The following is a 72089-nucleotide window of genomic DNA, read 5'->3' as shown; positions in this document are numbered from 1 at the left end:
TGTTTGCGCCATGCTCTACCAACTGAGCCGGCACAGGCCCACCAACAGACCAACAGACCAGCTGAGTCACACGGGACTACAACAGACACCCCCCAGAAGCCCCCCCCCCCCCCCTCCATACCTTCAGAATGGTTGGGCAGGCAAACTGCTTAATTTCAAACAGCGCTCTATACTGGAGACCGTTGGTACAACGGTAACTGTTGGTTACTGACCTCATCTGAAACTACCTGGGCCAGCAGCCATACCCTGCCTCCCAGCTTGTCAGACTTTCCTGTGCCTGTTTGTCTGCATCATCACCACCAATCTGCACTTCACCAATATGATTTTCCAAAATGGGGGTAGGGTAGGGTAGGATATAAAATGTACTATTTGGTCTACCAGCCCAAGGTGTCTGGTGGGTGAGAAAATTCACCAGCCACTCACATTTTTGATAAATAAATAAAATAGCAGATTGGGTTTCTCTGTGTGTGTCTACAGATGACAGGCCTACTTGTAGGCTATTTTCTTTTGTTATAATGAAAGACACTGAAAACCACACGTCATTGACTTAAATCACATGAAGAGTTGTGGCAGTCAATGGCAGATTTCTGTTTCTTGTGAGTTATATAGGCCTAAGTTCATTAATGAGTGTGTTATCGGATGTAAATCCACTTCACTTACTATAGCTCAACAACCATAACAGATCTTTTTCAAACTCAAGGTATCATATAATAGACAAGACCCCAGTCTTTCTACAGACACATTTGAATCTTAATTTGGAGCAAATATTTAACCATTTTGGGGGAAATGTGGTTAAATCAAAAACCCAGGGAGATTTTAGGGACATTCTGCTACTGAATCTAGAGATTTCTTTCTTAAAGTAAATAAGTGTTTTTAATTTCAGTTGGAATCGTTAGAAGTAGTCCTCGTGCATAGGGTTGTATAGTTTGTTAAACTTTGCCATCGAGGGTTTTCGTTATGCATACGTCTCCAGGTGAAACATGTAGTCTCTGGGTCATTCGGTTACCGTGGAATTGCCCACCTGTAATATGTACCCAGCTTTCTCCACGTACGTTCCCTACAACTGAGGCAAGGATAGCCCACCACAGCAAACACAAGTGTGTTTACCCTGCAGTCCATCCCTCTGTGTCCCTACAGTGATCTCTCCTTACCATTGTAACTCATTAAGCACATGTTCCCATTCACCTCTTTTCTGTCTTGCCTTCCTTCCTTCCCTCCCCCCCCTTCTCACTGGTCCCATTATAACTCCCTTGTCAGCTGTACCCTGAGGATGAGGGGTAATCTAAGATGTCATTATGACCTCTATTGTGTCCCCACACAGTAGGGCAGCCCATATGGGCTCTTGTAGGGGTTTAACTTTGATTAAGCCATGGTATAGGCTGTGGCATCAGGGGGATTTTCTGGTCCACTACCTTGTAGAGATCGTGCTGCCTCCCAAAATTAGGTCTTAACGCCAGAAATCAGACCAGTGGTGTTTTAGGCCCAGACAAAGATTAGGCCTAGATTAAAAAATCAGACCAATGATTAATTATTATTAATTGTAGTTGACCATATATTCAATATATATTAAAACTGAGAACGATGCTTAAGTGTCATTAGTTTATTTTTCGTCACCAAGGCCCATGTCAGAATGAGTCTCATAAAAAGAAAAATAATAGTTGAGTATCCATTATCCAACCAAAATGTGGCATATCCTCATCTATAAATCAACCATGTTTTGAGTCCTTCCACTTGGCGAGATGGTCTTCCTCTGTGGTGCCAAGGGAAGCACCTGCACAGCAACATTCTCGTCTTCTTTTGGATTTTTTTCACACTAGCAGGAAACTGCAACTGGAAGATTAACACTAGCTGTCTAAACAGGGGTGTAGACTCTCTATAGGCACTGTAGTGTACATAAATCCAATTCTATTACTATCTAGCAACAAGTGCGGGATGGTTTGATAAATGTATCAAATGAAGTTAAAGTCTTCGGAGAGATTGAAAGTGTCCTGTAATCTGAGTCAGTGAGACCGAGCCACTGGATCACGATTGACTTCCTCGTGGTTTCGGGAAGGAGAAACAAGGAAAACAGCCACGGGTACAAACTGATGAAACGATTAAAGTTGGTTTCAACTCACCACCAGCATTGACGTAACGTTAGCTTCTTTGTAAAGTATTCCTAATATACTAATCTAAAACATGTACATGAGTCGACACGCTTCTTTCTTGCCCGCTGGATGTCAGTTATTGCTCCGTTATTGCTCACTTTTTCCGAACTTGTTCTCCCAAGCCTCCGTTGACTCCGGCGCTGTGAACGTGTTTCATTTGAGGGCTGCGCTGTTCGAAACAACCAACCAGCAGATCGCCAGGGGGGTATTCCATCAACGTTACTAAATGAAAATCTAGGCTTATTTAGATACATCTCGCGAGACTTGTAAAAAAAAATCCGGTCTTGTTTTGATCAATCTCGCGAGACTTGTGAAAAATAAGCCAGGATCTTCCTTTAGTGACTTTAATGGAATACCTTCCTGCATCTCGCTGTGGGACGAGGCGTGTTCAGGCTCCCGCGGGAAGGGCAGGTGAGCCGATACGAAAGACACCTGCACGGTGTGCAATGAATCACCTGGCATCATGTTCCAAAGTTCAATAGCAGTTAACCTTCTGATTGCAAGCTGGCTGCCTGTGCCAAACAGACCGCACTGCTATTTCAGATGCAAGCTGATACACATAGACCTACCTATCTTTTTAAAAATGTTTATCTATCTATCTATCTATGTATCTAGCACACTATCAAACTATCTATCAAAATATCAAATTATCTATCTACAATGTCTCGTAAAAGATGGGAACTAATATTTCCAAAAAGACACTTGACGGGAACTGTCGTTCAGGATTTAGGCCTAGTTTCCACCTGTGAGACATTTTTTACACACTTCTTACTTAAACCAGACCGTATTTAAAAAATGCTTCGAAATCCCACTGCCAGTTTTTCCCAAGTATTCAATTTAACTATAACAAAATCAATAAAAAAGAGATTTCCCAGCATTCACTTGACTTTGTTTATCATCATATGTTGTGTATTTTCTTCCACCACCACTCAGAGAAATGCACATACAGTATTGTAGTGAAAAACACAACAATTCTACAGCAGTCTCTATACAATTAGGCTACTTTCCAAGTTGTTCATGTTCTACAATTTCTGGGTGTGGGGGAGAGGCAGGTGTTCTCCAGTTTCAGCCCCACCCTACCCATTGTGGTGCACAGGTGTTACATGGTACATTTGATTGTTCAACATTTTGTCAGCAGGGCTCCTCTGAAAAAGAGACCTCGGTCTTTAGGACTCCTTACCTGAAAAAATTATATACAGGGTTCCCACGGGTCCTTGAAATCCTTGAAAGTTTGCGAATTTGAGGGAAAATAGACATGGGTCATTGAAAGTGCTTGAATTCCCTGATACACCTGGATGACAATGGATGGGAAATATAGTGTTGGCAACACTTAGTGGTGCACTATTAATAATGCATTACATGAGACTTTTTATCTGAATGTTTCAGATAATACCTTGTAGAATCAGCTTGTCGGTAAAACGATGGAATGGATCAATCTATTGAGGATTGTGATCTTAAATGCGCTGTGTCATCTCAGGATAGATTAGGTGCGCAGCATACACAATTTGACAAGGAAATAAAATATTCAACACGGGTCGGAATCTCTGTACTTGATTTATTAAGACAGTCAGCGAATGGTCCATCAGCACAGTATCTCAGCATCGGCATTCAATGACCATTCCACGACATTCAACGACATCATTATGACATACAGACAGGCTTAAATACTCTCTCGACCACCCTCTATCTGTGCCCTGGCGCCTAACCCCCAAGGTCTTTAAGATAACAACCTCTCGAGTCTGCATATTGTGGCGTTATTGCTACCCCTGAAGAGCAGGCTGACCTGGAAGAAACAGAATGTGTGTGTCTAAGTGTGTGGGTATGTGTTATGTGTGTGTCTGAGTGACATGAGAATAGTGTGTGTGTGTGTGTGTGTGTGTGTGTGTGTGTGTGTGTGTGTGTGTGTGTGTGTGTGTGTCTGAGTGACATAAGCCTATATGTTTCTAGAAAACCCCATAAGATCTAACAACCTGAATGATTTCGGATGGTTTCAGATAATATCTGAATCATTTCTGAATTACTCCTTTATCTGAATATGTGGTTCATACTGAGAATTATGTCATTGTATAACTTGTGTCATGAATTGCCCATGTCAGTACAAATAGTGAATAATCATAATGTTTCATGTCGATTAAAGAATGACAACTGGGATCTTACACCTGTCATTGTTTGGATGTTATACATGGATCCCATTTCATCCTAGTTGTCTTCTTCTCTGGGTCACCAACCCGGCTCAAATGGAGTGACAAGAAGGGAGACAAGTCAGGGGTACAGAAATAATCAATATTTTATTACTAACTTAAGTCTAAAGTAAACAGAATAGAAATGGGATGTGATAGTCAATATAATCAATGGTGTAGGGTGTAGGTGAGTGATCAATAGGCATGTGGAATGTTGTAATGTGTAAACACAAGAAAAAAGGTCTGCCACAAACCATAGAGTCAAAAAGTATGCTCCTGTATGGAGAGAGAGAGAGAGAGAGAGAGAGAGAGAGAGAGAGAGAGAGAGAGACTGAGTGTCACCAGCACAGCCTAAATAGGCATAGGCATTTACCAATCAGGCCTCCTCTCCCCACTGCCATCCTGCAAGACAACAAACAGAACAGTACAGCGGAGAGGGAGGAGGCCGTAACTAGTGATGGGGGAAACGAAGCTTTCCGACGCATTGACAGAATTGTGTCTGAAAAAGTGTCATCAATCTATCGATGCATTCGATACAGCAGCTCCATAGTGACATCTGCTGGTCAGGTCATGTTTTGGCGGCTGTATCGACTGATTGACATGTCAGGAATTTGGGGCAAAATACAATAAGCCATGCCTGGAAAATCAATAACTGCAATGTATGCAGTGACAAAGCAGATACCCTTGATAGCTCCATCTCTAGGTTTACAGTACATCATTAGTGAGATTTCCCCAGGAGACCAACGATCCGAGTTATGAGGACTGACTGATAGAGGGAGCTGCCCATCTGGGAAAAAGCTACTCCTCACATTAAGTAAAAGACTAACGAGCTGCAAGGCATTTGTAGAGTGGACAACCTATCCAGACAGATTCAAAACTGCTTCTCTTATCCTTGAAAAGAATTTGCGGTGTGGGTAACTTGGGAACTAGTGACAATTGCACTTGGAAAAGACACTGCAAATAAAGCTTGACTGACAGTTAAGGCAATGTATTTAGAAGTGTGCCCCACCTTGAAGGAAGTCAGAGAGCAAGATCAACGTAACCTGAATGGGCTGAGCCAGGTCTCCACTCCCTTCCTGTTAGGGGGAAAGGTATCAATAAATGGACTAAAATGGACTGCACTTATATATCGCCTTTATCCAAAGCGCTTTACAACGGCCTCTCATTCACCCATTGACACACACATTAACACACCAATGGCGGCAAGCTACCATGCAAGGCACCGGCCCCGCTCACTGGGAGCAATTTGGGGTTCAATGTCTTGCCCAAGGACACTTCGACATGTGGCCAGCCGGGGCTTGTTCAAGCCAATTGTTCAAGCCAATTGCAATGTGGCCAGATTTCGCCAATCTGCCAACCTTGCGATGGACGGTGGCTCTACCTCCTGCGCCACAGCCGCCTCGCCAATAAAGACAAGCAGAACACACCAGATCATCTGCACAAAAACCCAGATGCATGGCTAGACAGACAGAGAGAGGAGGGAGTAAGCAAGCCCACAAAAGTTAACTTAAGCCTGCTACACCAGGTTACCTGTGCTATTGAGATACTCTCTATTATAGTACAGAGTACAATCAAACCACAACATTCGGAACACTTTTCACTGACAATAAATTACAGTGGAAACAAATGCTGCGTCACATTTCTCCACCCTTTTCTTCAACAAGTACGTAATGATGTAAGAGCCCATGCTTGGTCAAATAAAGGATACGTTTAATCCAATCCTGTGCTGTTAAATCCACGTCGGGGGGGGGGGGGGGGGGGAGTGTACAAGGTGGAGAAATGGGACTCGGCACAAACCTCTGCCTAGCTCCACATCGTCGTTTGGGGGTTCAACAGACTGAGCCGTATACGGAACAGCCAGGGAGGCATGTGTCTGGTTCTGCTGCCCTCCTGTTCACTGGGCCCTCCAGCTCTGTAAGGAGAGAGTCTTCAACTCAACTGGTTCATGTGGGATGTACTGTATGTACTGTGGTGGAATTTTAATACACATCACTGTTTTGTCTGTACTTATAATTATCCTGTGTCCCTGGGATGTTTTGTTGTTGCACGGGCATTTACAGAATGTAGACGGTTTATCACTGTTTTGTTCTGTGTTTTATCCTCCTTAAATTCCTGGAGTTCCTGGCACCTGGTTTTTGTATAAAAGAGCTGTACTGTACAACTGTGTGTTGCATTGCGATTCCATCTCTGAGATTGGAAAAGCCCAGCTCCGGAGTTGCAGACCATGTGTACTTCAATAAAATACCAATACTTAGATTTAAAGTTACTATTTTGAGTCTTATTATATCCACTACAGTACACATACATTTGCTCTCTTACTTGCATCACTCAGGGCTGTCGCAGTTCAGATAAGCAGAAAAATGGTCAACATTGCCATGGTGATGGGTTTCTAATTAGAGGATAATAATGCAAAAAAAACAATCTGACTTCAATGAGAGGCAGAGATCAAAACAGCAGGAGTAAATACAGTAGTAGCAATAACAAATGTTCCAGTAGCCCAGAGAGAGAGAGTGTGTAGAAGAGGACTTAAGTGTTAAAAGAGCGAATCTCAGGTAGGTTCTTCAGCTTCTGATCATCCAGAGAAATGATCATCCACGCTGTTTCAGCAGCATAATTCAATAGCTGACTGAAGACAAGAATCAGTCTAATGGTAAATGATAAATGGACTGACTTATATAGCGCCTTATTCCAAAGCGCTTTACAACGGCCTCTCATTCACCCATTCACACAGACATTCACACACCGATGGCGGCAAGCTACCATGCAAGGCGCCAGCCCGCTCATTGGGAGCAATTTGGGGTTCAGTGTATTGCCCAAGGACACTTCGACATGTGGCTAGTCGGGGCTCGAACCAACCTTGCGATCATTAGACGGCAGCTCTACCTCCTGCGCCACAGCCGCCCCCCCAGTCTGCTACAGTCAGAGCTAAGGAACCCAAGCGCAGGACAAAGACATTTAAATCAGTGGTTCTCAACCCTCTCCTCTGGGACCCCCAGCCGCTCCACATATTTGATCTGTTCCACCACCAGCTCACCTGATTCAACTAATCAAGTACAAAGCCATTATGATTTGTGTTTATGAACGTGTGTTGATTTCAGAGGTCGTAGCTTTGAGATAAAAAGATAAACTAACACAGCACTGTGCCTCCTGAGACACTTGCTTCCCCCTATACTGTGTCTCCTAAGAGTTCTACTTCACTCCCTTCTACTGTTTCTCCTGTGTCAATTTTATATATATATATATATTTCTTTCTTCTTCTATCACGACGACTGCCAATGGCCCCTGGCCTGAGCTAGATTACTCTTCCTGCTACGACTGGTGAATTGATGATTCACTTGCTTAGTCAAATGTATCGATTGTAAGTCGCTTTGGAATAAGACCTGTGCTAAATGCCAAAAATGTAAATGTACTCCCCAAGCTCGCCAAATGCACAATTGCACTGTGGCAACATTAGAAACCAGTCTGGAGATATGCACGCATTTGGTGTGAAGAATAGATTTCTGCGCATAAGGTAGTGTGCAAGGAAATGAGAATAGTCCCCTTGATTCAGATTCAGATTCAGACAACTTTATTGAGGGGGTCATTCATTTGTAGCTTACTCCTCATTCAGACACAAACAACATACAACAGTACAATGTCATGTCAAGCACAGTTCAGTAAACAGACAACAAGGTCAAAAAAATTATTTTTAAAATCTGAAAAATAAATAAAAAACTATTCGACTAAGAACAGTGCATGGTAAGTCTACTTGAGAATAGTCCCCTGCACTGCCAGTCATTACACACATAGTCTCTCCCCTAGAGTTATGAGCTCTTTAGACTGGGTCAGATTGCCACAAGGGGGCGTCATTTTCCACGTTTTGGGTCAGCCGTTTGGATCCAGAATACCTCCAGTCACTGTCGATCCAAAAGGACGTTACAAGCAATTAGCACCCTGCTGAGATCTTTTGTCTTAGTGGCGTGGGCCATTGGCCCAATTCATGCCATATGTTGTAAAAGGACTGTCAGACTTAATAAAGATCAACATGTTACATATGACCACGCTATTTACCACTGGACAGATTGGTTGACTTCATGCCCCATAAATCACTAATGCATGATCAGTCACGCCAATTAACTAATTATCAGAATACAAAACTGATGAGTGGTGTCAATATATTATATTATCAACTCAGCAAAACTGAACAAAGTAAAAGTACTTCAGGATTACTTCAAAAGTACTATTTCAGGAATGTGAGAATCTTTACAAAATATTAAAATGATGCTAACTGCAAACAAGGTAAATGGACTGGTAAATAGACTGAGAGCATAGCATTTGTTGTGGGCTGTGTGGAAAAAACAAGAAAGCCTACAACAAAAAAAACCAAGGCAGTCGTCAATTAAAAAGCTTTTATTGGAATTGGCTTACCACCAATGTGTTTTGACATAGTCTTCATCAGAATTATTGAAACATTCATTAAAAACAACTTCTTACACACATAATCCTTACAAGGTGCAATGTGGGATAAGCATGTCAAATGTTGGACTTTAAAAGTAACGATAGACAAGAGGAAAATAGAGCAGACTATCCATTTGCCTTCAGGGGGAAATCATTCAGGCTACATGTGTCTAGCCTTATAACCTTATTTTTATGCTATTGTACTTCATAAACTATAATGACTTGCTTTCTTCCCAAACGTTTGTGTGCTACCAGCTCTTTACACATGCATGTTAGTCACACCAATCTAACATTAAAGAATGCCAAAACGCTCTGTAACAGGTGAGGGTTATGATAGATTTCAAGGGCCCCCTTCAGTGATGATACATTTTAGTCTAGGATTAGGCTTAATTGTTTCCAGCCCTTATTGTGCAAATTTGAAAACAAATTACATTTGCTTCATTGTTTCCAGACTAGGTAGCCAACGGAATGTTATTATTGCTGTTTTGGATGGTGTCTATGCTGCTACTGTTACATGCTTGTAGCATTAATGCTGCTAAATGAATTGTATAGGCCTAGATAGCCTTTAGCCACTACGGCCCTAGACTTTAGAACAGCTCCGGAGGACTTGAGGGTGGCAGAGAGTGTGGATATTTTTTTAAAGCAAGCTTAAAACACACCTTTTTAGCCTGGGTTCTATCTAGTGTTTATCTCAACGTACACTATTTTTTTCTTATCTCCTATTTCTCGTTTTATTAATTGAATCTATGTCTTATCTCCTACCTCTTGTTTTATTGTATCGTATTTTATTTACTATTGTTTTTATGTTCAGCACTGGGGAGTTGCATTCAAATCATGACTTATAGTTTGATATAAGTATCAATATATAGATATAGTTTGATTGATTGCTAGATTCATTAATTTAATAATTGGCTTGTGGGGGCTGTTGTCTACAATGACAATGGTTACTAACTACATACATATAATAATATAATATAGTGTGTGTGTGTGTGTGTGTGTGTGTGTGTGTGTGTGTGTGTGTGTGCGCGCGCGCGCGTGTGTGTATTGAGGCCTGTCAACACGGAAGCGTCACTACAAAGCTAATCCCTCGCGCCTCTCATTGTTAGCATTAGTGGCTAGAAGAGCTAAGCACTAGCATCTCTACGGTGTAAGTAACTAACCTAGAGGTAACGGAAGAAAGAAGCTCGTTTAATTTCACATTTGTCCGTAATTAATATACGGATACTGGCTAATAATCCAAGCTATCTAGCGCTGGTGATGAATTCACATGATCAGCGATGATTAACAATATACCTAGAAGTAGTGACACAGACATGCTACGCTAGCTAGCATATCCACCCGCGTCGGGAGAACCGTCAGTCCCGGTTTATCTAGTCGCTAGACTAACGTCTCTCGTTTCTCGTCACAGAAAATGTTTATTTCGCTTCATTGACATCCGGTCTTGTGAATGTGAACATGGCCATAGCCTCCTCTCTCTCTCTCTCTCCATCACAAGCCTTAACTAGCGTCAACTCCACAAAATGGGGTCTGCTATCGTTTGTCTCCGCCATTTTGTGACAGGCTTCTCGCCGAGCGAAGGGGGGTACGTGTAATGGTTGAACGTAGTAGTAACCCCATCAAGTAGACATCCGTTTGGCAGTTACACAGAAGGGATCAGGAGCAATTTCCATTCACCTCCAGAGACTCAAAGACAGTCACCATTATTTGGGCTCGGTGGCAGTACAGCATTGATGGTTACTAGCCAGCTCCCCGTCTCAGCTTGCGCGCATTGCGCTGTACTTCAGCAATTCGTGAGCTTAGAATGATAAGGTTCTAAACTGCCGTTTAGGGTAATTCAGAGATATTGAGCGTCAACGTTTTTACATTCCATTATGTTCTGTGAGATGGAACCTTTGTATTTTTATTAATTACTAACTCAAAAATGTCAACATTTAAAAAAATAACACCACACAGGCATTAATAAACACCTAATGGATCAGATTATGTAAAAAAAAACAAAAAAACAATATTGACAAACATGGAGATAGAACCTTATCATTCTAACGTCACGAATTGTGCAATAAGCTACTCTGCCTTTGAGCGACGGTTGTCTTGACACACTTCATAGTACATATGAGGTAATTGCTGCGCTGAATTGGAAAGTTGTCCAGTCTCGTCCTGCAGGTGGACGGAGCCTGGGATGCGGTGTCCGCACGCAAAAAAAGAGCTCGTTGTAAAAAAATATATAATACATGATACGAGTGTATACGGCTACCCATTGACCTGGTCAATCAATACATGTGGGAAATATCGAACTTGTTTTCACGTTCAGGTGATGAATGTAACCAGAGAAAAGCAAAGTCACACAACCTAGCCCCATAACAGTTGATTAACTAATGTCCCCATGAATCCACAGCATCTGTTGAATGCCTAACATGTTATTATTATTATTATTATTATTATTATTATTTTAAATAGAGTAGGCTTATTTTGTAAGTACAACACGGGGATGTGTTTAGTGTGGCACTAGAACCCCTGACATGGAAAGCAATGTAATATCAAAACCGTTTGACTTATCTTAAGAGCTACCCTCCCCCCACGACCAGTGATCATTTTTGTTCACTTTTAAACAGGACTCGTAAGTTTCAGATGAGCCCTAAAAAAGAAAACACTGTCTATTGTTCCACTAAAGCGCTTTGGACCGTGCAGTACCGTTGTTTGTGGTAGAGGGCGCTGCTCGGCGCTACGAGCTCGCCGCGGCCTGACATCTTTTTGTCTGAGAACTGGATCCCGCTGCCGCTCTACAGTGTGTGCGATTGCCTGGAGCCGCGTCCGTAACACACTGTCAAACCACTCCAAACGAACCCAATCGCTACCAAAAAAACTATTCATTTAACATCTATTACAACGGCACTTTTAGTTCGCCGTTAAAAAATCGCTCGTTCTTCTTACTGTTTGTTTGAACTAACGGCTTGTTTGAATCGGCTTGGTTTGTGTGTGTGTGCATCAGTCTTTATTAGCGAGCCTGGCGCTCTTCTGGCTATCAGCTCATTTCTTTAACTTTTTTTAAACACCTCAGCTTCGCGAATGACTGAGCGCAGGCGGAGTATGGGATCCTTGGTGTCTTAGGAAGCGAGTGAGTGGGGTTTTAACCGTTTTTACATGCGAAAACAATGGCCAATTCGACGGGGAAAAATGTACCAGATCAGCGAAGGAAAGGACTGGCTTTCCTGGACGAGCTGCGGCAATTTCACCAAAGCAGAGGGTGAGAACGGGGCGGCTTTTAGCCGTTAAAATACGACTTTAAACCTGCCTTATCTACGACTTAGAACCACGTAAGGATGTTGTTGACACATTTAGGTGTGTATTTCACGTTTCTTTCCCTCAGGTCGCCGTTCAAGAAGATCCCTATCGTGGGTGGGAAAGAGCTGGATCTGAACGCTCTCTATATCCGAGTCGTCTCGTTAGGTGGATTCGCTAAGGTGAGTTGTGGGGACTGTGAAAGTACAAAAATCTCTTGTTTCCTGTCAGAAGTCTTCAGTGGACTGCCCGGGAACTCTAATCCGGCATCCCCAGAGAAAGTATCTCATGCCCAAAAACACGGTTGTTTAGGAAAGGTAGGATCGGGGTTGGCCTTGTGCTAGTTGTGTGCCGTCTAATGCAATGTGGTGGCTTGGTGTTGTGTGTGTGTGTGGTTTGAATCGAGAGTCCCTCCGTACGTTAGTCTGAGCGCAGCCCGGAGGAGCCACGTTTAAACATCGATTATCGGCCCCGGAGCCGGCCAGGGATCGCATATTATCGTCTAGATTTAACGTGAATGTTTTTGGGGGGAAGCTAGTTTATTCGGCCATAGCCATTTTAGCTTCATGGTTGAATACAAAATGTAGGCCTCACACCAAGGGCCCATTGACTGAATACTGTTAAATGTCCAAAAATGACCCCAAAGACAAGTCGGGATCGTTCAGTCCCGTCGCGTTGTTGAAGCGGGACGTTAGTGGTGTCGAGCTGCGGTCCCACATCGGCTCGCCCGCTCCTGGGCACGCGAAAGAAGTCCTGTTAGCTTCGACTGCTAACACACAAGCCAATCCGGGGCGAAACTGGTGTAGCTAGCTGGACTGTTGTTGCTCGCTGTTATGGAAAACAATAGTACAGGTAGATTCGGTACAATTGTTCACCTAGTTTAATCAAGGTTGTGAATGTCAAATTATCAGAGGGTTTGTTGCCGTTTTCTAACGTCTTATTTTCCTTCCCCAACTTTTTTTGTTTCCCCTCTTTGATATGCCATAATTTCTAATTCGCCTATTGATTTGCATTGCAGGTTTCGGACAAGAATCAGTGGTCTGAACTTGGCGAAGATTTTAACTTTCCAAGAAGTTGTTCCAACGCTGCGTTTGTTTTAAAACAGTACTACCTTCGGTAAGTGGCATGGTCTCAGCAGGGCAGCATGCACAGGCACATCTTTACTAGTTGTAAAAACGCTCTTAAGCAGGATATGATATGACCCATTCAGCAGCTCAGCTTTGGGAACAGTTTTGAATTTTTTTTTTTTTGATTTACTCTTATGTCAATCACAGAAGACACCCACATTATTCTGGACAGGCAAGGCAATGTGTTTCACTTGTAACAAAAGCATATTGTATTGACTAAAGATTTGTAAGATAACATTTGGTAAAAGACCTGGGATGGAATAGATCACATTATGTTTCAATGGATTGTGTTACCATGGGTTATTCTGTCATTTAAAAGGCTTTTAAAAAAATGTATTATTATAAATTATGATTTAGAATAGAGTAGGCCACACTAAGAATGGGAAATACTAAAGAAATGCTTTGAAATGAAAGGTTTTTTTGGCTTGTGATCGCATGGTGATTATTGAATGCTACTTGACCTAGTCTACCTAAACAATGTTGACATATTGTAAATCAAGCTTCACTAGCAGTGAGTTCTTGTACACTGTCAGTGTGGATATCTGCTGGAGTACTTTCCCTCCGAAACGCCTCCACCGTTGCCACCTGTTTTCTAAGGGATGGATTACTGCTCGCTAACCAGGGACTGCCTGTAGAGTTGTCTCTGTGGTGCTCCCCTGCTTGGTGGCTGCAGTGGCACATTTTGGCGGTCCTGTTGCATGAATCAGGCCTATCTGTATCTGTTAATCTCTGGAATGGTTCGTAATGAAGCAAGAGGTCAACTTGAGTGTGTGTAGGCTGCAGCAGTCTGTCCTAACCAGTCAGGTGTACACAAATAATGTTCTATATGTCTTTGGGTGTAGCGGATGACAAAACACAGGCACTGAAATTGTGTTTTTGTTTCCAGAACTATGTCGTTCATGCATCCCCTTCTCTAACCGGACCTGAATAATTTCTTACAGCTTCATTGGTTGTGTTGTATTGTGGAAGCGAGTATATTTACTGTCTCTTTAACCAATCGAAATTGTTCAGTGTAAAAGTACAACATGTCAAATAAAAAAATCCCCGACCGTTTACTGTAGTGCCTAGACAGCTCTGTGGCAGGCAACGAGGGGACAACTTTGACTGGTATATTAAGAGTGGAATTGCATTTACTTTTTCCATGTGCTCAAAGTGCTGTTCAGTGTAAAAGAGTGGAACTTATATCATCCTTGATAGCATCCTCGATGGCACACACCTGTGTGGGTAGAGTCTTTGTCGCTGCAGAATGGTCAACAGACTCGCAGTCAGGCAGCTCTTGTATCTCAGTACCAGAGTGGCAGCTGTTTCTATGGCAGGAAGAAGGTTGCTTTATTGTACATTTTGGAGGGAAACAGAAATTGGTCTTCGCATACTATCCACCTGCCTCGGCCAAGGAACCTGTCGAAGAAAATGGTACTACAGTCATAGAGCTTTGAGTTGCATTTCATGTACGAAAGGCGCTATATAAATAAAGCTTTACTTACTTACTTACTTACTATAGACTATAGTAGCCCAGACAAATCCATCCAGTGCTTGATGCTCCATTTGAAGGTATGATAACAGCAGTTTTTCTAGTGAAACCATGACGCCTCAACACCATTTGTTGTGTTGTGTCTCTGGACCCGCTGGTCTCCTCTTTATCTGAATTGGGGGACGTGGTATTGTGGGTGCCTATGTAGGGCCTATGTACTATGCACCTGTCTAGTTGATGCCAGTTCGGGTGAAGGAGACTGGAGATAATACGGAACCCTCTTAAAACTATTTAGATGCAAACCATTATAGGCTGTGATGATGTATGTAACTTTGCCAGAATAAGAGGCGACGCTGCCTTTACTGTAAGATTGTTGATAAGATTAGCCATTTTCTTCCAAGTGCAGTCATTAACCTATATGGAAGACGCAGCGGTTGTTTCCTCATTCACACCTCCTGGAAGTGAGATCAGCTTTGGTACCTAAGAGAATGAAAGAGTGTCTGTCCTATGTTCCTGTCCTACCCCTATGTCTCTGTCCTATATCTCTGTCCTATCCCTATGTCCCTGTCCTACCCCATTATCCCTGTCCTGTCTCTGTCCTACCCCTATGTCTCTGTCCTACCCCATTATCCCTGTCCTGTCTCTGTCCTACCCCTATGTCTCTGTCCTACCCCTATGTCTCTGTCCTACCCCTATGTCTCTGTCCTACCCCTATATGTCTGTCCTACCCCTATGTCCCTCTCCTGTAGTACCCCTGTCCAACCCCTATGTCCCTGTCCTATGTGTCAGTCCTACCCCCATGTGTCTGTCCTATGTGTCTGCCCTACCCCTATGTGTCTGTCCTACCCCTATGTGTCTGTCTTACCCCTATGTGTCTGTCCTATGTCCCTGTCCTACCCCTATGTCTCTGTCCTACCCCTATGTCCCTGTCCTACCCCTATCTCCCTGTCCTACCCCTATGTCTCTGATGCCAAATGAAGGGGGAAATGATGTCGGCCTACAACACTGATATCAGTTAGCCAATGAGATTAAAGTCTGTGATTGAGATTAAGTGTTCTCCTGTGTAAGCCATGTGACGGAAGTTATTTGGATGAGAAACGATTCTACTCTCTAACGTTGCGGCTCGTACTGGTAAAACGTCTTAAGACTCGACTTCCTCATCCTCTGTTGTGTTCAGGAGTTATCTGCTTTTATGAATGGAAAGTTCCCCTGTTGCCGACAGCGATGGGATGAGCTGTAGAGAGGATGCTGCGTATTATAGACACTAAAAGTCACATAGTATTTGCACTGGAGAAGGCTTTGTTTTCCTAATAACGATTAATGGGGTTGTGTTTCTAGTTGCCTTTCTCTTGTCGTTCCGCCTACGATTATTTCCTGACATGGCTAGACCTGACAGGTGGAGTACAGTAGAGATCTGATCTGTGTAGGCCTTTTATTGTCAGTGGTAATGAAGGAAAGGAGACATGGAAAAGGTGGTTGTTGAACTTAAGCCACATGCCCGGCGCTGATGCATAGTTAGTATTTATGGTTCAGGTCAAGGCTGACTGGAATGTAGAAATCATTAAATAATAATAATAATTTAAAAAACGGTATACAGTTGCTCAACAAATGTTTTTCCCTGATATTGTTCACCAGGCAGTTTAAGGTTGCACTACTGTTCTCTGTTCAAGACCAGGATTTTTATTTTTTATGAATAGCTCTCTTTACTCCAAATCCTAATACAACTAGGATTTATCACCTAGGCATGTATGTTTTACCATTGTCAGTAGGGATGCACTGAAGTTTCGGCCACCGAATGTATTCGGACGAATAATAATAATAAAAAAAAAAAAAGTATTCCGCCGAATGTGTGAAAAGACCGAATGTTTACCGCCGAATAGTAGCAGGGTTTTTCCTGCATAGAGAATTATGAGGACGTAAAGACAAAACAGAGAACCAGCCGACAACCGCAACATGTTGCACCCGTCGCTTTGTCAACTGTCAATAGTCTTTTAGGTCGAAACGTTATTTCATATAAAATATCCTGGAAGTCAAATTAGTTGGCTTGCTGTTCCATTATCCAGAATGACAAGTTGAGCCTATACTAGCGTTAGTCAGTGCTACTTTTAATGTATTATTTGCTAAATGATCAGTTTTGAAGTCTATCAGGGTTTTCAATCACTGAAAAGTTCTATTGATCAGACAGTCAACAATAGGTTTTGAACTGACATGGTACTACTGTCATTTACAAGGCCTAACAAACTTTCTCTGTCATAACACCTAATTTTGTGCAGGAAGAACCCTGAGTAGACGTTTTTTGATGACGCGATCAAACGGTGCAATGCTGTTCTTATTCATTTATTTTCCGTTATTGTGCTTTGTTGGTATAGCCTAATGTCTGCTGGAATGAATGTTCAATAAAAGTGATCAATAAAAGTTTCAAAAAAAAAAATCTTTGAAAAGCATGAATAAAAAGGAAAATGTTTTTAATTTATGCAATGGTACAAAAATAAATGAAAAACTGCCGGTACGTATTCGGTATTCGGCCAAATGTTTCCTTAAATTCGGCTTCGGCCAAACATCTTTTATTCGGTGCATCCCTAATTGTCAGGGATGTGATTCCTTCCACACATTTTAGACACGGCCCACTTTGGCTGTTGGGGATCCTTCAGAGCAGTGGTCTCAGCAGCTATCAGACTTTCCTCTATAAAGTAACAAGTGCTTTTTAATACACTGTCAAAGTCTACTTTTTTGTAAAAAGGTATTCCCTATTTTGACACTCATTTTGCTTACTCTAAAAAGCAATTTTTTGTTATTTTAGAATGTCCCAAGTTACTAGCATAGCGACTGTCTTCTGAGGCCCTGCATAGACAAATTACCATATCATTGTTTTGAAGTAATGTTTTTCTATTTTCATTTGAAGATAAAAGATTGTTGGGAATGGCGTTTTGACTGTTCATGTACTTGCATGATTCTTTTTCAAGTACTCGTCAATACTAGTAAATAAAGGAAAACGAAAAGATAAACTGCATCTTCAACACTTGAGCTTAGCGGGAAACACGGTGCGTCGAGCCGACAGACAAAGTGGAGATGAGGAAAAAAATCATTTGGTTCCAGCAATTAGCCAAACCATCAGCCAAATGAGTATCTATCGAACATGTATACAGATAACTAATTTGCTTTATCTGTAGTAGGGATGGACGGTTTCCAATTATTGAAACCGAAAAACCGTCAGAGAGTAAAACCGCGGTTTTCCGGTTAACCGAAAAATACAGTAAAAAAAAAAAAAAAAAAAAAAAGGTAAAAAAAAAAAAAGGAGCGCCAATTTCAAATAATTGAGCCCTACTGCTACAATACACTCATGTCGAACACCATTAAAACACCGTAAGCACAGTCACAACACATTTAGGCTACTTAGTTTCACAAATATAAGTGGAAAGGCAGACTTTTGTAAGCTACACCATACATGAAAACACATGAACACTTAACACACCAGCTCCGCTGATCCAGGGTGCACGCCTGCACGGAAGATCATCTCTTGGAACAGCGTCTTCATTGAATGAACTGCTTTCTCAATATCTTGGTTCTTAGACAAAGTTTCAGCTGCTGCTCAATGTATTTAAATATTTGAATACTGCTCAATAATCACTGAAATATTAGACTTAGAATTATGCAGTGAACATACTTAAAGCTTTTCATAAAAACCACATGCCGCGAGACTGACTCGTCCTGAACTGTCGTAAGTCAATCAACAAAGAATGCCCCATCAAAATAAAAGTGCCCATGGTAGAGCTGTCAAAATAGAGCTTTCAAAATAAATGTACTAATACAGATAGAGATAAATACAGAACTACCTTTGCGTCACTAAGTGACCGCGTATCTTCTGAGACATGCGTTCTGTCATCACTTTCAGTAGCGCCTTCACACACAGTGGCGCTGTGCACAAACACTCTTGATCCGTATAGCTCTTGTTTTATTATATTGTGGTTTAGTAAATACTGCACTTGGAGTTACATTCAATGCATGATTTGTGCTATAGAACATAAATATAGTTTGATTGATTGATTGATATCAAATCAAATCACATTTTATTTCTATAGCGCATTTCTCACAAAAGTGACCCAATGCGCTTTACAGAGAGCAGCGAAAATGATCTTATTAAATGTAAGCGAGTAATTGTAAAAAACCTTTCCTATCTACCAATAACTGAAGGCAACTATCTTTCCCATAGAGTGATTCGTTACCCTTAAATATAATCCCAATTAGATATTAATCCTCAGTTATTCTTCACAACTGACCAAACCTCTCACTCATTGCGCGGCAGATTCAGACTGTATCATTGTTATTTTCACACACGACAAACATGTGACATGTTCCAGTTTTATTCTTATTCTATTTTATTCTTCTAAAAAAAAAAAAAAAAAAAACGGTTTCAGACGGTTTTGATAAAAAACCGTTTCTATTTTTATAAACCCCGGTTTTCGGTTTAACCGAAAAACCGTCCATCCCTAATCTGTAGCCTAATAGAAGCTACTAACGCTGCTAAACCAAATAAGAACAGGCACTGGTTATTAGTGAGTGAGAAACACAGCCAACTTTAGAGTAGCAGCTGACTCTGTGGGGAGGCAGGAGCAGCGCAGACGTGTGATGTGTGTGTGTGTGTGTGTGTGTGTGTGTCTGCCTGACAGCAGACTGGGAGGAGAAGCTATAGGCCTGTTCAATACAGCGCTCTCTAAAACCCCTTTCACACATACGAGCCTTTGTGGTATATTCCATGGAATTTACCTGGTATGGTGTATGTGTGAACGCGACTGACCAGGGGAAATTCATCAGGCATTTTCCCTGGTCAGGACCTTGTATAATTCCATGGAATTTACAGGGAATCCTTAGGTGTGAACAGAAGCCTGAAATTCCCTGTCATGTATGAACGGCGAGAATTGCTGGTGGACCCGGGTTTGGATTCCGTATAATTTACAGGGTACTATGTGTGAAAGGGGCTTAAGAATTGGAAAGAGGGAACATGTCGTCTTTTATCTCTATTCTATATAGAAATCAAACAATTACCGGTACATTGAGGTTAAAGTAGAGATTTTTAGCTTTAATTCAGTGCCTTCTTTTTTCAGTTTGGTTTCAACATTTAAAAACCCATTTTGTACATAGCCCCCTATTTCAGGGCACCAAAAGTATTGGAAAATTGTGTCTGGTTAGTGTTCCGTCACATAATTTGTGCTATCGGTGGCTGAAAAATCAATCAGAAACCAAAATAAGAAATTTGTAACATCATTAAAAAACTCGTACAGTGGATGACTGAATAATGCTCACCCTCATTAAGAAAAAATATAAATGGCTCTAGGCCATAACAAAAAGGAAGACACACGCCATATAAACAATATATAATTAAGAATTTAATAAAGATAACTTGGGCCAAACAATACAATAATCCGATGAGGTATGGTAATCAGTATGTCAGTAGTGTAAGTGAGTGAATGCAGTGGAAAGTGTGGTGTGGAGGGTGTTGTATGGCGGAAAATAGTAGAACAAATGAATAAATGGTGCTGGTGGAGAGAGAGAGAGACTGGAGGACTGGAGCGCCTTTTAAATTCCATCAGTAGACCCAGACAGCTGTGCTGGATCCTCCTGATTGGGCTCCAGTCCTGCCCACCAAGTAGCCTACCTGAAGAGACGAGGGTTAACAGGCAAGGCCAGAGGGCCGTCACAGGCTCACAGATCAGGAACACTCTCCAGGAGGTACTGTATGTATGCGTGAATGTGTCAGAAAATACCATCCGCAGAATACGTCACCAGCCAAACTACCAGAGGCTACACTTCAAGGTGCAAACCACTAATTATTATAAAAAGGATGATGAGGTTACAGTTTACTGAAAAATTAAGCCTCTAAAAAGCCTGCATAGGTCTCGGAAATGGTCTTGTGGGCAGATCAGACTAATAGTATCATGTACCAGAGTGATTGTACGTTTGAAGAAAAATAGGATCTGATTTACAACGTTTACCACCTTGTGTGAAACATGATGGAGGCAGTGTTGTGGTTTGGGCCATGTTATATAGCTTGAATCATTTTAATAGATGCATGCATTTAACATGCATTTAATTTCCTGGTTATACGATTTTAGGCGAAATACCTCAAAACAAACAACTGAAGATGGTTGCAGTACAGGCCTGGCAGAGCATCACCAGAGAAGATACCAGCTTCAGGCAGTTATTGCATGCAAAAGGATGGTTGAGCAAATGCTAAACATGAATACTAATATGTCTTTCCAATACTGGAGTCCTGAAATAGGGGAATATGTTTTAAAAAAAACTGTACTTTCTAAATGGTGAAACCAATCTGAAAATCCAAACAGTTGGAATATGGAGCTAAAAGAAGACATAATCTTACTACTGATTATCTTGCACTGTATGGTCAGCAAGTTATACTAGGATGCGATAAATAAAAAATAAAAAAAGCGATCTCTGATCCACTCTTAACGTCCGTTCGAGTACTCATGCCATCCCTGAAACCCACTCACAAGTTTAGGCTTCGTGCGTGACTTCTGTCAACATCAAACTACTTTGGAAGATCTTGAGACTGTAGCTGATGAATGTGAGAGTCTCTGGGCGTCCTGAGGAGTCCTGTGAGAATGGTGGTGATGCTCAGAATGGTAAACGTTGCTATAGTTGCTTAGTCTATCGAGTATCGTACAATCTCTGGGATAAAGCACCTATTTCCTCAGAATACTTTTTTTCCCCATTGAGACAGAGGTCTCTCTAGTGGGTGTGCCAAAAACATGATTACAAAACACAACAAAATACACACAATGAATCAAAACAAGAGCATGTCTCTGTAAGCTGGTCCCTCACCAAGGAGTTAAAATAGTGTAAGGATCAAGTCTTTAACCATGACAAAACATATTCCTATACATAACTTGTATTTATTTTGATCAAAAACTAGTTTACTATTGTAACCTGAAATCAAATTGTAATGGATGTTTTGGTGCACCTAAACTTAAACCTGTTTTAAATAAGAGAGTCTGACGGTGTGAACCCTGGTGCCAGTGGGGCTGGCAGACATTCATCCATCTGGTGAATTCTACAAGCACCAAGGTTTCCCTGAATGGATTTGTGGCGCTGCAATGGAGGCAGGGGATTTGAACCATAATTTTCTTTCACACAGGGAATTAAATGCACACTGCACACCTGCAAAATGATGGCATCGGAAACATAATTTGAAGCCGTGCGTCCCAAGTCAGTTGTAAACAGATAAACAGAGGGCAGAGCAGAACGGAGGGACGTCACCAACGGCTCAGCCAAAACCTTTCCTCCCCAGTGTTTTACTTCCACATTTACATTTTTGGCATTTAGCAGACGCCTTATTCCAAACCGACTTACAATCGATACATTTGACTAAGCAAGTGAATCATCAATTCACCAGTTCTAGCAGAAAGAGTAATCTAGCTCAGGCCAGGGGCCATTGGCAGTAGTTGTGATAAAAGAAAGAAACAAAGATTTTATTTTAATTTTTATGAATAGACACTGGTACAAGGGAGGGCAGTTGAAGTCTTAGGAGGCACAGTATAAGGGAAAAGCAGGTGTCTTAGGAGACACAGTGCTGGGGATAGTAATGTCTCAGGAGGAGCAGTTAAGGTGTAGCCTGAAGAGATGGGTCTTCAGTCTCCGACTGAAGATGGGTAGTGACTCCACCAGAGTTTCCAGTAACGCCAGTAAACCCAGTTAGGGTTCACCACCAGCCTTCGGGTCCTTGAATGCACTCGTACTCCTCCACCTCCCCGAACATTGGGGGTGAGATGGGCCGGTAGTGCACCTATTATTTGGATGATGGATTTCAAAGATTATTTTTGGTTTGATTTTACTCCCAAATTCTTGCTTAAAAAAAAACGGTAATGGTTCTCCCATGGTGAGAGGCCATGTGCCACACTGAGCACACCTACCAGTAGCTGTCCACCTCCTACCTACCAGTAGCTGTCCACCTCCTACCTACCAGTAGCTGTCCACCTCCCTCCTACCAGTAGCTGTCCACCTCCCTCCTACCAGTAGCTGTCCACCTCCCTCCTACCTACCAGTAGCTGTCCACCTCCCTCCTACCTACCAGTAGCTGTCCTTCCCTCCTACCTACCAGTAGCTGTCCTTCCCTCCTACCAGTAGCTGTCCTTCCCTCCTACCTACCAGTAGCTGTCCACCTCCCTCCTACCTACCAGTAGCTGTCCACCTCCTACCTACCAGTAGCTGTCCATCCCTCCTACCAGTAGCTGTCCACCTCCCTCCTACCTACCAGTAGCTGTCCACCTCCCTCCTACCTACCAGTAGCTGTCCACCTCCTACCTACCAGTAGCTGTCCACCTCCCTCCTACCAGTAGCTGTCCACCTCCCTCCTACCAGTAGCTGTCCACTTCCCGGTGCTGAAGCTTTGACTGACGTCAGACTAGGCCATCCATGGGCTTTCCTCTTCTAGGTGGTGCTGAAATTAGCACTTAGTGTTTAAATGGAGTAACTTTTCTTTAGGGAAGGGGGGGGGGGGGACATGGTGCTCTGACCTAGTGCTCCTCCAGCTACACTGAGTGCGTGTCCGTGCCGTGCGTCCTCACACTCGCGACCCTCTCTCCTTCTCTAGTTTGATCCCAGTAGAAACTTTAGGTTATCAGTTATGACATCATCGTTTTGCAGAGCTATCGCTACAACTACAATGTGTTTTTTTGTGTGTTTTTTTTACACCGATTGATGACATAAGAAAGGAGACGTCTCATGATGTCACCCTGATAAAAAAAGTATTATTATTTATTCTTTTTAAATGAATAAAAAAAACACGGTATGTCTTCTGTATCGTTTCTCTGTGACTAGTGGGGAGCTGAGCACACTAGATGGCAGGGGGAGTGATTAGCTGCAAAGGGAAGTGCAGACCTGAGCAGCTGCAGCCCCCCCCCCTCCTCCTCCCTCTGCTGGTGCCCAGACACTGTTTGACGGCAGGGAGGGTGTGTGTGTGAGCCAGGGCCTTTCCAAACAGAGGCCTGGTGTATTTATAGTGCAGTGTGTCATGCGGCCACGGACGGGGGATTACCTTGGCCTCGGTGAGCCAGCGGGCCCGCGTTCAGAAGGGGTTCTCTCTCTCTCTCTCTCTCTCTCTCTCTCTCTCTCTCTCTCTCTCTCTCTCTCTCTCTCTCTCTCTCTCTCTCTCTCTCTCTCTCTGTGTGACTCACGGCTCTGCTCAGCCTCCCGCACTTAGCCTGGCCGGTCCACGTTACGACTGATGAGGTATTTTCCTCCTCCTGCTCTTGGTGTCTGTGTGTGTAGCCTGGTTACGTGTGTTGCAGGGTGTACACTAGCTGTTTTGAACACGCGTTGGTCTGGTGATTCCGTCGTGTTGTAACGCTGTCCGTGTCAGTCTGCTATACGTTGTGCAAGTCTGTCTCGAGCTGTCCAGATTGAGTGTGTTGTTTGTGCACCACGGATTGAAAGTGAACTCTCAACCCGTATTGTTTTGAGTTTTCCCGCTACTTCAGTAGTAACTTCTTCTCGGGGGTTTCGCTATACTCGTACAAATGTTTCTTCACACAACTAAACCTCAAGTGAACAGCACGCATTCTAATCTTGTTAGTTGCTGCCTTCATTTAAGAAAAGGAGGTTTTAGGCTCAAAGTTAGTTAAAGCTCTCTTTAGATTCTCTCTCTTGATTCTTCCCCCGAATCATCTAGAATAGATCATACACAGATAGCCTCGCTGTGGTTTCTATGCATACAGACCAAGTCGTTATGTGGTTGTTTGATGTGTGTTAAAGTACAGCAGTGCTAGTAGTGGGGGGGGGGTAGGTGTTAGAGAGAGTGTGTGTGTGTGTGTGTGTGTGTGTGTGTGTGTGTGTGTGTGTGTTGCTCCTGTGTGTGAGGGTGTGTGTGAAGGACAGCCATGATCGCTGCTGACTCGATACATTATTTTGCTGTACATTTTTACTACACAACCAATCTCTTACTCTGTATGTCCTCCTGGGATAATCCTGCCAACCTTGATGTACTGCAAGTGCAATCCAGCCTCCAGCAACTGCTGTTGTAATACAACACATCAGCCCTATAGGCTAGGCTTAGAGCACGGATGCAACGGTGAACAGAAGAAGAGGTGGGCCGGCTGACTTTCTTTTCTCAGCTACCTCATGACTCTCCTACCGTCTGAGGCTTACTATCGTCTCTTGGGGTCTCCGTGAAATGTGGTGTTTACGAGGCGGCCTGCCTGCTGTCGGACCTGCAAACTACCACAGCTTTATTGTTCAGTGGGACACACAGGCTCATTAAACTAGCGCGGACGGCGGACGCAGTGTTACACGTGACAGTGTGGATGCAGCATAGTGGATGATGTGTATCTGCTGGGGTGTCTGATTCTGGTGGGGTACCTCTGTCATGTCACTCTGGTGCTTGACTGATGTCTGTACCTTAACTAGTGGTGTGTGTACCTTGAACTAGTGGTGTACCTTGAACTAGTAGTGTGTACCTGAACTAGTAGTGTGTACCTGAACTAGTAGTGTGTACCTGAACTAGTAGTGTGTACCTGAACTAGTAGTGTGTACCTGAACTAGTAGTGTGTACCTGAACTAGTAGTGTGTACCTGAACTAGTAGTGTGTACCTTGAACTAGTAGTGTGTACCTGAACTAGTAGTGTGTACCTTGAACTAGTAGTGTGTACCTGAACTAGTAGTGTGTACCTGAACTAGTAGTGTGTACCTTGAACTAGTAGTGTGTACCTGAACTAGTAGTGTGTACCTGAACTAGTAGTGTGTACCTGAACTAGTAGTGTGTACCTGAACTAGTAGTGTGTACCTTGAACTAGTAGTGTGTACCTGAACTAGTAGTGTGTACCTTGAACTAGTAGTGTGTACCACTACCTTGAACTAGTAGTGTGTACCTGAATTAGTAGTGTGTACCTGAACTAGTAGTGTGTACCTTGAACTAGTAGTGTGTACCTGAACTAGTAGTGTGTACCTGAACTAGTAGTGTGTACCTGAACTAGTAGTGTGTACCTGAACTAGTAGTGTGTACCTGAACTAGTAGTGTGTACCTTGAACTAGTAGTGTGTACCTGAACTAGTAGTGTGTACCTGAACTAGTAGTGTGTACCTGAACTAGTAGTGTGTACCTGAACTAGTAGTGTGTACTTGAACTAGTAGTGTGTACCTGAACTAGTAGTGTGTACCTGAACTAGTAGTGTGTACTTGAACTAATAGTGTGTACCTGAACTAGCAGTGTGTACCTGAACTAGTAGTGTGTACCTGAACTAGCAGTGTGTACCTGAACTAGTAGTGTGTACCTGAACTAGTAGTGTGTACCTGAACTAGTAGTGTGTACCTTGAATTAGTAGTGTGTACCTGAACTAGTAGTGTGTACCTGAACTAGTAGTGTGTACCTGAACTAGTAGTGTGTACCTGAACTAGCAGTGTGTACCTGAACTAGTAGTGTGTACCTGAACTAGCAGTGTGTACCTGAACTAGCAGTGTGTACCTTGAATTAGTAGTGTGTACCTGAACTAGTAGTGTGTACCTGAACTAGTAGTGTGTACCTGAACTAGTAGTGTGTACCTGAACTAGCAGTGTGTACCTGAACTAGTAGTGTGTACCTGAACTAGCAGTGTGTACCTGAACTAGTAGTGTGTACCTGAACTAGCAGTGTGTACCTGAACTAGTAGTGTGTACCTGAACTAGTAGTGTGTACCTGAACTAGCAGTGTGTACCTGAACTAGCAGTGTGTACCTTGAATTAGTAGTGTGTACCTTGAATTAGTAGTGTGTACCTGAACTAGTAGTGTGTACCTGAACTAGTAGTGTGTACCTGAACTAGTAGTGTGTACCTGAACTAGTAGTGTGTACCTGAACTAGTAGTGTGTACCTGAACTAGTAGTGTGTACCTGAACTAGTAGTGTGTACCTTGAATTAGTAGTGTGTACCTTGAATTAGTAGTGTGTACCTTGAATTAGTAGTGTGTACCTGAACTAGCAGTGTGTACCTTGAATTAGTAGTGTGTACCTTGAACTAGTAGTGTGTACCTGAATTAGTAGTGTGTACCTGAACTAGTAGTGTGTACCTGAACTAGTAGTGTGTACCTGAACTAGTAGTGTGTACCTGAACTAGTAGTGTGTACCTTGAATTAGTAGTGTGTACCTTGAATTAGTAGTGTGTACCTTGAATTAGTAGTGTGTACCTTGAACTAGTAGTGTGTACCTGAATTAGTAGTGTGTACCTGAACTAGTAGTGTGTACCTGAACTAGTAGTGTGTACCTGAACTAGTAGTGTGTACCTGAACTAGTAGTGTGTACCTGAACTAGTAGTGTGTACCTGAACTAGGGATGGACGGTTTTTCGGTTAAACCGAAAACCGGGGTTTATAAAAATAGAAACGGTTTTTTATCAAAACCGTCTGAAACCGTATTTTTTTTTTATTTTTTTTTTAAAGAATAAAATAGAATAAGAATAAAACTGGAACATGTCACATGTTTGTCGTGTGTGAAAATAACTGATACAGTCTGAATCTGCCGCGCAATGAGTGAGAGGTTTGGTCAGTTGTGAAGAATAACTGAGGATTAATATCTAATTGGGATTAGGGTTGGGTATCGTTTGGGTTTTATCCGGTACCGGTACCTAACCGATACTTTAAAAACGGTACCGGTACCGAAACGGTACTTAATTCGGTACTTTTGATTTTTTAAAATGACATAATATATATATATAATAATAACACGGTCCACAAAATTAAACAGCTTTTCACTTTTTTATTGCTGAGGCACAATATACGTATATTAGTTAAATATACACTCAAATTAAAATAAATGAAAATAAAACTCCTGCTGACTGAGGCACAATATACATATATATAATATTACAGTGAAATATACACTCAAATAAAAATAAATAAAAATAAAACTCCCACCTCAGCAATTCTTTTGCAAAAAGATCAGCATATTTGCCTTCTCTGGCAAAATACGACACCTCTCTTGACTTTTTTATTGTCATTTTGACTTTTGTTTTGTTTTGACATAATTGTCTAATGGCACAGATTTATAAACATAAAGTAAACAAATATTGTTTGCTCGTCATCTAGGCCTATAACTGATTATATATAATACCACTGGCTTGTTTCGATTATAGTTTAGTTCTGTTTGATATTTCCGTGGCTGTTATCATAGCACTTACAAGAAGATATACCGATGATTGTCCGCGGAGAGCTGCGTATGCAAGACAACACTGAGAGCGAATCGAGTAATAAATGATCATTAGGCCATTTGGCTTCATTCATTTCAAGGACTGTCACGTCCAAGAGAGAGGGATGATTCAGATAAACACAGGTGAATTGCGACGGTGGTCACAAACGCGATTGTGTGTGTGTGTTCACCTTTCCTGAATCCTGACTACTGTCTGAAGTGTTTGGGGGTGCGTTCGTAAATACGCTCAGGAAATCCGACCAGCACTCGTGGAACGCCTCTTGTCCAATCAAATTACTCGGTCGCTTTATGACGTTGAGCCCAGTGTGCGCTCCGGCGCTCTCGGAGCGAATTTACGAACGCAGCCCTCGCTGTGTTGCAGCTGGAGCCACAGAAATGGCGTCATCCCCTGCTTTATCTAGCGCAGTAGACAGCCTGTAGGAGACAATTTTGTTGGAGCTTTTGTTGTGAGGTCTTCTCGGTGACCTCGTAGCTAGGCTAGCTAGCGAAATTCGATAATATGATGATACACAACTGCTCAGCTCACTACCACGACACGCACTGAGTGGAAATTTAACAGGCGATGTCACGTCACGAGTCACCAGTTGACTGTTGCATGACACCGGACACCAGGGGGCGAGATAGAAAAGTACCGAAATGAGGCACCGAAATCTCCTTTGCAGTTCGGTTCGGTACTATACCGAATGTAAAGTAACCGGTACCTACCGGTACCGATTTTCGGTACCCAACCCTAATTGGGATTATATTTAAGGGTAACGAATCACTCTATGGGAAAGATAGTTGCCTTCAGTTATTGGTAGATAGGAACGTTTTTTTACAATTACTTGCTTACATTTAATAAGATCATTTTCGCTGCTCTCTGTAAAGCGCACCACACTTTTGTGAGAAATGCGCTATAGAAATAAAATGTGATTTGATTTGATATCAATCAATCAATCAAACTTTATTTATGTTCTATAGCACAAATCATGCATTGAATGTAGCTCCAAGTGCAGTATTTACTAAACCACAATATAATAAAACAAGAGCTATACGGATCAAGAGTGTTTGTGCACAGCGCCACTGTGTGTGAAGGCGCTACTGAAAGTGATGACAGAACGCATGTCTCAGAAGATACGCGGTCACTTAGTGACGCAAAGGTAGTTCTGTATTTATCTCTATCTGTATTAGTACATTTATTTTGAAAGCTCTATTTTGACAGCTCTACCATGGGCACTTTTATTTTGATGGGGCATTCTTTGTTGATTGACTTACGACAGTTCAGGACAAGTCAGTCTCGCGGCATGTGGTTTTTATGAAAAGCTTTAAGTATGTTCACTGCATAATTCTAAGTCTAATATTTCAGTGATTATTGAGCAGTATTCAAATATTTAAATACATTGAGCAGCAGCTGAAACTTTGTCTAAGAACCAAGATATTGAGAAAGCAGTTCATTCAATGAAGACGCTGTGTTGCGACTGTGCTTACGGTGTTTTAATGGTGTTCGACATGAGTGTATTGTAGCAGTAGGGCTCAATTATTTGAAATTGGCGCTCTTTTTTTTTTTTTTTTTTTTTTTACTTTAACTTTATTTTTATTTATTTATTTTTTTTCGGTTAACCGGAAAACCCCGGTTTTACTCTCTGACGGTTTTTCGGTTTCAATAATTGGAAACCGTCCATCCCTAACCTGAACTAGTAGTGTGTACCTGAACTAGTAGTGTGTACCTGAACTAGTAGTGTGTACCTGAACTAGTAGTGTGTACCTGAACTAGTAGTGTGTACCTGAACTAGTAGTGTGTACCTGAACTAGCAGTGTGTACCTGAATTAGTAGTGTGTACCTTGACAGATGTCTGCAGTTGAACTAGTAGTGTGTACCTTGAACTAGCAGTGTGTACCATGACAGATGTCTGCAGTTGAGTCTGTTTAAGCCAGTCCATCCACTGAGGTCACAGGCACTACTGCTGTTTACAAATAGATTCAGATTCTATTTAATTGTCATTGGCATAGTATAAGTACAGTGACAACGTAATGCATTTTTCCATCCAGCCAGATAGCATTAGTGCAAAGCCATAGGTATGTACAGATATATGTTCAGACAGGTATGGTATGTACAATAGGATGTGCAATAGTGCAAGCCATAGGTAGTACAGATGTATGTACAGTAAGATATACAGTAGATATGTACAATACAGTGGTTATCAATCATATGTACAGTATGTGTACTATGTGCAAAAACAGCAATGTTCATCCTGTTGGGGGTGAAGTCGGCTACCTTTGCACATACCATATCTTTGCACATGTGTGATCACCTCTCTTTGATGTAGCCTCTCTTTATACATCTGTATACACCATCCTGTACATAGCTACCATAACTGTACACAGCTTACTACCATCCTCTCCTGTACTCTAACTAGCGTACTTGCCATACTCTACCTTATCACTATCATGTTTTATATCACTATTTTGCACTTCTGGTTAGATGCCTAACTGCATCTCGTTGTCTGGTACTTGTACTCTGCAATGACAACAAAGATCTAAACATCTAAAATCGAGCTGCCCTAGTGACCCAACACGGGGAGGACACTCAACGCAATTCACAACTGCAGGAAGGCACTTTTAGGGTAGTAAAACAGTTGTTCATAATCGTTAGTTTACACTTCTGGTCTATTGAGTGTTAAAATGGTTATGACAGTTTGTTTTTCCGTCGTCTTATCGACAATCATGTGGGGACACTGCAACTGCATACAAGTCCACACATCCTCTCCTCTACTCTAACTAGCGTACTTGCCATACTGTGCCTATCACTTGTCACTATCATGTTTTATATCACTATTGGTGGTATTACTACACTTCTGGTTAGATGCCAAACTGCATTTCGTTGTCTGGTACTTGTACAATGACAAAGTTGAATCTAAAAATCTAAAAAAAGACAAGCATAGAAAGAGTTTCTATCCACAACCACGCTGCCCTAGTGACCCAACACACTCAACGCTCTCATACACAAAGTGGGCCAGCCAATTCACAACTGCAGGAAGGCACTTTCAGGGTAGTAAAACAGTTGTTCATAATCGTTAGTTTACACTTCTGGTCTGTTGAGTAAAGTACTTGAAAAATAAACGTGTTCAAATGGTTATGACAGTTAGTGTTTTTTCGTTGTCGTATCGACAATCATGTAGGGACACGGCAGCTCCTCACATTTTGCTAGAGACCAAAGTAATTCTTGGAAGCTTTAGCCATTTTGTAAAAGTCAACAATGACCAGTACAATTGTTGCGTTTCTTAGGTTTTGAATGACTACTATTGCACATGGATACCAAAAGTGTGCAAAACCTGTCCCTCAAAATGTATGAATTGTTTGTTACTCACTTCCAAAGTGCATACTGCCAGTTTACATTAGGGATGCAACCTCAGCAAATATGTTCAAGACTAACAACCCATCTTTTTAATATTGCCTTTAAATGACTAAATAATTCAATTATGATTATAAAATGATTGGAGCACTTTGAGCTGCAACGTTTGCAGGAAATGCGCTATACAAATATTATTATTATAAAGTTATTATTACTGTGTGTTAGGACTAGTTGTGTACAAGCTATGTCAGTAGTGCTGTGAGTTGTCCCTCCTGAGAGCTGATGGTGAGTTATGTTTCTGATCTTTCTTGGTCTGCAGATATTTAGAGAAGTATGAAAAAGTCCATCACTTTGGCGAGGATGACGAAGAGGTGCAGCCTGGGAATCCTAAACCATCTCTTCCAATCGGTGCAATCCCTTGCTCCTACAACTACCAGCAACACACTGTATCAGGTACGTCTATCCTTGCTCCTACAACTACCAGCAACACACTGTATCAGGTACATCTATCCTTGCTCCTACAACTACTGTACCAGCAACACACTGTATCAGGTACATCTATCCTTGCTCCTACAACTACCAGCAACACACTGTATCAGGTACATCTATCCTTGCTCCTACAACTACTGTACCAGCAACACACTGTATCAGGTACATCTATCCTTGCTCCTACAACTACCAGCAACACACTGTATCAGGTACATCTATCCCTCACCTCACTCAGGCAAATCTCACTGGGTTGCTGATTTGCTTGTTACCTTCCACAGGGCTCTCCTCAGTTTTCACATGGTGACTTCTACCACATAATGAATCAAATCACGCATTACAACTTGAAACTGCATTTTAGTCATAAGTAATAAGCACTTTTTTACGCAACCAAAACATTTGCGATGAATTTGAATAATCAGGTAACAGTTCTATTTGGTGGGGGGAGTCTTGTGTGGGATACACTCAGTCACCACCCTACTACATCAGCTGGGTTAGCTTGTTGCTAGCTATGCTATGTAGCTCCACACATGGGCCTTAAACTGTTGCTAGTGATTAGTTACACTTTAGTAGTTGGCCATTTGAGGAATGTGGCGTGATTACTGATAGATGTTTGAATTGGACACCAATAATACACTTTAGAGGATAAACTCTTGAGGGAAAGTCCTCTCAAATCTCATGGCTGCACTCGCACACTCTGGTTGCTACTAATCTAGTTGATCATACACACCTCTGCCTCTACAGGGGGTATGCTTTGGGTTTCTGAGCTGTAAACTAGCAACAATAAATAAAAACACACAGCAGACGTCAAACAAGCTTTCTGAAACCGGCGTTTTTGTAATGTAGGCCATCCGAAAATCTGCGTTTCACTACTTTAAACTGCGTTCGTCATCCTAATGAGTGGAATAGCGACGTCAAAACAATTCGTTCTACGTTTGTTTGAACTTCCCTTTCAACATTGGCGAGTTTCATCCAAACCTTCACGATGTTCAAATTGTAACTAAATGTAACGGTTTTGTGTTTGTGTGTTCCAGACTATCTCCGCCAAAGCTATGGACTCTCCATGGAGTTTGCTCCTCCGTGCGACTACAACAAGCTGGTGCTCTCCCTCCTGTCGGGCCTGCCCAACGAAGTGGACTTTGCTATCAACGTTTGCACTCTCCTCTCCAACGAGAGCAAGCACGCCATGCAGCTGGAGAAGGACCCCAAGCTCGTCACGTTGCTGCTGGCCCACGCGGGGGTCTTTGACGACTGTATGTCCCTCCACCACACTTTTATGATCACACTTCCTGTCCAGACCAGAATTACACACACACGTACTAAAGCTAAATCACCGTGACTGTAGTAGGTGTTTTTTTCGGTATTTGGCTGGTGCAGTTCATTAAAGTTTGGTGTTAAGTCTCTACAGCAGGAGAGGCTGGTGGAGGTTAGAAGGGGGGTGGGGGGGGTGGGGTGGGTGGGGGGGGGGTCATTATAATGCAAATTGACGTATGGTCTCAAACACCTGTTCTACAGTGTACCATTGGTGGAGAGAGGGAGCTAAGCCAACATTTTTTTTTACTGCTGTGCTAAAAAATCATGACGTACTCTAACAGTGTTCTATGTGACTTGGCAGCACTTGGCAGCTTCTCGGCTGTGTTCGGGTTGGATTGGAAGGAGAAGACCTCCCGGGACTTCATGAAGGTGAAGATGACTCATGTCCCTCCTGTGTGTGTAGGGGTGATGGCTCAGTCACCTGCCTTGATGGCTTTGTTGGGCTTGTGGTGCACAGACCCCCTGGGTTTAAACCTCTCATGTAGTTATATATGGCAGCTAGCTTTTTACACAGGGCCTTGGTTCTTTTTTTATTAGTTTGTCTATATAACTTTCGTCTCTCAAGGACAGCCAATGATATTAATCCATATGTGATGATATGTCCACAGTTCTGGAAGGATATGGTAGAGGACGTCGAAGTCAGGGACCTCATTTTGGACAGGAGCAGTCCAGCACATGGTAAGCAAAATCCTGAAGCTTGTATGTCTGTTTATCTATAGCTGAAACATTGTCGAAACCAGCAATGGGATCGATCGCAAATGCTTTTTGTGTCAGTGACGATGCTGTGAAGTACACCACAATTGTGATCTACGGTGTTTTAAACTTGTTTTAAAATGTTATATATTATTATATATGTATATTATTATATATTATATGCCCTTCCAAATCCTTCTGATTTGAAATATTGTGGTTGTGTTTTTTTTTTTTTTAAATGTAGTTTATTTGAGCTAAGAAGGTTCTCCAAAAATGGAATTGACCCAACCCTGTTGTTCTTTGTTGTCATGGTAACAGACGGTACGTTGAGTGACGAGCGTTTGCACGACCTCTTCCACCCGCCGCGCAACCTGGGCATCAGCGACATGGAGGGCCAGCGGGTCCTGCAGGTGGCGGTCATCCTGAGGAACCTGTCCTTCGAGGAGACCAACGTCAAGCTGCTGGCCTCCAACCGCACCTGCCTGAGGTTCCTGCTGCTCTGCGCCCACTGCAGCCTCATCTCCCTACGGCAGCTGGGCCTGGACACCCTGGGCAACGTGGCTGCGGAGGTGAGGAGGGAGGGAGGGAGGGAGGGATGGAGGGGTGCAGCTGGCCCTGGACACCCTGGGCAACGTGGCTGGGGAGGTGAGGAGGGAGGGAGGGGTGGAGGGGTGCAGCTGGGCCTGGACACCCTGGGCAACGTGGCCGTGGAGGGATGGAGACAGACAGACAGGCCTTACTGGTTTACAATATTGATGGAGGGATGGAGACAGACAGACAGGCCTTACTGGGTTACTTCAATTAAGCGTTATGGAACGAGAAGCCGTGGTATATCGTGGATATCGGCACAGTCAGCTAGCGGGGTGATTAGGCACGACGCGAAGCTTTTATACAACGGTTACCACATTTATCTATCAATATTTCACAAAAGAAAGACAAGACAAACTTTTAATTAATGTATTTTAATGGAACTATGTTTTATTGTAAGTGTATTCATCCGCTGAACAGTTGTTTATCGGTTGCTAAGCAACGGTAAGAATGTAACTTTGATAACGGTAATATATACAAACGCGGAGTAACATGAAAAGATGTGTCAACATTCCATTTAGCCGTGCGTATAGGAGGAACGGAGACAGACAGGCCATACTGGGTTACTTCAATGTACTTTGAAGTACAGGGTTTCCACGGGTCCTTGAAATCCTTGAATGTTTGTGAATTTGAGAAAAAGAAATCAAGGTCTTAAAAGTTTTTGAAAATAGACGTGGGTCATTTAAAGTGCTTGAATTCCCCTCTCTCTCTCTCTCTCTCTCTCTCTCTCTCTCTCTCTCTCTAAAAAAATATATAGATATATTCAAAAATGTTTTACTTAGCTCGCTCCTTAACTAGTTCTGTCTCAAACTATGATGTCTTGGGTTCTTTCAAATTCTGAATTTGATGTTTCAGAAGGTGTGGGAACCCTGTTTTAAGTAGCACCTTATTGAAGGCAGATGGGTATTCAGGGTTCGACATTAACGGTTGCCTGATTGCCCGGGGGAAAGAAAGAAATTCGCCGGGTTTGTTTCCGCGACAGCGACGATGCTGCTGGATCCTGGATCTGTGTATCGGTGTGCAGGAAGAACAACGGACGGCGCAGGCGTCAGACCAGACTAGATGATCGTGGAGTGAATGTATTATTAAAGCGTACACGCTGATCGACAGACAGGTGGACAGGCGCAGACGCTTTAATAATATCTTCACTCCGCAAACAAACCCGGCAAATGTTTTACTTGCCTCGGGCAATCGGGCAACCGTTAATGTCAAACCCTGGACAGACAGGCCTTTCTAGTTTACTTCAATGTACTTTTTAAGTAGGACATTATTGAAGGCAGATGGGTATTACAGCACTACACTGATATGGATTCATTTTACGAGGGTTGGCTATTTCCCAGATCATGTCTAACAATATCCGTAGCGATATGGAATTTCAGGGGGAAAGCTGTACAAAAAAAGCTTTTGATATTGTATCTTATTAGGATCGAAATTGTAAACACATTTCTTTCTGTTATAACTTTGATATGCACAAAAAGTCCCTTTCAGCATTCATGGTCGAGAACTTCAAATGAAGAATTTATTAAATTAAGAAGAAAATTATATACGTTGTTGTGGTAGTGTACTGTTATGACAGATCCTCATAGTAAAGTTTTTGAAGTAGCTTTTTTGAAGTAACGCCCGCTTAGTGTAAATCCGCTAAAGAAATCGCCACGTACAAATTCTGTGTTGTACGTGGTGCTGTTTTTAACGGATTTGTGAGGAGAGGCAGTGATTTTCTAGTACACTAAATATGGCAATGTCAGTAGGTAATTGATATCGCATGATGGCTGCTGCAGACTCAAAGATGTGTGTTTACCTCCTCCTGCAGCTCCAGTTGGATCCTGTTGACTTTCGGACGACCCACTTAATGTTCCACACCATCACCAAATGCTTGATGTCCAGAGACCGTTTCCTGAAGATGAGAGGTGAGTGTCAGGCCTAGACTACACAACGGCTGGCTGACTGGCTGGCTGGCTGGCTGGCTGGCTGGCTGGCTGACTGGCTGGCTGGCTGGCTGGCTGGCTGGCTGGCTGGCTGACTGACTGACTAAGGCCTGGGCTACACGACCACAAAACGACGAAACTCAATTTCGATCTCTGGCCACACAAGCGTTTTCTCATTGTCGCACAAAATAATCTCATAGCAAAAAAAACTGCATGTAGTGTAGTCGATTGAGGGGGCAGTGTAGGGGTTGTGTGTGTGTGTGTGTGTTTGTGTGTGTACAGGGCCAGACGTCAGTCTTTCGACAATGCCATTTTTTCTTCTTCTTTAGGCTATAATCAGTCTGGATTTGAAATCAAACCATTAACATGAGGTTTATGTACTTGTGCTTTTATTTGAGGGTGTTTTTTTTTTTTTTTTTTTTTTTTTTTTTACAAAAATCCGTTTCAACAACACTTTTTCCACATCCCCCTATTTCTAGGGACCATATGTATTTGGACAGGTTAACATTATGTTCAAATGAAGCACTCATGTTTTGTATTTGGTCGCATATAACTGCAGCAGTCTGACTCATTGACCCCAGCAAATGAAATGCATGTTCAATTGGATTTAATTCTTTGGTCAGTCAAGAACTTTCCACTTTTTACCCAGAAAAACTCCCTAGTTGCTCTAGCAGTGTGTTGATCATTGCTGTATGATAAAGCACTTTCCAATAAATGTGCCTGTACAGACAAGACTGTACAGACAAGACTTGACAGAATTAATTCGCTGCGGTCAACAGTAGAGAATGGCCAGAAAAGATCTCCGTTCAGTTTGATCTTCCACTGATTTGTTTTTGTTATATTTTGTTATGTTTTATTTAAAACACGCATACAGAAATGTACTGTGTATTCTTAGATTACATTCGATTTATTGTCCCCGGGGGGAAATTCATTTTCACACCACTGTACAGTATACATATATAGATACAACACCCTATAACACAGACAACAATAGACAGTACTACACATGACAGATACACAAGTACACACACTCAGCGAGGTCTGTTATTTAAGGCAACAATGGCTGCAGGGATCAGGCTTCTGCCAAAGCGAGCCCTTTTGCACCTTAGTGTTCTGTACGTACGCCCGGATGGCAGAAAAAAAAGTTCTTAAAATAATACCCCCTGCACTGTCTATTTGCCAACAACTGTGATTTTCAGTAATAATTTATTCCAGCCCCCCCCCCCCCCCCCCAAGACAAACTTTATTAAAGGAAACCTATTATGCTCTTTTTCCACAAGTTAAATCAGGTCTCTGAGGTCCCCTACACATGTTAGTGAATTTCTTTGCTCAAAATACCCCTCAGATTTTAACTCCAGCATGCCTCTAAATGCATCTGTTTCAGTCCTTCTGGATGGGCCGTTTCACGGGTTGGGAAATTGTCAGCGATTCTCTGTTAGGGCTTTCACACCGGCAAAGAACCGTGCTGGTTCGTGTTCGCGTTCGGGAACCTCTGAACGTTGGTGCTGTCTGGCGAACGAGCCCGCGTTCATACCAGTGTAACCAGAACCATCCGCGTCATCAACGATGGGTGATGAAGGGGCGGGATAAACAAACATTTCACAACTAGATGGCAGCTACTTCACTGGAAATGAGGATAATATCTTCCACTACAGTATCTGAGATAAACACTATTTTCTATGAAACAAAACAAAAGACACTTTCTACACGCGTTCTCTTACTAATCAGCTGCTCCGTTACTGGAATAGAAATGGCTTATGAAATTCGCGTTCGCGCATGTCCGCGCGCGTGTGCATGTGTGTGTGTTTGCTGAGCATGTGAGGAAGATAGAGAGAATAATGAAACTTTTGATATTGTTTTTGATCACTAATGATTAGATTTAGATTAGATTACATTTTGTCTACTTCCTCCTTGCTGGTCCCTGCAGCCTAGAATATGACACACCCACTGACGACGTGACTGTTCTACGTTTTGGTTCGCGCTTCAGAACCACTATTTTCTGGTTCCCGCTGCGAACCAACTTTTCAGGCTCCAAACCAAGTGAGTTTCGGTCTGAACGCGCCGGCCGGTTCCAGACTTGGTTCGCGAACGCGAACCGGCACGGTTCTTTGCCGGTGTGAACGCCCTATGAGTGGCTGGCAGAGTGGCACAAAACATTGACTGAATTGCTTTAAATACTGCTCTCTCTCTTCACGAGAGTAACCAAACCTGCGTGCTTCAGACCACCATCCAGTTTATTGGAAGGAAGCTGCTTGTGACAAGGTAGCTGCAACACCTGACCCTGGTCCTTGACTCTCATTGACACCTGGTCCTACTCACGTTGACAGATGCTAACAGCAGACCTCGAGTCAACAACTACTAGAACTACAGAAATGCCCTGAAATAACTGACTCATAACTATGGATAAAAGGGTTTGTTTTGAAAGTGGTGAAACCATATCTATAGAAATGCCCTCAAATGAAAGCACCGTATGCAGGCAATGTTGTCAGTGTTAGCCTTGCGTCTGAGAGAGTACCGACAGCTATGGGCTTGTGGTCGACCTGTGTTTGATGCCTAGGTGTCGACACTAACAGAGACGTGTGTCAGTACGCTGTGTGGGAAGGAAAAGCTAATTGATTGATTGAAATTGAGACTCAAGCCACGAGTTGCTACGGAAAGAATATATACACATTTAAACTCACTCATGGCATGAATCCAATTTCAAGTAGTCACATTCACAGACCCTTGTTCAAAGACCAATTCTAAAAGTCACAAGTGCCATCTAAAATGTAAAAAAAAAAAAAAAACTGTACCCTTCACAGTAACAACAAACCCATTGGTCTCAGGATACCTCTAAGCCTAGTACTTCTTCTCTTTCAGCCAGCTGCTGAGACAAACTAGCCTGTTTACATGTTCAGAGCTCAAGGCTGCGCTCTTTTTTTGCACTATGTTGCCTGCAAGGGAGAAAAGTCTCTCACAAGGGACAGAAGTGGCAGGGCTGGCCAAATACAAAAACAAAACAAAACAAATAATAATTTGATTAAAATGCGTTAAAAAAAGTTAACACGTTATTTTTTCTGTAATTAATGAATCGAAATGAACACGTTTAAGTCCCAGCCCTAATTGTTATATATATATATATATATATATATATATATATATATATATATATATATATATATATAACCTTGATAACCCCTTGTCCTCAGCCATGGAGATCCTGGGGAACCTGAGCAAGGCGGAGGACAACGGCGTGCTGATCTGCGAGTATGTGGACCAGGACTCCTACCGGGAGGTGATCAGCCTGCTGTCGCTGCCCGACCTCATGCTACTCATGTCCGCCCTGGAGGTGCTCTACCTGCTGGCCGAGCTGGGGGAGATCTCCTGCAGCAAGATCGCCTCTGTGGACCGGAGTATAGGTAGGAACCTAGACTGTACTACATGTACTGTAGGTAGGAACCTATACTGTACTACCTGTCCTGTAGGTAGGAACTGTGGTCAGGAGTATAGGTAGGAACTGTGGACAGGTGGACAGGGGTGTAGGTAGGAGCTGTGGACAGGAGTGTAGGTAGGAACTGTGGACAGGAGTGTAGGTAGGAACTGTGGACAGGTGGACAGGAGTGTAGGTAGGAACTGTGGACAGGAGTGTAGGTAGGAACTGTGGACAGGAGTGTAGGTAGGAACTGTGGACAGGAGTGTAGGTAGGAACTGTGGACAGGAGTGTAGGTAGGAACTGTGGACAGGGGTGTAGGTAGGAACTGTGGACAGGTGTGTAGGTAGGAACTGTGGACAGGTGTGTAGGTAGGAACTGTGGACAGGAGTGTAGGTAGGAACTGTGGACAGGAGTGTAGGTAGGAACTGTGGACAGGAGTGTAGGTAGGAACTGTGGACAGGAGTGTAGGTAGGAACTGTGGACAGGAGTGTAGGTAGGAACTGTGGACAGGTGTGTAGGTAGGAACTGTGGACAGGTGTGTAGGTAGGAACTGTGGACAGGAGTGTAGGTAGGAACTGTGGACAGGTGGACAGGAGTGTAGGTAGGAGCTGTGGACAGGTGTGTAGGTAGGAACTGTGGACAGGTGTGTAGGTAGGAACTGTGGACAGGTGTGTAGGTAGGAACTGTGGACAGGTGTGTAGGTAGGAACTGTGGACAGGTGTGTAGGTAGGAACTGTGGACAGGTGTGTAGGTAGGAACTGTGGACAGGAGTGTAGGTAGGAACTGTGGACAGGTGTGTAGGTAGGAACTGTGGACAGGTGTGTAGGTAGGAACTGTGGACAGGTGTGTAGGTAGGAACTGTGGACAGGTGTGTAGGTAGGAACTGTGGACAGGAGTGTAGGTAGGTAGGAGCTGTGGACAGGTGTGTAGGTAGGAACTGTGGACAGGTGTGTAGGTAGGTAGGAACTGTGGACAGGAGTGTAGGTAGGAGCTGTGGACAGGTGTGTAGGTAGGAACTGTGGACAGGTGGACAGGTGTGTAGGTAGGAACTGTGGACAGGAGTGTAGGTAGGAACTGTGGACCGGAGTGTAGGTAGGAACTGTGGACAGGAGTGTAGGTAGGAACTGTGGACAGGAGTGTAGGTAGGAACTGTGGACAGGTGTGTAGGTAGGAACTGTGGACAGGAGTGTAGGTAGGAACTGTGGACAGGTGTGTAGGTAGGAACTGTGGACAGGTGTGTTGGTAGGAACTGTGGACAGGAGTGTAGGTAGGAACTGTGGACAGGTGGACAGGTGTGTAGGTAGGAACTGTGGACAGGAGTGTAGGTAGGAACTGTGGACAGGAGTGTAGGTAGGAACTGTGGACAGGAGTGTAGGTAGGAACTGTGGACAGGAGTGTAGGTAGGAACTGTGGACAGGAGTGTAGGTAGGAACTGTGGACAGGAGTGTAGGTAGGAACTGTGGACAGGAGTGTAGGTAGGAACTGTGGACAGGTGTGTAGGTAGGAACTGTGGACAGGAGTGTAGGTAGGTAGGAACTGTGGACAGGAGTGTACTGCAGGTAGGAACTGTGGGATAGGAGTATCAAATGTGAAAAACAGGCATTGTGTGTGTCTGTAGTGGAGGGGGGGGGGGGGGGTTGTATAATTGTCACTCTTGAAACATGAGGATGGGAAATGGGATTTGGTGTGCGAAGGGAGAGTTCAATCCCTGGTACCCAACACCACCAGCCTCTCTGCTGCTCTGGTCAGATGGAAGAGAGAGAGAGACAGGGAGACAGGGAGAGACAAGGAGAGAGGGAGAGACAGGGAGGGAGAGACAGGGAGAGAGACAGTGTTTGATGCATCATCAGTGATCTGTGGAGAGACAGACTCGTTGTGTTGCTCCTTCTGACTTTGTAAAAACCCAAATGTTGCTTTTGGGCCCCTGAGGTCTCCTCTCAGGTCTACAGGTTATAGAACCTGGCCTGGTACTAAGTCTCTGTCTCCCCCCTCCCCGTCGCTGGGCAGACCTGCTGGTGCGGCTGGTGTCGGTGGACCTGCACACGTTCGGGCCGGACGCCCTGACGGCCGTTAGGCTGATGGAGCACCAGAGCGCCGGGACCAGCCAGGTGGCCGAGGTCCGGCCGCAGCTCGTGGAACAGCCGGGAGCCCCCTCACCTGGTGAGTAAAACACCTGACCCCCTCTCACCTGGTGAGTGACTGTACACACCTGACCCCCCCCCCCCTGAGCTTCAGGTACACACCTGACCCCCCCTGACCTGTTGGGAGCCTACTCACCTGTTGAGTAAACACCTAACCCCCCCCTGACCTTCAGGTAAACCCCGGCCCCCCCCCCTGACCTTCAGGTAAACCCCTGACCCCCCCCCATTACCTGGTGAGTGACACGTAAATACCTGACCCCCCCTGACCTTCATTTACATTTACATTTTTGGCATTTAGCAGACGCCTTATTCCAAAGCGACTTACAATCAATACATTTGAATACTAAGCATGTGAATCAGCAGTCCACCATTCGTTGCAGGAAGAGTACTCTAGCTCGGGCCCGGGGCCACTGATAGAAGGAAAAACCTTCTCCCTATTATCGCCTTCTACTAAACATTTTTATTTATTTTTTTATTTTATTTTATTTATATTACTGGAGAAACTGAGAAACAGTACAAGGGGGGCAATAGAAGTTCTTAGGGACACAGTAGAGGGGAAAGCGGGTGTCTTTAGGAGACGTAGTGGTGAGGGTCAGAAGATGTCTCAGGAGGAGCAGTTAAGATGTAACCTGAAGAGATGGGTCTTCAGTCTACGACGGAAGATGGGTAGTGACTCTGCCGTTCTGACAGCCGTGGGGAGCTCATTCCACCAGCGGGGAGCCAGTGTTGTGAAGAGACGTGATCGGGCAGCCCGACTGCTGTGTAGAGGAGGTGGGGCCAGTCGGCCAGCCGAGGTGGAGGAGCGGAGTGAGCGGGCAGGGGTTTGGGGGATTACCATTTCCTTCAGGTAGGCAGGGGCTGTCCCTTTAGCTGCCTGGTATGCAAGCACCAGGGTCTTGAATCTGATGCGAGCTGCTATCGGGAGCCAGTGCAGGGTGCGAAGGAGAGGGGTGACATGCGAGTATTTGGGGAGGTTGAATACCAGCCGGGCAGCAGCATTCTGGATGAGCTGCAGAGGTCTAATGGCTGAAGCGGGGAGCCCAGCCAGGAGTACATTGCAGTAATCCAGGCGGGAGATGACCAGTGCCTGGGTCAAGAGTTGCGCTGCCTCTCTGGTAAGGAATGGTCGTATCCTTCTGATGTTGTAGAGGAAGAGTCTGCAGGAGCGAGCCGTTGCTGCAATGTTCTCCGCACAGGATAGTCGGTTATCCAGGATCACTCCAAGGTTCTTGGCTGTCAGGGAGGGGGTTACAGTAGAGTTCTCCACTGTGATGGAGAAGTCTTGGAGAGGGCAGGCTTTCCCGGGGATGAAGAGGAGCTCGGTCTTGTTAAGATTGAGCTTGAGATGGTGGTCAGCCATCCAAGTTGAAATGTCAGCGAGACATGCTGAGATACGGGTTGCCACGTGTACATCAGACGGGGGGAAGGACAGGAAGAGTTGAGTGTCGTCTGCGTAGCTGTGGTAGGAGAGCCCATGTGAAGAGATTACCGAGCCAAGAGACTTGGTGTAGAGGGAGAAGAGTAGGGGCCCTAGGACGGAACCCTGGGGAACTCCAGTGGAGAGAGTTCGTGGAGAAGATAGCGATTCTCTCCAGGTCACCTGGTAGGAGCGGCCCGCCAGGTAGGAAGAAAACCAGGAGTGTGCGGTGCCAGAGATGCCCAGGTCTGAGAGGATGGAGAGAAGGATCTGGTGATTGACTGTGTCGAAGGCAGCAGACAGGTCAAGGAGAATGAGAACAGAGGAGAGGGAGGAAGCTTGGGCAGAGTGGAGGGCTTCCGTGACAGCAAGGAGCGCAGTCTCAGTGGAATGCCCAGCCTTGAAGCCGGATTGGTGGGGGTCTAAGTAGGGCTGCAACGATTAGTCGACTAGTCACGACTAATCGATTACAACATTTCGTCGACGTGAAATGTTGTTGTCGACTAATCGCATAAAAAAAATATATTAAAAAAACGTTTTTTTTTTTGTTTTTTTTTAAACGGGAGCCATGCAAGAATCAGCTGGGTAAGTTTTAGCTAACGTTGTTAGCCAACTGGCTAACGTTATATTGTTAGGGTCGTAATGTTTATGTTAGCTTTACTGTTACATGTTGGAAAACAACGTCTCATGGACAGGGCTGTACATGCTATGAGCGTTTGTGCTATTAATTTATTTGCCCTGTGGCACGCATGTGACAGACAGAGGCGCTTGTATGTAACGTTACGTAGCAGGGGTTTTCCATGTTGAAGCCAGGAGAACGCGAGATGAAATGAAGTGAGGGGTGGTCGCTATTAAAATACCAGGTAGTCATGGTGGATGATCATGAATGATGCTTGATAAGTGAATGCTATTTCAATTATGTTGAGTCCACCAGCGAGCTGTCTGTAAGATAAACAGCGCCAAGCGTAGCCTACTAACGTGAGCTGTCTGTAGTCTAGCCAGCAATGCTAGCTAGCCAGTCAACTAGCTCTGTGAGCAGCTGTAGCTTGGCGTAACGTTAGGTTAGATAGCTAGTTAAGCCGGATTTATGCTTCTGCGTCGCCATTTACGCGCAGCGAAAAGCCACACGACTAATCGCGACTAACCGAAAAAATAATCGACAGATTAGTCGACTACCAAAATAATCGTTAGTTGCAGCCCTAGGTCTAAGTGATCCATCTTCCGGAGATAGTCAGTCAGTTGTTTAGATGCCGTGCGTTCAAGGGTTTTGGAAGGGAAGGAGAGAAGGGATACCGGTCTGTAATTGTGGACAGATGATGGGTCAAGGGTAGGTTTCTTGAAGAGAGGCTTGACTCTGGCTATTTTGAAGGCCGCTGGGACGGATCCAGTGGATAGGGAGGAGTTGATTAGGGTGGTAAGGTAAGGAAGGATGTCGGCGGAAATGGATTGGAGAAGGGGGGAGGGGATGGGGTCAAGAGGGCATGTGGTTGCCCGCTTTGATGTGATAAGTGTGAGAATCTCATCGGGGGAGAGGGGGGAAAAAGATGACAATCCAGAGATCGAGTGTCGAGGGGAGAGTTTGGAAGGGGTGTTAGCATTGTTAGTGGGAACAGTGTTAGCATTGTTAGTGGGAGGAGGGAACGGTGGGGGGAGAAAGGTGCTGCTGATGTCGTCCACCTTTTTTTCAAAGTAGGTGACAAAGTCATTGGCGGACAGGGAGGAAGGAGGAGGGGGAGGAGGTCGATTAACCTTCCACATTTGCCTGGTAAGGTACAGTGTTAGCATTGTTAGTGGGAGGAGGGAACGGTGGGGGGAGAAAGGTGCTGCTGATGTCGTCCACCTTTTTTCAAAGTAGGTGACAAAGTCATCGGCGGACAGGGAGGAAGGAGGAGGGGGAGGAGGTCGATTAACCTTCCACATTTGCCTGGTAAGGTACAGTGTTAGCATTGTTAGTGGGAGGAGGGAACGGTGGGGGGAGAAAGGTGCTGCTGATGTCGTCCACCTTTTTTTCAAAGTAGGTGACAAAGTCATTGGCGGACAGGGAGGAAGGAGGAGGGGGAGGAGGTCGATTAACCTTCCACATTTGCCTGGTAAGGTAAACCCTTCAGGTAAACCCCTGACCCTCAGGTAAACCCCTGACCCCCCCGCGTCCTTACGATTCCCACCGTAGTTGGGTCAGACCACGCCCACGCCACGCCAACTTCTGGAATATGTAGGGGTGTTCTCTGTATCTTGTTCTTCACGTAACACGGGGTGCACGATTAGATATAGGTTACCCATCTATGTATGCAACTCGGCGGCGCTGAGTGTGCCGCGGGCCAACGGTCAATGTTCGCCGCGGGCACGGCCGCGGCTCTCATTGCCCTGTGGGCCCTGGAACGCGCGCCTATTCTTAGTGTCAGTGATTGTGTTTGTGTTTGAGAAAAAAAAGAAAAAAAAACACCCCTACATATTCAAGAAGTTGGAGTGGTCTGACCCAACTACGGTGGGAATAGTTAGGACGCGACCCCCCCCTTACCTGGTGAGTGACACGTAAATACCTGACCCCCCCTGACCTTCAGGTGCTCCACGCTGAAGCACTTCAAAGCTGAACACGGGGCGCCGTTCATAACGCACACGCCCAAGTATCATCATTGGTCAACACACTTACATCGAAAACATAAATGCAGTTTTGTGTTTTTAGATCGTGATCGCACCGAAAGCTGAGAATTCTATGGCTTCACTCATCCTCTGCTCTCCCCGAGGCTAAGAGCTCCCTTAAACTTGGTTTAAACTCAGTTTGACACAAGTTGCAACCATGTCATGAATACTGTTGTTGTTGTGTAATGAACGGGAGAGTGGTAAACATCGCCTCAAGCCTGACGCCTAAGCCTTATGTGGCGGGGCTGACATTTGTTTTGGAATTAGGGATTGTGGCTTCAAGGTTGTGGTTTGAGTGAACCAAGCTTTAGCCCCATGTCTGTGTGAGCCTCAGGGTGGCACTACTATGTTGTAGCGTCTTATGTTTTGTTTCACTGTCATCTAGTGGACAGAATTGGGAATAACACACTTAAGCGCAACACACATTTGGGCCTTTTTCAAATTAAAATGTAGTGAGTTGCCAGTTGTTTGTCATCACTCATGTTTTAAAGTTTACAGACATACTTTGTCAGAATTGAAAATTATCTGTCATTGTCAAAAAGTATTTTAAGAAAAAGACATATAGAGAGAATGGAGAGTTTCACAGTTTTCGCAATGGTAAAGATTAAACTCTGTGTGTCTCTCTCTCTCTCTCTGTCTCTGTCTGTCTGTCTCTCGCTCTCGCTCTCGCTCTCTCTCTCTCTCTCTCTCTCTCCCCCCCAGCTGCAAGAGTCGCTGTTCAATCCATTCCACCTGGTATTGTTGAACTAGATGGGGAGAAGTTTACAATGCAGTGGTGAGTCACACATGTCCAGTATGTTTCTCCTCCTCCTCCCTCTCCCCCTCCCCGCCCCCTCTTACACACACATGCTCCACGGAGTACTGGTGCTTCCACTTAGTCAACGTCCTCGTTTGACACAGCCAACAACGTGGTCCCTGCAGAGCTGGAGTATGGGCAGGAGAGAGGAGCTGGTCACAGTTTTCTCCAGGCAAAATATCAGTGAAGTCACTGCCTGGTTTATGTGCATTGGGAACAGCCTGCAGGACACCATTGGCGCTTCTCCACTACCGTCCCGTACCGTACCAGAACCCGTGCTCCCGCTTTGTTTTGCTTTCTCCACTACCAGCTGGCCCGTACAGGGCCGTAGTACCCGTACTGATTTTAGCTACCCTTCCTGACTCGGAGCGAAAGGTACTATCCGTGCTACGATGTGACGCTGAAGACCGTTGATTGGTTCGATTGATAAGTGACGCGTCATACAGCCGTTGTTTACAATGGTCCGAGAGCCATGAGACCGAAAGCTCGCAATAAACAAGTAAACAAATTAAACAATAAATACGTTTTTTGCACAGATTTGAGTGTGCAAATGCTGCTTTTTTGCACTCTAATTGATACTCTTCAGCTGCACCATCCCAGTGAAGTCTGATCACGGATGAGCGGTGGTATTTTGAAGAGATTGAATGTTTACCGCCGAATAGTAGCAGGGTTTTTCCTGTATAGAGAATTATGAGGCGGCCGTCTCCAGCTCTCGACAAAACTCTGACGGTCGTGTTTTCTACAAGCGTTGCACTCGGTGGATTTATGTAAATTCTAACTGCAATTGCGGCATTGTGTCGACATGGTGGCGGGGGCACTATTTAAGCCTAACCCTGGTGGCGCTGTACTGCAAATAAGTGTAGCTTTCGTGTTTGCTAGTGAAATAGCTGTGCACGTAAAGACAAAACAGAACCAGCCGACCAGCCAGCAACATGTTGCGCCTGGGCCTTGTCAACTGTCAGAATAGTCTTTTAGGTCGAAATGTTATTTCATATCAAAAATCCTGGAAGTCACATTAGTTGGCTTGCTGTTTCATTATCCAGAATGACAAGTTGAGCCTATACTAGCGTTAGTCAGTGCTACTTTTAATGTATTATTTTCTTAATTATCAGTTTAGTCTATCAGGGTTTTCAATCGCAAAGAAAAAGTTCTATTGATCAGACAGTCAACAGTAGGTTTTGAACTGACGTGGTACTACTGTCATTAACAAGGACTAACAAACTTTCTCTGTCATAACACAGGAAGTGTGACAGGAAAAACCCTGAGTTGACGTTTTTTGATGACGCGATCAAACAGTGCAATGCTGTTCTTATTCATTTATTTTTTTATAAATACATTTATATTTATATTTGTTGGTATAGCCTAATGTCTGCTGGAATGTTCATTAAAAGTGATCAATAAAAGTTTTCAAAATGTTTTTCTTTGAAAAGCATGAATAAAAAATGTATTTAATTTATGCAATGGTACAAAAATAAATGAAAAACTACCGGTACACGGTATTCGGCCAAATGTTTCCTTAAATTCGGCTTCAGCCAACAATTTGGCTTCATATACAGTGGGGAGAACAAGTATTTGATACACTGCTGATTTTGCACGTTTTCCCACTTAGAAAGAATGTAGAGGTCTGTAATTTGTATCATAGGTACACTTCAACTGTGAGACAGAATCTAAAAAAAAAATCCAGAAAATCAAATTGTATGATTTTAAAGTAATTAATTTACATTTTATTGCATGAAATAAGTATTTGATACATCAGAAAAACAGAACTTAATATTTGGTAAAGAAACCTTTGTTTGCAATTACAGAGATCAGACGTTTCCTGTAGTTCTTGACCAGGTTTGCACACACTGCAGCAGGGATTTGGGCCCACTCCTCCATACAGATCTTCTCCAGATCCTTCAGGTTTTGGGGCTGTCGCTGGGCAACACAGACTTTCAGCTCCCTCCAAAGATGTTCTATTGGGTTCAGGTCTGGAGACTGGCTAGGCCACTCCAGGACCTTGAGATGCTTCTTACGGAGCCACTCCTTAGTTGCCCTGGCTGTGTGTTTCGGGTCGTTGTCATGCTGGAAGACCCAGCCACGACCCATCTTCAATGCTCTTACTGAGGGAAGGAGGTTATTGGCCAAGATCTCGCGATACTTGGCCCCATCCATCCTCCCCTCAATACGGTGCATTCGTCCTGTCCCCTTTGCAGAAAAGCATCCCCAAAGAATGATGTTTCCACCTCCATGCTTCACGGTTGGGATGGTGTTCTTGGAGTTGTACTCATCCTTCTTCTTCCTCCAAACACGGCGAGTGGAGTTTATGCCAAAAAGCTCTATTTTGGTCTCATCAGACCACATGACCTTCTCCCATTCCTCCTCTGGATCATCCAGATGATCATTGGCAAACCTCAGACGGGCCTGGACATGCGCTGGCTTGAGCAGGGGGACCTTGCGTGCGCTACAGGATTTTAATCCCTGACGGCGTAGTGTGTTACTGATAGTTTTCTTTGAGACTGTGGTCCCAGCTCTCTTCAGGTCATTGACCAGGTCCTGCCGTGTAGTTCTGGGCTGATCCCTCACCTTTCTTATGATCATTGATGCCCCACGAGGTGAGATCTTGCATGGAGCCCCAGACCGAGGGAGATTGACCGTCATCTTAAATTTCTTCCATTTTCTAATAATTGCGCCAACAGTTGTTGCCTTCTCACCAAGCTGCTTCCCTATTGTCCTGTAGCCCATCCCAGCCTTGTGCAGGTCTACAATTTTGTCCCTGATGTCCTTAGAAAGCTCTTTGGTCTTGCCCATTGTGGAGAGGTTGGGGTCTGATTGATTGAGTGTGTGGAGAGGTGTCTTTTATAAAGGTAACGAGTTCAAACAGGTGCAGTTAATACAGGTAATGAGTGGAGAATAGGAGGGCTTCTTAAAGAAAAACTAACAGGTCTGTGAGAGCCGGAATTATTACTGGTTGGTAGGTGATCAAATACTTATTTCATACAATAAAATGCAAATTAATTATTTAAAAGTCATACAATGTGATTTTCTGGATTTTTGTTTTAGATTCCGTCTCTCACAGTTGAAGTGTACCTATGATAAAAAGTACAGACCTCTACATTCTTTCTAAGTGGGAAAACCTGCAAAATCAGCAGTGTATCAAATACTTGTTCTCCCCACTGTATATATGGAAGAGAATTGCAGCCTTGGGGGGGGAAAGATGGCAGCCAAATACTAGCGCAAACACACAGAAACACACGCTAGATTTTGAAAATGTAAGGATACTGTTGGTAGAACGCACATATCTAGGAAAAGTCATGATTGCAAAGGTAGGTAAGGTAGGAATTTATATTTATTACCCATATTATCTATTTTTTTACCCATGGCTGTTCTAGTGTTAAGCAGTAGGCCTAATAAACAATAATCAGCATGTGTAATAGTGATGCGTGGATCTCAGGATGATGACTGCTTCACTCCCAACAATCTCACAGTATGATATACTGTATCTGTTGTCTTTCTTCGGTCCTGTACGGTGCTGTGACAGCCAGGTTTAGGTTGGGACCGAAACAATTAAGCCGCAGCCAACGCAGGGACCTGATTGCAGCAGCGACGTTGACAGTGTTGTCTGTGGTTATCGCCGAGACTTTGTTCTCATCGAGTTGCCGAACCCGAAGTATATCTCTGATCCAGGGTTTCCGTTAACCGGTAATTACCGGTCTTTGTCCGGTAAAATTTGTTGAAGTCTGACAAATTTAAAACTCTTCGGTTGTAATGTCCGGTGAAAATAATTCCCTCTTAAAACCCTTCTGCGCCGAAATGTACCTCCGCCGGCACAAATCCGCACACAACATTGTAATTACCGTAATTTCTAAACGGTTTGTGCTATCGAAAAAATTCCAACTGTCCCTGAAAGCTGAGATGTTGCACTTCAACCAACATATAGGGTATTACGGTAAAATGTGACGTGACGACATTCTCAGTGTCAGTTTACTCGCAGTGAAGGCGGAGGAGGAGTTGTACTCCCGAGTCCGAGTAAGTATGATTTCACAGGAAGTTAAACTAAATGCCTTCCCAACCAGCGAGACCTGGTTATAGAAATGACGTTGTTTTATTGATAAAAAAAGGGTAAAACTGGAAAGAGAAAATAGAAAACTCACATTAATCCCAAACAATTTAACAGACTTCAGTTAACGTAATGTGGAGTCCGTTCATTGATCGATGCAGTCTGTTCATTTCCCAGTGTGGCGGGCGTTCAGCGCTGGACATATGGCATAGCGCGCATGCGAATCATGTTATATTATTATATATTATATAGCTCGCATCTAATCGTATCGGATGAGAAATAGACATTAAATGGCATATATAGGCCGCTACACAACAGTAATCACCGCGACAAACAGCTATATTATATTTTAATATGATGACCGGAATATCTCACGTTTGTCCGGTAAATCGAAATCTTCCCGGACACGATGTCCGGCGGCAATTTTTTCTAACGGAAACCCTGCTCTGATCGCATCAACAAGATTACCCGGCTGTATAGCTTTCAGGGAAACAAGTGGTCTGGAAGGCGTTTAGACTCAAGTTTCCACTCGGGTGTAATGGTGTGGGACAGTCAAAGACAGTCTGCCTGTGAACACCATCGACCCCCCCCTGTGAGTTTAGTTTACAACCCTGTCTTGTTTGTGTGTGTTTGACAGGCTGAACGCTCACTTCGAGGCCAACCCTGAGGGCTCTGTGTCGCGGTCAGAGATGTACTCAGAGTACCTGGCCACCTGCAGCAAGATGGCCCGGGGCGGCATCCTCACCTCCTCTGGCTTCTACAAATGCCTACGGTGAGTTGGCGTCTCCATCCCCCAGCAGCAGAATACAAAGCTATCGTCTGATGAGTTGGATCACGCACGGTGGGGGTCAGGAGAATCCTGTGGTTTTTTTTTTTATCACTTAAGTATTTATAGGGTTTCAGCATAGACATAGACAGAACATCATATCTACATCTTAAAGAGTAAAACAAAGGGCAAAGAAACTTAGCATAACCCCTAAACAGACGGGTAAAAAAAACGAAAAGGAAAAGAAACAAAGAAATAATTTTAAAAAGTCCGGAGGTGTTTCAATAAACATGTTACTAGTAATATATTCTGAGTGGGTATTCAATTAGAAGGTGTCATGTTTCATACAAATGTAAACATTTTCCCAGTATTTTACAAATATATTGAAGAATTTGGGGTTTCTTAAGTAATTAGCATTTGGACCGATGCTCTCCCTGTAATGTAGAGGTCATCAGCGGCACACACACATCTTTGGAAACTGGAAGTGATTCATTCATTTGTTTTATATTTTAAATCAGAACTGCTCTGATGCCACTGTAAAAACCACTGGATTTTTGGTTCGTGGTCTAATACAATAGTTTCAATAGTAATTTCAGAATTAGGAATCGGTGGTACTGACAGTGATCCCCCCCCCCCCCCCCTCTCTGTGTTCTCTTGCAGCAGCATCTTTCCAAACCACACGGTGAAGCGGCAGGAGGACACCAAGCCCAACATGCAGGCCCACATCCACGTGGTGGGGCTGAGGCGGAGGGCCATCCCCCTGCCCATCCAGCTGTACTACCAGCAGCAGCCCACCCCCACCCCAGGCCCCCCCGGCCCCGTCGACCCACAGGCCACCCCTTCAGGTAATAATAATAATAATAATAATAATAATACATTAGACTTATATAGCGCTTTTCTAGACACTCAAATACGCTTTACAAACTGAAAAGATCGAGTAGTAATAATAAAAAGAAACCCCAAATTTTTTTTTTAAGTACAGGGGCCTAATTAAGGTAGTGCTGGGGACACATGGGAGGGGGAGGTAAACACAGTCTCGTGGCAGTATCGGTGGAATAAATCCATTCGTAGAGTATTTGCTTCTGCTGCTGACTGATGATTTCTGAAATGTACTCCCTGACCGTTGGTAGTGTGTAGTGTGGTTTATGAATGTTAGTTTTCTTAAATAATGAAACAATTTCACCTGCTTTACCTGCACAATCATGTTTTGGGGATCATCCTGAAGGAAAATGCGGAGAATGTAATACATCCTGACACATGTTCTACCTCTCTCTCCCTCCGTCACTAGGGACAGTACATATCATATTGATATCCATGCTTATATATTTCATATACTCATATACTTTGTATATATTCATATTTATTGCATGTATATTGACTTTTATGGCTTTTGTACTATGCACTGCTTAGATGGTGAACTGTTGTCTTTGTACCTCTACTCTATCAATGACAATAATAGTAATAATAATAATAATAATTCATTGTTCTTATATAGCGCTTTTCCGGGGCTCAAAGACGCTGACAGTATGGGAAAAACAGAAAACACAGAAGCAACAGATAAAATGAGCACATAGTACACAGAGTTAACGAACGGGGAACAAGTAACGCAGCAATGTCCAGAGGGGGGGGTGGCAGGGTTAGGGGAGATGGTTAGGGGTAGGGAAGGTCATATGCAAGGGAGAACAGGTAGGTTTTGAGGTGGGATTTTAAAATAAATACAGTTGAATCTAATCTAATGTAATCTGATCTAACAGGCCACCCCGGCCTCGGCGCCCAGTTCCCACGGCAACTGGTTCCTGGCGCGGCGCCCCCCCAGGTGGCCTTCAACACCCAGGAGGCGCCCTCCCACGCAGCCGCGTCTGCCCAGACTGTTCCTCGCCTCCTCCCGCACCCCCACCACCACCACCAACAGCAGCAGCAGTTCCCCCAGCAACAGGCCCGGCCCGGGGACATCCTCAAGACCGCCATGATCCAGAGCTCCATCCCCACCTCGGCCCCCCCAGGGATCCATAACCACAGCCCTCTCCCTCCCCAGCATCAGCAGCCCTTGCTGGGCCAACACTCCCCTGTCCTCCCCCCGGGGACCCCCGTCACACTGATCCAGCAGGCCAGGGCCATCTTCGCCGCCAGGGTGCAGGGCATCCCCCCCATCGCCCAGCGGCCCCCCCTGACCCACACCGCCCCCTCGAGTCTCGCCCCCCAGCAGGGTGGCCTCCAGAACGAGGTGGCCATGTTCTCCTCCCCCCCCCAGCACTACGCGGGCGGCGTGGCGGCCCCCTGCGCCTCGTTACAGAACTTCCAGGTGGGCGGGGGCCAGGTGTTCACCATCGCAGGCGTGCCCAACGCCCAGGGCTCTCGGGTCACCTTCCAGAACATCGCCCCCAAGCCGGCCCCCTCCCAGACCGGCGGGCCGGGGGTGCCCGTGTCCGGTCACAACCAGCAACCGCAGCAGCAGTCCAGCGTGGTCATCGTCAGCCCCAACCCCCAGCAGAGCCAGGCCTACGCCCCGGCCATCCACCAGATCATGCTAGCGAACCCCAACGCCATGCCCGGGGCTCAGGCTACCATTCAGTTGGCGGCAGGGCAGCAGTCTGGCGCCACCTCCCCCTCCTGCCCTCCCTCCTCGGCCTCCAACCTCCCCCAGGTGCTCCAACCCTCCCCCTCGAACCTCGCCCAGGCCCAGGGCCCTCCCACCGTCAGCCAGATGCTCTCGGTCAAGCGACAGCAGCAGCAGCTCCAGATCCACCCCCACCCCCAGCCCCCGGCCCAGCCTACCTCCACAGAGTCCAGCCTGATCAAACAGCTGCTGCTTCCCAAACGAGGGCCCTCCACGCCGGGCGGCAAGCTGATCCTGCCGGCCCCCCAGGTACCTCCCCCCAGCAGCAGCGGCATCCCGCGGGCCCCCAGCCCCCAGGTGCTCTACCAGGTGGCTAACAGCCCCGGGGCGGGGGGCTTCACCACGGCGCAGGGCGGCCCCTCGCAACCCCAGCAGCTCAACGTGCAGCTGGTGCCCGGCCCCCTGCAGGCCCAGGGCCCCCTCCAGACCGTGCAGCTCCTGCCGGGCCAGCTCATCTCCGCCGGCAGCCCCGCCACCCTCCTCCAGGGCCCCGCGGCACCGGGCGGCCAGGTCACCTTCACCGTGGTGCCCAACACCGGCTTCACCAGCTCCTCGGCAGCCGCGGCCATGAGCCAGGGAGCGGCGGCCCCCGGTCTGCCTCTGGTCCAGCCCGGCACCATGGCGCCGCCCTTCAGGGGAGACAAGATCATCTGCCAGAAGGAGGAGGAGGCCAAGGACGCCACGGGGCTGCACATACACGAGCGCAAGATCGAGGTGATGGAGAACTCGTCCCTGGCCGAGGGAGGGGGGGTGGGCGGGGGCGGTGGAGCTGCCAAAACCAGCAACGGGGACCTCCTGGCGGGGGGCGACACGCCGAGCGCCAAGCTGCTGAACGGGAGGACGAGCGTCGATCCTTCAAGTCTACCTCCGTACCACTCAGGGAACAGCCAGGGGGGGGCAGCCAACGGGCCCGCCCCCCCCGGCGAGGGCTGCCCCACCAACGGGAGGCAGGGCCAGGCCGCGGTGGGGGGCCAGGAGGGGGGTTACGCCGCCGACCCCAAAAAAGGACCCCTGGTCAACGGGGTCTGTGACTTTGACAGGGCGGACGCGGGGGGAGTTAACGCCAGCGGCCACTTAAGCAAAAACATTCCAAATCACGTCGCTTCCAGACACTTGGGCAACGGGGACGTGGGCCCCCCCCTGCAGCAGCCCTCCCCCCCCCACCAGAGGGACACTGCCAAAGCCGAGCAGGCGGCGGAGCGCCTGGCCAACGGGCCCCAGGCGGCCGGCGCGAGGGGGGGGGGTCCCGCTCCTGTGGAGATGGCCAACGGCCCCCTGGGGCCTGGCCACGGCGTGCCCGCACTGAGGCAGCAGCAGCAGCAGCTTTTCCCCACCAACGTTTTCACTGTAAACTCCCAGAGTGCCGCGGGGCACACAGGGGGGAGTCTGTCGGCCAACGGGACGGCGGCGGACGAAGGCCGAGCGCTGAAGAGGCCGGCGGCGGAGGACGAGGAGCGGGGAGCGGCGGGGGCCGCCTCGGGGATCCCCCCCAGCAAGGTGGGGGTGAGGATCATCACCATCAGCGACCCCAACAACGCCGGCAGCTGCTCCACCATGGTGGCCGTGCCGGCCGGAGCCAACCCCAGCACGGTAGCCAAGGTAGCCATGGAGAACACGGCGCACCAACGGAGCGGCTCGCCCATGCAGACTGCTGCTGGGACCACGGTGAGTTTGGTGACGCCTGATCTAGCATTGTGTCTGTCGTCTGCCGATTTTAGACCTGTGTGGCTTACAGCTTACACGCTGTCCTAATTACATTTACATTTTTGGCAGTTAGCAGACGCCTTATTCCAAAGCGACTTACAATCAATACATTTGACTAAGGAAGTGAATCATCAATTCACCAGTTCTAGCAGGAAGAGTAATCTAGCTCAGGCCAGGGGCCACTGGCAGTCGTCGTGAAATACAAGAATACAATAATACAAGTACTGTACTACTGCTTCAGTGATGGAGGATTCAGTAATCCAGTGCATTTGTTGGTTTCATCAGTCGATAGTAAACTCAGTTGATGACATCTCGCTTTGAATGCCTTGGATGGATCAGACCTGATGTTCCAAATTGCCCATTTGACTCGAGTCCTAAACTTCCCAGATTCCTCTCTCACGAGGTTGTTGTGTTAGCGCGTGCTGCTCTCTGGGAAGCCCAGGTTTAGTAGAGCAGCTTCACCGTGCAAAGGCTCTTGTCTGACGTGGTTTTAAGTAGTTAACACAGACCTTGTGTTTCGCTAGCTGTGAAGCAGCTGCAGGAGTCGTCGTAATAGTAGAGGTGGTATAGTACGCATCATGGATCGACCAGAAATACACACGAGTATGATTTTCGGGTCGTTATAGGCTCTTGTAATATCAAGGCTGTTGAATTAATTTTGGTTTCCATTCTGATGAATATACTTTGTTGTGTTGATTATTTGGATCAGATCCTTTCCTGTCCGACATATGTGGCTGGCCTAGCCAATCTCTGTTTCTGTAGACAGGTACTGGTCGTCATATGTTTTGCTCTAGGCACAGGGTCAGCCATAATTGGCTCCCCTGGAGCAATTAGGAGTTAAGTGCCTTGCTCAAGTGCACATGCAACGACCTTCCGATTGCTAGCCGGCCTCTCTAACCTCGAGGCTGCCACCGCCACCCCCACATTAACATCTCATTCAAAGCTTATTGTCAAGGCAACCTCCACATTTCCACTGTTTTCCTTCTGTGCACACAGTAAAAAAAGAAAAACACCCCTCTGTAATATAAAAAGACTAGACACACCAAAGGTTTGGACTACAGACCTGGGGTATTCCATCAACGTCGGAAAATCCAGACTTCTCAAAGTCAAGAAGTCTCGCGAGATTTAGGCTAAGGCTACCAAAAATAAGCCTGGATTTTCCTTTTGAGACGTTGATGGAATACCCCCCTGGGAATGTACCACCAGCAACAGGTTTTTGCAGTAGTGATTTTATGTTTGCATGCTGGATCGCCATTGTTCCATTGTTAAAAGAGAATTTTTGTTTCGTCCCGGTTATAACGTTGTGTCAACACGCACCGTGTCTACTGGGGGACGGAACGACCAGACCACGACAAAAATATGTTTTAACCTCACTTTAAGAACAAATAATAATAATAACTTTTATTTGTATAGCGCTTTTCCTGCAAACTATGCAGCTCAAAGTGCTCCAATCATCATATAATCATAATTTAATTATTTAGTCATTTAAAGGCAATATTAAAAAGACGAGTTTTTAGTCCTGACTTGAACATATTTGCTGAGGTAGCATCCAACAAAGACTAAAGTGTAGCTGTTAATCATGTTTAGGTTCAGACAATGTTTCAATTGAATTGAAAAGTAACTCTCTTTTCAGATCCTCTCCCTGGAAATAATGTTTTACCTGATGTTGTTGTTTACTCTGTGGTATTTTTTGGTTGACTAATCACGGCTTGCCTCTTCTCCCTCAGCCTGCTCTGACACCTTCTCCACCCCCAGTGACCCAGACAGGCAGCCCCAGCCCCAGCAACCCTCTCCCCAGGCTGCAGGCCCCGGGTGCAGCCCTGGACACCAGGAGACCGGGACAGAACTTCATGTGTCTGTGGCAGTCCTGTAGACGGTGAGCTTAGCGCTCTCCCTTCTTGTCCATTGGTGGAGAAATTGTGCTTGAAATGGATGTATGAACTACATCCTGCATTCCAGAACAGGCCTGACCTTCCATGCAGATTATGGCAGATAATCAGAGAGAGTTTTTCCAGTTAGTGCTGCTAGTGAGAGACTTTGGTTATTTCCATATCAGATAATCTACTGGGTAAAAGATTACATTCTTTAATTCTTCCAAAGGAATCGAGAAGTAGCTTTTTTGCTTATCACAATTTTTCAAGCCAGCAAACTATGAGATTGACAGTTGACAAGTTTGATTGACCATTCTTTTTTCTTTGATTGACAGTTTGTCTAGTGAGCCCCAAAGTTCCCAAAGTTTATTTTTTTTAACTAGTTGTAATGTTGACCAATTCGTTACCAGCCTACATTGTCTTTTATGTGGATTTATGCAGAATTCCTGTTTGCAGTTGGATTGCATTACTATTATATTTTTGCTAGTTAGCTGTGTAAAATTGTTAGTGACACTATTAAGATAAGTTAGCAAACAGGTTGTTTTTCTAGCTTGCAAATATGCAACACTGTACTATCTCAAACAACAAGATAATTTCAGCAACATTGTTTTCTTACTTTTGGGATCTGAACAGTCTTGCTGCATTTTACAGCGTTCTAAATGGCCAGTTTCATCTAGTCTCGGCTGTTATCTGAACCTGCTGGGAGCTGACAATGGGTGCACTGCTAGTGCTGTCTAAAATGGGAGGGATGTAAAATGCAAACAAATTATATAATTGGTTTATTTTATTGATTGACTTTTACTACACAGAGCACGCATCCTATTGGAGGAAAACATAAGCAGGTCACGGTGATGGGAAAACAAAAGAAATCAAATGTTCATATTTTGTTGATCTTCATTTGATCTGGTGGTGATGCCAAATTTAAAACCAAAACACTAGACATTTTCACTTTAGTGTAGCCTTTAAGCTTTAAGTGTCCCTAGCATGACTGCATAAGCGTCTCTAAGGCAGTCAATGTCGTTGGCTGTCTGATCAAGAACTGTTTGGCAGAGAGCAGCGTGCTCATTTGGTGAAGTCTCCATTGTGGTTGCCAAAGGGCTCGCTTTGGCAAAAGCCTGATCCCCGCAGCCATTGTTGCCTTAAATAACAGACCGTGCTGAGTGTGTGTACTTATGCATCTGTCATGTTTAATACTGTCTAGTAGGGATGTCCCGATCCCATTTTTTCAATGCCGATACCGATACGTGGGCTTCAGGTATCTGTGATACCGATACCGATCCGATATTAGTATTTATTGTTTTACTCCTGAATAATAACAAATACTTCCCCAGTATAGTCCACAACAACAGTTGGCTATTAAAGACTGCCAGCCTTTATTCAAGCAACAAAAACAGTACTCTGCAGTACTCAGTGACCAACTGGTTAAAACAATTGAGAAGTCTGACACAGCAGCATTCAGCATTGTAGAAAAAAAAAAGTTACTGTCTGATTTCTAGTTTTAGTGCCTTCAGGTTTTTATTCTATTTATCTTCTCTTACAAATGGCAAATCAATTATAGGACCCTTTTTAAACGTGTAGCCCGCTGGTGAGACCAGAAACCAGTCGCAGAATCGAAGGGGTGTCAACAATATCTGGTTTTCGTTTTTTGTACCCAGTCCATATAATAAAAAACAGTTTAACCATCACTAAATACTTATAATCTGTGGATTGGATTAACTGTTCTCGTTTGTCGGAGGCTACCAGTAAGTGATAATGACTTGTAAACATACTCTCGTTTTAGGACGTGTTCAAAAGCAAGGACTGTGTGTTCATCTAGTTAAGATGGGAGTGGAGGTGAGGGAGCTGATGAACTGGGGCTGGGCTCCCAGAGAGGCAGCGCTAAACTGAAAACAGACGCGCAAACGGATGCATTCAGAATGTAGTTATGTGTTTTTAGCATGTCCATGTTCTCTCAGTATGTTGTGATGATATAAAAACGCGATGTACCACTGTTAGCCGCTAGCTGTTAGCAGCGTTTGTTGTTGTGGTTTGGTCAGTCACTTTTCTCCTGTCGCATTCCCATTCGGTGCACCAACATTCAAATACTCGTGTCGTCTTGAATTTCTTTCCGATTTCAATGTATGACGCATCATTTGAAAGCTTACCATCTGTAGTTTCAGACTATGTAAATAACCGAAAAATTACTTAAGCAAATGGTTTATGATTTCACCAGCTGGCATCATGACATTGTCAGACTCATTACACACAGGTAGCTACTAGTCAACTCTCCTGCATGTGACCACTGACTACTACTGTTGTCATCACGTGAGTGACACGCCAGATCGCGCACGCAGATCGCAGCCTATTTTTTTTCTGGTGCGATCTGCGATCCAGCATTCAGGACCAATATCGCAGCGATATCAATATCGGATCGGGACATCCCTACTGTCTATTGTTGTCTGTTATACGGTGTTGTATGTATATATGTATACTGTGAAAATGAATTTCCCCCTGGGGATAATAAATCTAATCTAATACTTATGCTGATGATACTCAGCTGTACATATCAGTATTGCCTGATAATTCACATGCACTCAGCTCGCTGGAGGATTGTCTCCGAGATATAAAACATTGGATGTCCCAACTATTTTTTTAACTAAATCAGGATAAAACTGAGATTCTAATCTAATGTAATGTCGTTCCCTCCAGGTGGTTTGAGACTCCGTCTCAGGTGTTCTACCACGCGGCCACGCAGCACGGCAGTAAAGAGGTGTACCCCGGCACTTGTCTCTGGGAGGGCTGCGAGCCCTTCCCCCGGCAGAGACTCTCCTTCATCACCCACCTACAGGCAAGACCTCTACACACTCATACTGTACACACTCACTCACTCATCTACACACTCACTCACTCACCTACACACTCACTCACTCACACTCACTCACTCACTCACTCATCTACACACTCACTCACTGAGACACTGGCAGGCTGTTTTAATGGAGAACAAAACATTTTATTTTACAAAATATGAAATCTATATCATATACTGTATATACATGGACACACTTTCACCATCACATTTTTAGGTTTGTTTGTATGTATCTGTGCTTGATTTTTACTGCTTTATTTTCTTTGTAGGTTCTTACTTTCTTTACTTTGTTTTCCTTTATATATATTTTAAATTGGAACAGAAGACAACGATATTGTGTATACCGGTAATATGAAAAGTGATTATCCATTTTGTAGACAACACATCAGACAGTAACGTACAATAAACCACAATGAAAGTTACTGTTGATACCTGGGATGGATGAAGAAAGTAGATCCTTGCTGAGGATCGTCTGTCTGTTGGCGAGGGAGTGTTGTGTGATGTGTGCGTCCTCCCTCCTTCCCTCCCGTCCGTCTGTCTGAGCGTGCTGACAGTCCTCTCTGCCCCCCCCTGCAGGACAAGCACTGTTCCCGGGACGCCCTCCTGGCCGGCCTGAAACTGGAGGAGCAGCAGACGCAAGACGCCAATCAGAAAACTTCCAAGTACGTACCTCTGTAGTGTGTACCTCTGTACATTTACATTTACATTTTTGGCATTTAGCAGACGCCTTATTCCAAAGCAACTTCACAATCGATACATTTTGGGCAAGTGAATCATCAGTTCACCAGTTGCAGCAGGGAGAGTAATCTAGCTCAGGCCCGGGGGCCATTGGCAGTCTCAGTGATGGAAGGAAAAACATTTAAAATAAAGTTTTTTATTTTTATTATATAGACACTGGAGAAACAGAGAAACAGTACAAGGAGGGCAGTAGAAGTCTTAGGGGACACAGTATAGGGGGAAGCAGGTGTCTCGGGAGACACAGTGCTGGGGGGTAGTGGATGTCTCAGGAGGAGCAGTTAAGGTGTAGCCTGAAGTGATGGGTCTTCAGTCTCAGACGGAAGATGGGTAATGACTGCAGTTCTGACAGCCGTGGGAAGCTCGTTCCACCAGCGGGGAGCTGGTAGTGTGTCTCACTACCCCATCCATCACCTTTGGGATGAGATGCATTTATAACATGAAGCCTGTTATAGGATGTGGAACTTAGCGTATTAGCTTTTTGAATAGAAGTAAGATTCAAAGTCACTATGCCTACCTGTGTCCAGTACCTTAGGCAGGGGGGTGATTAATCACTATGCATGTCCAGTACCTCAGGGTTGGGGTTGGGCTGACCTAACGTGTTCCTCTGTGTTTCCTCCTCCAGGCCTCAGCCAGCGGCCAGCAGCTCCCCGGCGCCGCGGGCCCAGAAGGCCATCGCCAATCATCCCAGTGCCGCCCTCATGGCCCTGCGCAGGGGCTCACGCAACCTGGTGTTCAGGGACTTCACTGTGAGTATGAGCCTGGTGTTCAGGGATGTTCAGGGACTTCCCTGTGAGTATGAATCAGCCTGGTGTTCAGTATGAGCCTGGTATTCAGGGACTTCCCTGTGAGTATGAATCAGCCTGGTGTTCAGGGACTTCACTGTGAGTATGAATCAGCCTGGTGTTCAGGCACTTCACTGTGAGTATGAATCAGCCTGGTGTTCAGGCACTTCACTGTGAGTATGAATCAGCCTGGTGTTCAGGGACTTCACTGTGAGTATGAATCAGCCTGGTGTTCAGGGACTTCACTGTGAGTATGAATCAGCCTGGTGTTCAGGCACTTCACTGTGAGTATGAATCAGCCTGGTGTTCAGGGACTTCACTGTGAGTGAATCAGCCTGGTGTTCAGGGACTTCACTGCGAGTATGAATCAGCCTGGTGTTCAGGGACTTCACTGTGAGTATGAATCAGCCTGGTGTTCAGGTACTTCACTGTGAGTATGAATCAGCCTGGTGTTCAGGGACTTCACTGTGAGTATGAATCAGCCTGGTGTTCAGGGACTTCACTGTGAGTATGAACCATCTGGTGTTCAGGGACTTCACTGTGAGTATGAGCCTGGTGTTCAGGTTCAGGTGTGAATTATACCTTCACACACAGTTTCGGAAAGTCCTTGTTTCTGTCGGTTCTTTACATTCAGGGCATTTAGCAGACTTGCTTTGTCCAAAGTGACTTACAACAATAATAAACTTAAATTAAAATAAATAGTACACAGTCAGGATAAAACAACAGTATGTAGTGCATTAGGCCTACTTATTTGATTGTGTTTCCCTGCGAGGAGTAGCCTATGCAGTCTTCTATGAACAATTCATGGGTAGGTTCCTGTGTAGCCGAAGCATTTTTTTAATGAAAAACAACGTGAACAACTTTTATTCGTTGTGCAACAGTTACTTGTTCTCACGCTTTGAGGCACATTGAAACAATTCAACACTTGCACGATGTGAATCTCGTGCGTGCAACACTGCCTGAAATATGCACCATTGTTACATGGCACTAATTGATCCAGGACAGCAGAGGGACTTGCCAGTGTCGTGGCTCGGAAGCAAGCAAACTGCTGCTTAACAACGCTTTTTAAACCATGTAGGATTGCATGAAATGTGCTTATAGAAGTCTGCATTTTCTTTATAAGAAGTAAATAGATAAAACATTTAATAAGACAATAGTTAATGGATAAAATACATTGATAGAAGTGTTTGTGATTAATCATAACTGCTGCAAAACATGACGGTTTTTTAGCTTAGATTTAAATATTTTAAGGGTTTGGGCCAGTTTGATTTCTTCAGGGAGTTTGCTCCAGGAGCATGCGCCAGCATGACTGAAAGCTGCTGCACCATGTTGTTTTCACTCTTGGAATGATTAGCTGATTAGTCTCAGCTGACCTTAGGGACCTTGCGGGAATATAGGGTGGGAGGGGGTTAAGTAGTAAAGGAAAAAGGAGAGTCAACATTGGCATGCATGTTCTACACATGTGATACCTGTGGAGGTTGTGTGGAAGCCAGCCGTTGATGGTAATTGTGTCTCACCCTGTATGTAATGTCCCAATTATTAATCGAGAAAGAAAATGATTTTATGAAAAGAGTGACAACTCTGAATGTAGGGTCTCCAAAGTGTCCATCTTTATTATTTTATTACCAGATTCATCATATTAAGGGCGTATTGAAATGAGTATCTCTTAATTAATGAACTTCATTCTCTCTCTTTCCTTAGGATGAAAAAGAGGGACCAATGACCAAACACATAAGACTAACTGCTGCCTTAACGCTGAAGAACATCGCCAAGCATTCGGACTGCGGTCGGAAGTAAGTTTTAGGTTGTTCACAGCCACAGTGGGTGGGGTCAATTCCAATCTTTTCTGGTTTAGAAAGTCATAATAGTTTGACGAAGGCTATGTCGCGTTCTAGCGTTGCAAATTTGTGGAAATACGACCTATGAAAGTTCTGTTAGCACTGTTACCTCCTATAGTGACTGGCTACTTCAAGAGGTATGTGCACTGTTTGGTAAGACACAGTTGTATGGTTAATGCCCCTTTTTAGAGTTGTTAAATCAGTCTCTGTTGCAAGACAGTAGGTAGGCTGGTGAAGTGTGATGTCATTCTCTGTTCTGGAGATTAGGGCTGGGCAAACGATCAAAATTTCTTTTTCGATAATCGCAAGAATTAACGATCAATTATCGATTAATTGATAAGCTTTTTTTTCATAAAAAAATGTATTAAAATGTATTCATATAAAAATGTATTAATGATTATCGAGCAACATATTTTGTGATCGACCAAGATCCTTATCGATCAATTATCGATCGTCGATCATTGATGCCCACCCCTACTGGAGATACAGACAGGCGTGCAGTTGTGTAATACAGTTGAAGTGTTCATTATTTCACTTTCCCCATCCTCCCCGAAACGGAGATGGTAGGAAAACAATTAGTTATGTCTTGAAATATGAAATAAGAATATGATTACACTCAACAAACAAGCTTCATTCTCTATATAAACTAGTCTCCTATGGACATTCCAAAACTTGTTGTCATGGTTACGATGCAATTGCCGCATTACCTCTAAAGCCTGGTACACATATAAAGATTTTCTAAATCTTAACAGATTTTTTATCTGAGAGAGACACACATGAAGATAAGAAATCATGGATTGAACAGCTTTGATCGTATTGTGTGTGGTGTGCTCCGATATTCCCAATACAGCACACCACATACAAAGATCTGTCCTACGACAGTCTAGAGTCTCGTCCCCCAAGCCAGAAATCTCGCGTGACCAGGGTAGTAGTACCCTGACTGACCTGTACGAGGCAGCCATGTGCGACAGGGCAAATAAAGTTCAGAAGAACGAAAAGAAGAAGACGCGTCAGTCAACTCGCTTCTTGATTTGCTACATTCCATTCCACGTCACAATTGGAGGTGTCAGTTTCGCCCACACACAAGAGGACTTTTGATCGTAAATATTGAACACGTTTCATATTTACGATTGTCGGCCCCGATCATTTTCCGAGCAGATTGTCGGGAGAAATTGACTCTTAACACACCTCACACCACAGGATAATCTTGTAGGATAATCTTTAGAGCCATCCAATAATCGTGCGTTTGCTGTCCTTGGTCGGAAGGGGGGAAATAGGGCCAAAACCGGCCAGATTATCTTTATTTGTGTACCAGGCTTTAGACTATTCATCAGACATCACAAATGGTCCAGCCAAGATGGTAGAGGCCCTGTGACCCGCATGTCCTGGATCATAGAACATTACCTGTAATTTTTTCCCCACAGGGAATAATTATCGCAAGCACTAAATCGTATGCCGAATAGTGATGGCACTAAATCGTATGGACCAGTGGTAGTAGTACTTTTGCGAATCCCAAAGATTGCTCACGTGTAATCAAAATAAATCAATAATTCTCTCTTGTGTCAAATATTTTCGGTTCGTTATGATGAGACGAATTTGATTGATTCCTGCCGGGGACCATGCATACAAACATTTATTGACTCACTTTGAATAAAAGCGTAATGGCATATGTGTGTTATATCCATTTCGCATTGTGTTAGTCACATTATTATTGTCTAATTACTGTCAGTGATATGACGTGAAGTGTTCAGTGTTGGAGGGGTGTGTGTAACAGTGATCAGTGTTGGAGGGGTGTGTGTAACAGTGATCAGTGTTGGGGGGTGTGTGTAACAGTGTTCAGAGTTGGAGGGGTGTGTGTAACAGTGATCAGAGTTGGAGGGGTGTGTGTAACAGTGATCAGAGTTGGAGGGGTGTGTGTAACAGTGTTCAGAGTTGGAGGGGTGTGTGTAACAGTGTCCAGTGTTGAAGGGGTGTGTGTAACAGTGTTCAGAGTTGGAGGGGTGTGTGTAACAGTGTTCAGAGTTGGAGGGGTGTGTGTAACAGTGTTCAGAGTTGGAGGGGGTGTGTGTAACAGTGATCAGAGTTGGAGGGGTGTGTGTAACAGTGATCAGAGTTGGAGGGGTGTGTGTAACAGTGATCAGAGTTGGAGGGGTGTGTGTAACAGTGTTCAGAGTTGGAGGGGTGTGTGTAACAGTGTTCAGAGTTGGAGGGGTGTGTGTAACAGTGATCAGAGTTGGAGGGGTGTGTGTAACAGTGTTCAGAGTTGGAGGGGTGTGTGTAACAGTGTTCAGAGTTGGAGGGGTGTGTGTAACAGTGATCAGAGTTGGAGGGGTGTGTGTAACAGTGTTCAGAGTTGGAGGGGTGTGTGTAACAGTGTTCAGAGTTGGAGGGGTGTGTGTAACAGTGTTGGAGGGGTGTGTGTAACAGTGTTGGAGGGGTGTGTGTAACAGTGTTCAGAGTTGGAGGGGTGTGTGTAACAGTGTTCAGAGCTGGAGGGGTGTGTGTAACAGTGTTCAGAGTTGGAGGGGTGTGTGTAACAGTGTTGGAGGGGTGTGTGTAACAGTGATCAGAGTTGGAGGGGTGTGTGTAACAGTGTTCAGAGCTGGAGGGGTGTGTGTAACAGTGTTCAGAGTTGGAGGGGTGTGTGTAACAGAGTTGGAGGGGTGTGTGTAACAGTGATCAGAGTTGGAGGGGTGTGTGTAACAGTGATCAGAGTTGGAGGGGTGTGTGTAACAGTGATCAGAGTTGGAGGGGTGTGTGTAACAGTGATCAGAGTTGGAGGGGTGTGTGTAACAGTGTTCAGAGTTGGAGGGGTGTGTGTAACAGTGATCAGAGTTGGAGGGGTGTGTGTAACAGTGTTCAGAGTTGGAGGGGTGTGTGTAACAGTGATCAGAGTTGGAGGGGTGTGTGTAACAGTGTTCAGAGTTGGAGGGGTGTGTGTAACAGTGTTCAGTGTTGGAGGGGTGTGTGTAACAGTGTTCAGTGTTGAAGGGGTGTGTGTAACAGTGTTCAGTGTTGAAGGGGTGTGTGTAACAGTGATCAGAGTTGGAGGGGTGTGTGTAACAGTGATCAGAGTTGGAGGGGTGTGTGTAACAGTGTTCAGAGTTGGAGGGGTGTGTGTAACAGTGTTCAGAGTTGGAGGGGTGTGTGTAACAGTGATCAGTGTTGGAGGGGTGTGTGTAACAGTGTTCAGAGTTGGAGGGGTGTGTGTAACAGTGATCAGAGTTGGAGGGGTGTGTGTAACAGTGTTCAGAGTTGGAGGGGTGTGTGTAACAGTGTTCAGAGTTGGAGGGGTGTGTGTAACAGTGTTCAGAGTTGGAGGGGTGTGTGTAACAGTGTTCAGAGTTGGAGGGCTGTGTGTGTAACAGTGATCAGAGTTGGAGGGGTGTGTGTAACAGTGATCAGAGTTGGAGCGGTGTGTGTAACAGTGTTCAGAGTTGGAGGGGTGTGTGTAACAGTGATCAGAGTTGGAGGGGTGTGTGTAACAGTGATCAGAGTTGGAGGGGTGTGTGTAACAGTGTTCAGAGTTGGAGGGGTGTGTGTAACAGTGAACAGTGTTGGAGGGGTGTGTGTAACAGTGTTCAGTGTTGGAGGGGTGTGTGTAACAGTGATCAGAGTTGGAGGGGTGTGTGTAACAGTGATCAGAGTTGGAGGGGTGTGTGTAACAGTGTTCAGAGTTGGAGGGGTGTGTGTAACAGTGATCAGAGTTGGAGGGGTGTGTGTAACAGTGATCAGAGTTGGAGGGGTGTGTGTAACAGTGTTCAGTGTTGGGGGGTGTGTGTAACAGTGATCAGAGTTGGAGGGGTGTGTGTAACAGTGTTCAGAGTTGGAGGGGTGTGTGTAACAGTGTTGGAGGGGTGTGTGTAACAGTGTTGGAGGGGTGTGTGTAACAGTGTTCAGAGTTGGAGGGGTGTGTGTAACAGTGTTCAGAGCTGGAGGGGTGTGTGTAACAGTGTTCAGAGTTGGAGGGGTGTGTGTAACAGTGTTGGAGGGGTGTGTGTAACAGTGATCAGAGTTGGAGGGGTGTGTGTAACAGTGTTCAGAGCTGGAGGGGTGTGTGTAACAGTGTTCAGAGTTGGAGGGGTGTGTGTAACAGAGTTGGAGGGGTGTGTGTAACAGTGATCAGAGTTGGAGGGGTGTGTGTAACAGTGATCAGAGTTGGAGGGGTGTGTGTAACAGTGATCAGAGTTGGAGGGGTGTGTGTAACAGTGATCAGAGTTGGAGGGGTGTGTGTAACAGTGTTCAGAGTTGGAGGGGTGTGTGTAACAGTGATCAGAGTTGGAGGGGTGTGTGTAACAGTGTTCAGAGTTGGAGGGGTGTGTGTAACAGTGATCAGAGTTGGAGGGGTGTGTGTAACAGTGTTCAGAGTTGGAGGGGTGTGTGTAACAGTGTTCAGTGTTGGAGGGGTGTGTGTAACAGTGTTCAGTGTTGAAGGGGTGTGTGTAACAGTGTTCAGTGTTGAAGGGGTGTGTGTAACAGTGATCAGAGTTGGAGGGGTGTGTGTAACAGTGATCAGAGTTGGAGGGGTGTGTGTAACAGTGTTCAGAGTTGGAGGGGTGTGTGTAACAGTGTTCAGAGTTGGAGGGGTGTGTGTAACAGTGATCAGTGTTGGAGGGGTGTGTGTAACAGTGTTCAGAGTTGGAGGGGTGTGTGTAACAGTGATCAGAGTTGGAGGGGTGTGTGTAACAGTGTTCAGAGTTGGAGGGGTGTGTGTAACAGTGTTCAGAGTTGGAGGGGTGTGTGTAACAGTGTTCAGAGTTGGAGGGGTGTGTGTAACAGTGTTCAGAGTTGGAGGGCTGTGTGTGTAACAGTGATCAGAGTTGGAGGGGTGTGTGTAACAGTGATCAGAGTTGGAGCGGTGTGTGTAACAGTGTTCAGAGTTGGAGGGGTGTGTGTAACAGTGATCAGAGTTGGAGGGGTGTGTGTAACAGTGATCAGAGTTGGAGGGGTGTGTGTAACAGTGTTCAGAGTTGGAGGGGTGTGTGTAACAGTGAACAGTGTTGGAGGGGTGTGTGTAACAGTGTTCAGTGTTGGAGGGGTGTGTGTAACAGTGATCAGAGTTGGAGGGGTGTGTGTAACAGTGATCAGAGTTGGAGGGGTGTGTGTAACAGTGTTCAGAGTTGGAGGGGTGTGTGTAACAGTGATCAGAGTTGGAGGGGTGTGTGTAACAGTGATCAGAGTTGGAGGGGTGTGTGTAACAGTGTTCAGTGTTGGGGGGTGTGTGTAACAGTGATCAGAGTTGGAGGGGTGTGTGTAACAGTGTTCAGAGTTGGAGGGGTGTGTGTAACAGTGATCAGAGTTGGAGGGGTGTGTGTAACAGTGTTCAGAGTTGGAGGGGTGTGTGTAACAGTGTTCAGTGTTGGAGGGGTGTGTGTAACAGTGATCAGAGTTGGAGGGGTGTGTGTAACAGTGATCAGAGTTGGAGGGGTGTGTGTAACAGTGATCAGAGTTGGAGGGGTGTGTGTAACAGTGATCAGAGTTGGAGGGGTGTGTGTAACAGTGATCAGAGTTGGAGGGGTGTGTGTAACAGTGTTCAGAGTTGGAGGGGTGTGTGTAACAGTGTTCAGAGTTGGAGGGGTGTGTGTAACAGTGTCCAGTGTTGGAGGGGTGTGTGTAACAGTGATCAGAGTTGGAGGGGTGTGTGTAACAGTGATCAGTGTTGGAGGGGTGTGTGTAACAGTGTTCAGTGTTGGAGGGGTGTGTGTAACAGTGTTCAGTGTTGAAGGGGTGTGTGTAACAGTGTTCAGTGTTGAAGGGGTGTGTGTAACAGTGATCAGAGTTGGAGGGGTGTGTGTAACAGTGATCAGAGTTGGAGGGGTGTGTGTAACAGTGATCAGTGTTGGAGGGGTGTGTGTAACAGTGATCAGAGTTGGAGGGGTGTGTGTAACAGTGATCAGAGTTGGAGGGCTGTGTGTGTAACAGTGATCAGAGTTGGAGGGGTGTGTGTAACAGTGTTCAGAGTTGGAGGGGTGTGTGTAACAGTGTTCAGTGTTGAAGGGGTGTGTGTAACAGTGTTCAGTGTTGAAGGGGTGTGTGTAACAGTGTTCAGTGTTGAAGGGGTGTGTGTAACAGTGTTCAGTGTTGAAGGGGTGTGTGTAACAGTGTTCAGTGTTGAAGGGGTGTGTGTAACAGTGTTCAGTGTTGAAGGGGTGTGTGTAACAGTGTTCAGTGTTGAAGGGGTGTGTGTAACAGTGATCAGAGTTGGAGGGGTGTGTGTAACAGTGATCAGTGTTGAAGGGCTGTGTGTAACAGGCGTCTCTGTCTTCCCCCCCAGGCTGATGAAGAGGCATGAGAACCACCTGTCTGTCTTGGCGCTCAGTAACATGGAGGTCTCCACCACGCTCGCCAAATGCCTTTTTGAACTGACGCGCTCTCTCCAGGCTTGAGCCCAGCAGGACCCCACCACCCCCCAAATAAGAAGGGGAACCCCCCCCCACCCCACCCCCCCAGTAAGAGGGACACCCCCCCCCCCCCAATAAGAGGGAGGACCACCACATAAAGAGGTGTCCCCTTGGCAACGGGGCACATAGGGGGGCAGCAGCTGACATTTACCGCAACTATGCCCCTCTAACTCCCTGACCCCCCCCCCCCACTTCCTGTGCTCCAACCCCCCCTGTCCCTTCCATACAACAAACTGCCACGGGGGTCTTCCACCAGCCACCCACCAGGGGGAGCTCTTTAGACTGCTGCCCTAAGGGACTCTACTAATGAAACCCCACCTACGAGCACACTTTTTGTAATACTGGGACTGTTCCACAGAGAACTGACGATGAGTTGGAGTGGTGGCAGGCTGAAAGTCTGGAGCGGTGCTGGGGGAGGGGGGGGGGCTGGGGAGGGTAGAGCAGTGGATGGATGACTGGCTCGATTGTTTTTCTTTAGAACTTGGTAGCTTGGTTTTCTTACTTGAGTCGATATATTTTCACTTATTTATTATTGAAATGAATACCATTACAATTAATGAAAATAATCTTGTAAATAGTTGTGAATATATATAAAGAAAAATCCTCTTTCATTGCTGATACAGCCACTGGAGAACTTGCTCTGTGGGAGTAATAGAAGCATTACTTTGGTAGGATTGAATAGGATGTTTTTTTTTGTTTGTTTGCTTTTTTTAAATGATCCCTGGTTACTTGTATCTAATGTGATTCTATACTCAGCAGTGGATGAATGTACTTAAAACCTGTAAATACTTCTGCAAAGGTACTGATGCTGTAAAGTTTAGGGAGGGGGAAAAAACAGTTTTTTTGTGAACTGTGACTTTTTTTTGTATTATAATACCTTGTAGAACTCATTTTGCTGGCTGAAAGAGTATGGAATAATATATCTCATGTCATTTTGTAGAAGAAAAAATATTGAAGGTATTTGCTCCCCCCCACACCCCTAACATTTATCCACTGTAAACGTTTGTCATTGTACGAGCACGGTTCGGCTCGTACCAAATTTTTTTGTATTTGTAAATTGGTTTAAATACATGGAGTTTTATACAGGTTTTCTCCTGTGTTCTTTGCTTTATGTGCAGGTATGATATTTTCTTCACTACGTTTTTCTATCTTAATATAGTGTGGAGTTTTATTGTACTATTTTTTCATTCTCAATACCATGCCACATTCCGGCTCACGTCCTCAGACTGTCCTACGGTGTGTTGTGTAACATTTATGACTGCCTGTTGTGTTAGCATCCAAGCGGGGGAACCCACCCATCCTCATTTCTGCGGTTCAGTAGGATGTGAGATTATACATAGACCTAACAGTCTGTTAGAGATTGGCTTTATTTACTTTGGTGACTGTTTATAGTTTTTAAATAAAAGACTGAACATTTTTTGTCTTTGCTTTGGAGCTTCTTCTTCTTTTTTTTCGCTGTGTGTGGTTTCCAATGTGTGGCTCTACTGGTGTTCCATAATATTAAATGGCTGTTGCCATCAAGTAAAAAAATAAAATAATAATAATAATAGTAATTGATATAATGGTAAATGTCATCATTCATTTGTATTTCATACAAAAAAAATAAAGTAGATGATGAGCATTAAGTAATCAGTGTTCCAGAAACAGTTTGCGTCCTAAAAGAGTTGCTTCTTTCAGTAGTTTTTAAAGGTAAATGTTTGAACGATGTTCTTGAATATGACAAAGTGGTTTCGTCAAAATGTAGCCCGTGAATTTACTTCAGGATTCAAGCCAAATCAAATCGTTACACATAGTACAGTTTCTTGTACATTTTGTTTCATTTCACTAGTAATTGGTTCTGGTAACTGTTTCTCAATAATTTTGTCTTAATGTATGAAGTACTGCAGGCAAAGTGTCCAAACAAGAACAAAAGCTAAAGAAATG

The 72089-nt window shown here is 44.8% G+C and overlaps 2 protein-coding genes across 2 annotated transcripts in view; one reads left to right on the top strand and one right to left on the bottom strand.

The window, feature by feature from the left end:
- Nucleotides 1-2235, bottom strand: part of LOC308163895 (GAS2-like protein 3) — a gene marked incomplete at its 3' end in the record, with an annotated part of 11743 nt that extends 9508 nt beyond the window's left edge. Inside the window, exon 1 of the mRNA XM_080538071.1 lies at nucleotides 2118-2235. The remainder of the gene's footprint in view (nucleotides 1-2117) is intronic.
- A 9681-nt stretch (nucleotides 2236-11916) lies between these two features.
- arid2 (AT-rich interactive domain 2) lies at nucleotides 11917-70176 on the top strand (the record flags this gene model as incomplete). The annotated part of the gene is given in 23 exon segments (XM_080537849.1): nucleotides 11917-12008; nucleotides 12132-12225; nucleotides 13062-13159; nucleotides 31473-31606; nucleotides 32674-32892; nucleotides 33255-33322; nucleotides 33562-33631; nucleotides 33965-34215; nucleotides 36045-36141; nucleotides 39348-39557; nucleotides 41579-41733; nucleotides 41735-41762; nucleotides 46472-46544; nucleotides 51242-51376; nucleotides 52031-52215; nucleotides 53148-53163; nucleotides 53165-55652; nucleotides 57419-57567; nucleotides 60251-60389; nucleotides 60984-61069; nucleotides 61768-61891; nucleotides 63629-63720; nucleotides 70040-70176. Coding segments are annotated over 23 exon segments (5115 nt in total). The 3' UTR covers nucleotides 70152-70176.
- Between the last annotated feature and the right edge of the window lie 1913 nt (nucleotides 70177-72089).

Source organism: Nansenia antarctica (assembly GCF_963989245.1).
Source record: "Nansenia antarctica genome assembly, chromosome: 8".
In the NCBI taxonomy this organism is placed as follows: domain Eukaryota; kingdom Metazoa; phylum Chordata; class Actinopteri; order Argentiniformes; family Microstomatidae; genus Nansenia; species Nansenia antarctica.
This window is presented reverse-complemented; position numbering and strand designations above follow the sequence as displayed.